Source organism: Lagopus muta, chromosome 10 (genome assembly GCF_023343835.1).
Source record: "Lagopus muta isolate bLagMut1 chromosome 10, bLagMut1 primary, whole genome shotgun sequence".
Taxonomy (NCBI): domain Eukaryota; kingdom Metazoa; phylum Chordata; class Aves; order Galliformes; family Phasianidae; genus Lagopus; species Lagopus muta.
In genome coordinates this window covers 14,966,992-15,038,103 of record NC_064442.1, presented here as the reverse complement: position 1 = coordinate 15,038,103, position 71,112 = coordinate 14,966,992, and the positions used below count along the sequence as shown (strand labels likewise).

Sequence of the window (71,112 nt, the reverse complement as noted above, 5' to 3'; positions counted from 1 at the left end):
TTAATTCTTTCTGTGCTGAACATGAGCCGACAGTGTGCCCAGGTGGCCAAGAAGGCCAATGGCATCCTGGCTTGCATCAGAAACAGTGTTGCAAGCAGGAGCAGAGAGGTGATTGTTCCCCCACATTCAGCACTGGTGAGGCCGCACCTCGAGTACTGTGTCCAGTTTTGGGCCCCTCACTGCAAGAAAGATATTGAGGCCCTGGAACGTGTTCAAAGGAGGGCAACAAAGCTGGTGAGGGGTCTGGAACACAGGCCATATGAGGAGAGGCTGAAGGAGCTGGGAATGTTCAGCCTGGAGAAGAGGAGGCTCAGGGGAGACCTTATTGCTCTCTATAACTTCCTGAAGGGAGGTTGTAGTGAGCTGGGGGTCGGCCTCTTCTCTCGTGTCATTAGGGATAGGACCAGGGGGAATGGTTTCAAGCTACGCCAGGGGAGATTCAGGCTGGACATGAGGAAGTATTACTTTTCAGAAAGGGTGGTCAGGCACTGGAATGGACTGCCCAGGGAGGTGGTGGAGTCACCGAGCCTGGGGGTGTTCAAGGAAAGGCTGGATGTTGTGTTGAGGGACATGGTTTAGTGGGAGCTATTGGGAATAGGTGAACGGTTGGACTGGGTGATCTTTTAGGTCTTTTCCAACCTTAGTGATTCTATGATTCTATGATTTTTAAAGAAATATATCAAGATTTTAGGCAGAAATAGTTTTCCAATGACCCATGAAACATTCTTGTTTCAACTACTGAAAAATGAAAAAAGGTTTTTCATTCCCTGTATCTTTGAGAAATAAGTTTCCCATTTTATTAATTGTGCTTCAGATGTAATATTTTTAATAAGCAGTTATAGCAATAACAACCCAAATACACATTTTTTCATTTGATTTCTTTTTTGATACAAATCTATAAAATGAACATTAAGCTTTGATATATGCTGTGTCATTGTTCTCTTAACTGCTAAAGGAGAGATGACCAAAGCTTTCATATTAGTACCACTTAACAGCTTTGCACTTTTTCTCCTTTGGAAGTTCTGACCTTTGGGGCGAAGGGAGAGAAGGGAGAAAATTAATTCAGAACAGTATGACAGGATATATTCCTTCCCTAAAGGAATTTTTCTTATAAATGTATTTCAAGTATGTGTGTAATATTTAGTTTTCATGTTTATGTTATTTACAAATTAGTTTCCAACTGGAATTAGCACACAAATTGAACAGGCTAAATAATCTGAGTTAGTCTGACTCCTGCTACCCTAGGAGCACTGTAGTTCCTGGCTCTTATACCAATGTATCATCCATTCATTCCTAACTTCATCTCAGTAAGGACAAAATCTGGAAGATCCTACATGCACTGCTCAATTTTCTTTCTGCTTCCTCATTCTAAATCTGTGTTACTTATTTGTGGTCTGGAGATGGAGGGCATTTATTAATTGCTTCCAGGAGTCACTGATTCTTTGGTCCCACGGTTCTCAGCTCAGGGAAGACTTTAGTGTGCCCTCTCCTCAGAGGGATTCCCATTGGGATGGTTGTCAGTAAAGATCACGTTCTTTCGATTTGTTTCTTGTGACAGTTGGAGCTGGATTTTTATTTGTTGCTGTTTCTATAACGTTTGAAATACATCTTGAATCTGACTTGAGTGCTGGTGGGAGACAGGAGAGCCAGTGGTCTACGCTGCTGTTATTAAGTCCATTCCTAACATTCCAAACACCATTCCTAACACCACTATGGCATTGTATATTTGTTTTAGGCTTTTCTTGAGGTAGTTTGTTTATATTTTTCCCAAATTTATTATGGGAATGCAATCCTGGGGTACAGCAGGCTCACTCTGTTAAAGTACTTAATGACAACCCCTAAGGTACTGTGATTCTGTGAATTTCCAAACACCTGATAGACCTATGATACATAGAAGACTTGATGAACCTCGAGGTTGATGTGGATGCTTTTATCCTAAACCCTAAAAAAAAAAGGAAAAAAAAAAAGCACCCTACTGTCAGATCTAAAACATCAAACGTTTACCTCGTTTAGCAGCTTGCATTCTGGTGAGCATGCTGATCCAAACAGAAGCTTGATAGCGGTCCTGACCTATGGGTCAGAACAGAGGCAATCAGGTGGCTGCTGATAGAGCACTTAATGGATTTATTACTTATGTTTAATGTTCTTCTAAATTTCTGTTAAAAAACTAACTGAATTGTTGGAGCATATTGACTTCAGTAGGACAGAAGTCAAGGTATCACTGGACAGTTGGCAAAGCTCAAAAACAATTCTGTATCTATAGGCTGTTAATTCTACTAAAGGCAATTCCTTTGTTTACCTGAGTTTTTGATTTACCAGTGATTACAATAATTTTATAAAATAGTAGTTTATAAATGCACAGTCACTTCTACCTTGAGAATTTTTGCAATGGATTTTCCATATGGTGTTACTGTAATCTGTAGTTATCAGATCACTATGGGGAGCAAACGTTTTCTCATAGATGCCAGGGTATTGAAACAAAATTATCTCAAATCTGACCAATTTGTCTTTAGATTGTTGGTATTTCTACTCCTAAGTATTTAACAGCAGGTCTTATTCACAGATAACTGGGCTCTTTTTAAGTGTTTCTATGCTCATCGGATGTTCCTGCCCCAATAACGTCATTAAGAGGCTCTTGAAAGGTGGACAGCTACTCTGTGTGGATGATGCCCATGTGTAAAATCAAGATGGCTGGATTTGTTTCATATTCCAGGGCATGGGTAAGGTGCAAACAAAGACAACCTTATCTGGCTGCAATCAATCTGTTTCTGGATTATTTAATCTATATTCTATAGCGTGTAATATATAACAGCTAATATTTCCTAAATATGTTCCAGGTCCTAAGAGAAAATGATCATATCATCAACATAAATGTAACAGACTTTACCTTTTACACTTGCCAGGAGAATTTTTAATAAGTGTGAAAGAAGTTATTTTATTTTACCTTATTTTTTTAAGTTAGGTAGTATTAGCTAGTTATAGTCACTACAAGACATTCTTCAGTTTTGTTTTCCACCGACTGATTTCCATTCAGAGATGCTCTGGGCATATATGGCACTTTTAAAACAGATTTTCTAAGACCTCACATTGTAGTAAATGATGTTTCCTAAGCTTTTTTATGCAAATATCATTGGCTGAAAAAAATTCCACCTGTTACCAGGAAACCCATCATTACTTGGATTCCTTTATATGTGAAAATTGAGCAAGAACTGTGAATTTGTGCCTACTTGAACTACAAACAACATGAAATGATTCAGATATTTCCCATATGATCACCAGGTGAGAACTTGCACCTAGTAAGGCACATTTCAGGAATAGGCAGGAAATTGCTTAGCCAGGTATTTCAAGCTATGGACTTGTTAGTGTTCGATTAAGGGCTTTTGAGAAGAGTGACCCTGATTATCATTCTTATGATTTAAATCAGCTCGGCTGTGCCTGTGCACTTCCTCAACTTGGGGAACAAAGATTTAGTTTTAAAATAAACTTATTAAAGGTTTGTATTTTCCTTGTGCAGTATATTAAATTCCTTCCATCAGAGAACGAGAAACATTTTAAACTACTGTTGAAATTTGTCAGGGTCTCTGCTGGCATTTTCCTCCTCTTTCCGTCCTGGTCAGGCTTACAATAATATATTAAGTTGTACATCTCTGTATTTTCTCTTTCAAGCACACATATTCCACAGCTTGCCAATTCTGACTACTCTCCTATTTAACATTTGATCACTGTGGAAAGGCTTTAGTTTGAAGGGAGCATATGAGCAGTAGTGATTTTGATTTTTTTTTGCCTTGCTGAAATTTGGTTGTCTGCTAACATTGCTCTTAAAGCTATGAAACTGCTTCTGTTTCACAATAGTGTATGTTGTGCTATCTCTTAAAAGCTGTATGTCAGTATTTCCTTATCTTTATTTTTTTTACCTGTATGTTATCATCCTGTCAAAATTCACTTCGCATATTCTAAAAAAAAAAATTTACCTATTTAAAATTAAATGTAATTAAAATGATGTTGTTTAAAAAAAAAAGTCCTTATTTAGACCATTTCCCTAGCTTAAAGAACAAACAAACAAACAAAAAACCAACCAGCTTTTGCAACTCTATAATGGATTAATTTCAAGTGTTAATTTAAAAAAAGCAAAAACCAACCAAACAGAAGCAAAACCCATAATGTTTCTGGATCTGATGATTTTTTTTTTTTTACTCTGATGCAGCTTATTCCCATAACAAAACTCCAAGTATTTAAAGACTTCATAAGTACCTTTTAAAGTGCTGTACCTTCATGTGTGCCAGGCACTACAGCTTCAGGAAAAAAAGTAGTCATAGTAATTCAGTAATTACATTGGTGTGACTGTTCAGTATTGGTTATTCTGTGCTGCTATAGGCTGTAGGAAAACTACACCGGTGTTCACAAAGTGCAAGGTAAGTAATTGAGTAGAACTAAATGATCTGAGAGCACGGGTTCAAGTTTGTGCAAAATGAGATCCTAGCAGTATCTGTGTGTGGGTTTTTTGGATTAGGTTTTTTATACTCGTATCATTTCTTCACTGAACAAATTTTCATCCCTTGTAAGTCAAAGCATCTATTTCTTATTTTTCTTATTGGCACTTGAAAACCTGCTCTTTTTATAATTTTTTCCTGTATCAGCAAAAAAATGTGAAAATATCAGGGAAAAAAAAGTCTGGGAAAAAAAATTAATTAATGCTTATCTAGAATTCAGACAGCAAAGACAGTCCTGGGGTCAGAAGGCACACCCCATGGAGATGGTAAGCTCTGGCATTAAAAGGAGGCACACTGCTGTACAAGTGGAATGTATCAAATATACCAAACGTTGACTGCAGCGAATCCCCTCGCTCAGTTGCTGTTGAAGAATGCCATCTGATAACTGATGATGCTCAATGTGCACTTCCTAGGCTATCTTTGCAACGTGAGGGACCACAAGTAAAATGCGTTTCAGAATGCAATATGTGATTTTCCTTGTGATGTCTAGTGCCCCTAAATTGGGGGATCCTGTGGCTATTGGCACATCTGGCTCTGTGAAAACACTATTTAAACCTTTCAAACTAAGAAGATCTCATAGAGTACTGACAAACACATCAAGAAATAAACTGCAGTGTTTAATCACATGGGCATCGCTGTGCATGTAGCTGATCTGTTGGAGTTTAGTGGGATGCTCTTGTGAAAAAAGGTTTCTGGAACTGATCTGCGTTTTTCTTGCACTTTCTTGCTGGAACACAGAGGTTCTTTTATTAATTAAGATGAATTATTCTGTTATTTTCCATAGACAGTTTCTGAAGGCAACTGAAACATTATTTTCTGAGGTATTTGTCTTGCCATCTAGAAGGTGTTTCATCACTGTCAGAAAAGCTCCCTGTGCAGTTCCCAATGAAGCCTCACAAACATTTAAATCCCATTAGTAGCTCCCCTACTGGAGGGGAAGTTGATTTAATTGGGAGTCAAGATAATATTAAGCCTCAGTTAAAAAGAAAATAATAATCCACAATTTTTTTTAATTATTATTTTTTTTATAAATCAACTCTGGACCTGAGTGTGATTAACAGGAAAATCTGTCTACAGCACTACAAGGGATAATTAAGCCGTAAATTTCATCTTTGTTTGCCAGATAAGAAATATTTTTTACCACGGGCTCTTCCCGCCCCAGCTTCATCAGTACAGACAAACATAATTAAATAATGGCTGATTTGTTAGCATTTTATTAGATGCGTTTGCAATGGCATTAATAATAATAATAAAATTCACAACAAATATTATAGGTATTGAGATTTTCAGCAGTGGAAAACGTGAGTTTCTCAAATCAGGCGGGCTGGAAACATCCATTCCTACAAATGAACTATTCCTCTGTGCAGAAGAGCAATTGAGATACTTCCATATTGGTTGATTTACATACTCTAATTGCTAGTTCCAATTGCTAGTTCCTACTAAGCACTGAGTTCACCTGCTTGATGAAATTCATAAATTAATATTTTCAGATAGTGAGTATTGACAAATAGCAGGAAGCAGTAAATTCACACTTGATTTTAGTGACAAAACTGGATTATTCTTTCATTTAGGAATCTGTTTGCTGCTGTCAAAATTTGCAAGGTTTTGTAGGTGTATCTTGTGTAAATGGATGTCTATGTACATATTTATATAATGGTAAAAGTTTAATGCAGACAAGGATGGAAATACTACTTTTTTTCTGTTCTTTCACAAGTCATATGATCAGGATGTCTCTAAAGTGACTCGCTTATCTGGCTGGGAAATAATTATGTTTATATTTTGCTGCTGAAACTTTACAGCAGATTGAATTCTCCATATACAGGACCTATAGGAATAATCCATATTTATGGCCAGTGAAGTTCAAAGGAAAATCTGAGCTGGCGTTTGTAAAATTATTTGCAAGCTGAACTTCCCCAAAAACCCATTTCACAGCTTAGTTCACTAGCATATGTCTCATCTGTATCTTAATCAATGCACAGCTGACAAGGCAGAGGACAATTATTATTACAGGCATCGTATGCCTTGCCAGCCTGTGGCAGAGGGAAGCCCCTGACTTCAGAGGCGATGCTCAGACACAGCACACGTGGCGTAGCCGTCCAGGCTCTGCAGCAGTGTGGGTGTGTTGTTTTTGCTTTCTGTCAGGTTTGCTAAAAATCTGAAGTCCAGAAGAGACAATCCTGGAGATGTGAGAAACCAACTCCTTGTACGTGTTTCAAGAATTGTAGAGGAATGTCACAGTCTGCCTTAATGGCAGTGCTGAGGGATTGTTTTGGGAACATTGAGGTTTCTCAATTTTAGATACTTCCTTATCTGAGTTCTGAAGATAACAATTTTGTTACAGAGCTGCTTGTTCTTCAAAATGTCCTCATTTAACCCATTCCCACAGCCCCCAATAAGGCACTACAACAAGCCAACCCTCATGGTGCCTATCCTTACTTTTAAGGAATATTTGATTCTGTACATACGTATTTAAATTTTATAGAAAATGAAAAAAAATATTATTAATTACTAGCTGGAAAAGTAATTAACTCCAAAAAGTAATGGAAGGGCGTATGCTGGTCTGAAGTCTGAAAATGTTGATGCAAAGATTCTGGATTTCCTCCTTCTTTCATAGGAAAATACAATTTCAAAGGTCTTAAATGACTTCAGCAGATAGGATGAAGTCACACTTCTCAATTTTGGCTTGTGATTATCCTGTCATCACTCAAAATCACTTTCTTTTTTTTTTGTCACTACCTTTACGATTGCCTAAAGTGCTTACAGTGGAAATATCCAAGAGAACTTCCAATTTAAAGCTATCAGAACCAAGTTCCACATTCTTTGTTCTGGCTGAAAATAGATGAGATTTGATTCTTCTAAAGCTTCATTTGGGATTTGTTTAAAGCCACTGATAACTCTCCAAGCAAAAATTATAACAGAATTTATAAAGTGTGAGAATTAAAATAGATGCTCATTAGGAGTATCTATATCCATGTTACATAGGTTTTCTTATCTTCATAATGACAGTGTCTGAACTCCAGTAATTATATATCATAGCAGCTGATTACCAGTAATTTTAATGAGGTCTGTCTGCTGTGTTTTGTCTCCAGTTTTCCAGGTACTTTGAGATGGATTTCTAGGATTAGTGGAGAAGAGAACTAACTTTCACTATTATTTAGACACAATACATATGTAAAACTAGAGCTTAGTTTTAATTGCACATCTGAGTTTAGGACTTCCAAAGTCAGTAGTTCCCTAAAAAGATCGTAGGTGTGTCACCTAAGGTAGTATGGCTTAAGATCAGCAAATAACACAAGTAACTAAGGTGCTTGTCTCTGATTTGCGTGGACATTCAGATAATGCTTTCAATTTTTGTCCTTTTGAAATGCTCATGTAGTATAGAGGCTATAAATCAATTCTTGCAAACCAAAATATCCTCTGCTTTCACTGTTAGAAAGCACATTAACAGTATTAATGCTGAAATATGAATATATGCTGAAACTTGAATGCATTCCACAATCAATTTTTTAAAATAAGAACTGTAAATAACAAGCAATTTTGGAGTAAAATAAATGATCCCTAACAAAGTTTAATGATAGTTTAGTTTAGTCACAGTCCCTCTTCTAGCAACAGCCAGGTTAAAAAAATCATTCTTATAGCATATGCATAATTTTAGATGGGAGGGATAAAGTTATGGAGCGAGTCTGTTAATTTATTCTGTATGAGTATGACAAAGACTAGGAAAGTCTTTAACAACCACTCATCTTACATAGAAAGCTTGCCTTGTCTTCTGGGATTTCAGTTTGCCAATAGGATTCTCTTTGCAGGTAGCTAGCATTCAAGGTGTTCCCTTTCTACTCAGACTATTGCTTATCTTTATTGATCAAATCCCATCAATCCAATGAGAAAGATTTGTAAAGTATGCTTAAAAATAATGTTTTAAAAATGAATGAAATCTAGATGTCTCTAATTTAGGAGTCTCTGAAGAATCGTATTTTCCAGATGTTATTGGAACTCTCAAGAGTAGTATTTAAAGTTTTTTAACTTAATGAAAGCACCAACTCCTACTTAGCCACACAGCTTTGGAAATTGCAAATTTAAAAATATAAGATCTGTGATATAGCTGAGAGACCAAAATAATGCAGCCATATTATGAGCACTAATTTTAGCACTATAATGTTTACTTGTGATCTGAACAGATACCTATTTTCTAGCAAAAGCAGGGTTCAACTGTCTTAAAAAGATAGATATAAATCAAGTCCCCTGCAGATAAATAACTGCACCTTTCTTCTTCAGATGAAGTTGTCGTTCAGCATCCAGCTCAAGACATAGAAGGGAGGATAAAAAACGCTGTGCGCATTAGTGCTGTTCATCATGAAAATGAGTGATCAGATGAGCTTCCAATTGAAACAAACAAAAAATCTAGCTTGGAAAAAACCACGTGCTTGGAAAAAACCACATGCTCTTACTATGTTTTGCTTGCTTGTTGGTTCTGCTCTTACTGCAATTGTAATAGCGTCCCGTCACCACAATATTTAAGTGTTACATTCTCCAATTAGAGTTGTCTGAGAAGAAAAGATAGTAATGAAAATTATGTATTCTGAGTGGCTATTTTTTTTTCCTTCTGATTTTATTATGCAGTCAGATTCGTGCTTGAAAAGCAAGGTATCACGCTCTTGCTTCCTGCCTTTGTGCTACAGGCTGTCAACCGGCACAGCCACGCTGTCCTTTTTGCACCACTACTTTTTTTACACAGTTTAACTTCTCGTGCTAGTTGAAAAGATGAAAAGCTATTCATGGAATAAATAGCAATAAAAGCTAGCCAACTCTAGCACTGCATAATGGAGTTTTAATGTATTCTTCCTGTCGGCATAGTGCATTTCTGTGATAATTTTATGTGACAGCATAATTAAACAGGAAAACAATTCCCATTTCCTATGTATTTTATCTATTTATCATCATTTATTTCTTTACTTTCTTGCTCTGCTATAAATAGTATTGTAAGGAGAGTTAAATAAGTTAAACCAATGCAATTACTTTTACAGACTGAAATTAAGTTCATATATCAATTTATGCTGGTTTGCATACAGCACCTACTATTTGCCCTGTACAAATAAATGCATTTGTTGCAGTATATTTATAGTGTCACTGTGGTTTCCATGTTTGCACTCTTTTTGAGTAATGTTCTGTATGTTAAAACTCGACATTTTAACAGTATTTTCAAACAATTTCATTCATTATCAAATAACCATTTATTACACTGTGGCAATTTCAAAGCATTTACTGGACCCTCGAAGTATTGCTGAACAACAATTTATCAAGGAGTGTGCAAATTTTAATGCTTATCACAGCAAATACAAAAAGTAGCATTAAATAGGGACTTGACAACAGCTCTGAATACATTATCCTTTTTTAATCTTGATGAGTCATTTTTAGTAATAGCTAGTTGAACAATTTGTTAATCTGGACACTCAGGGCAGTGTGCTAGATTGTTTCATTGCAGAAGACTCTCATTTAATCAATTCTGTAGTATGCGTGGGGTGTTATTTAACAACTGTGGGACACAGAAGAAACATCACTCTGCCTTTGATTTCCTCATGGTGCCTACCATGCCCCAACACTGCCATGCTTGAAGTGCGCTTCGTATTTTATCTGAGCGTGCATCTCACAAATGCCAACTCCAGCCCAAGCTGTGCTGGTTTTCGCTTACCTCAGGTGAATAACAGTGATGCAAGTGACTTTAATTTTCTGTTTTCAGGCGGATCTATTTCCCAGTGTTCTAGCCAATAAATAGAATTGATTTAATTTCATATGTGACCACTTAGCTGCAAAATGCTGTTCATGCATTTCCATTTCCTTACATTCCTAATTCTATTGAACTTGAGATCCACAGTATGACAGAGAACAAGGCTGATAACCACAAATGTCAAGTTAAGTTTCTGGAAGCATCTAGGTATACATATTAAAAGAGAGTAGTATTTGAGGGAGTTCGCAAAGATCTGGTTAATCACTGAAGAGCTCATGCATTCCACTCACCATTAAATAAACCGTTAAGGCTTAAAATGTTATAGAGCAAATTCTTGGAAGTTTCAGTGACTTGAGAATATTTCTCTTATGTGAGGTTCGTATGTGGCCTACAGCTACACGAGCCCTGAATCAATCATTTGGTACTGCTAATTTCAGTTACAGTAACATTAAGCAGCTCCAAATGAAGCCTAGATCTCACTCTACTAAACAACAGCAGCTTAACACCATCCTTACACAAAGAAGTTACAGGCTACAAGTTTACTGAATGAATAGGGATAATAAGAAATCACATATTCCATGCTGATTTTCCTTGACCAAGGTAATGCAAAGAGCAAACTAGAACTTGGGCAGATTTTCTGTATTTCAATCTTCATTTTAAAAACAAGCTGAAGGCATTGATTCATTGTCTCCAGTTCAGGAGTGGTCCTCAGGCCCACTTGTTCTGTTTGGGCTTCCATATTGGAGCCAACAAAAGGAGTTTTTACTCATTAACTTAATAATGTAATCATTTAATTTAAATTGCCACAGCTTTCAAACTGTGCTGGTAAAACAGGCTGTAAATTGCAGTAGAAAACAAACAGGCAGCTTGTTCTGCAGCTTGCACCAGAGCATGGCGCGCTGCGCCAAAAGAAGTGCAGCTAGGCACGGTAGTTCAGCAGAGAGCAGAGCAACAGCCACGATGCACCAAAAATACGTGCCTTTATACGTGCAGAAAGGGAAAATCCTCTTTGTCTGCGTTGCTCCCACTGTAGTGCCTTCTATTCTTTCATTTTACCTATGTATATCTTTATGTTTAATTTTAGACTCTCACAGTTTCCGTGTTTAGTTGTGATTACCTTTTTTGAAGGAGTGCAGGGCTTCTATTTATTTGTTTGCTTTTTGTCACCAACTCTATTAGCATTCCATGAGAATTTTTCTCTCATCATTTTGATACCTTCGCAAAGCACGCAAAGAAAACTCATACAAAAAATAGATTAATTAATTAATTAATTAAAAAGAAAAAAGAAAATATCTTCATCCCAGCAAAAAGCATTAGTACTGATACTTAAATAAAATTGTCACTGAAGTCAGCAAGGTCAGATCATGTGCACTAAGAAGCTTTGGATTACCAATCACTTAATGTTAGTGATGCCACATAATGCCAGAATAAATGAATGATTATAGCCCTGCTAATGCTTATTTAAAAAAGAATACATACATACATACATACATATATATAGACATACCAAAAATTCTCATGTAAAAAAAAAAGTCTTAGGATCCACTGAAGCCAAGAATAAACAAGATTAAGCATCCAAAAAAGTCAGTAGTTTAGAGCTGCAGATCTACACAGAATTTTGTACCCTGAAGTATTTTGGAGACAGATGTGCTTATAGCCAAACACACAAATGAGTATAATATAAGTCACACTGCGTCTGCCTCTTTTTAGTTTCATCAGTCTAAATGATGAAGTCCTCAGATAATGAGGTATGCTTAAACCCAGCTGTTGTTGATCTGGAAGTGATCCTTTGATGACTGTTCTTCCCACCTCTCAGCCTCCTTTCCACTAGCCTGCCTGTTTGACATTACTATTCCTTGATTCATACTGGCTAACCAAATAGTTTGGCTTCTTTTTCATCTCTCTCTGAAACCATATATATATATATGTATATATATATGTAACTGTGGTAGACTTTCTGTGTTATGACCCAAAGAGGTCCACCAGCAACCTGCCAGAGCTAAGGCCTGAAATTGGCAATAAAGGTTTATAATATGATCAGGGCTAACAACACACTTTCTCTCAGATTTTTTTCTCAAAGATTTTCCTATGATCAAGTATATTATTTGTACGTGAGCAGAAGCCTGAGTTCAGGGAGGAGAAGGAGAGTGTCAGCAAGCGAAGGTTTTGGTCATTCGAGGAGATAATATACAATGCATTAAATGCAGTGAGGATATCTGTCAAAATCTAAGGTCCTCCATCTCTGCCATTACCTACCTACCATTGTAGATTAATTTGACACTAATTGCAAAAATGATATAATCTTCAAAAACTATATGAACATTAAAGTTAATGGACAGGATAAAATCTTAAGTATTCTCACTGAATAAAAGCTTAGAAAGAATGGGCCATGGGCTGACACAGAAAGCTTAGACATGAATTATATTAAAAAACTGCATCTAATACAGAAAGCAACAGAGAACCAAAAGGGAATTTAAAGAAAACATGACTGGTACCAATGAAGTAAATTTCAGAGAAATTATTGATGATGATGAGTGGGCAAAAAAACACACTGGGAGCCCTTTAGCTTTAAAAATGACTGCGGGACTAGGCTTTGTTAAACTTAAAGAAACAACTAACAACAACACAAAAGCAAACAAAATAGCACAACAACAAAGCACACAAAAAAACCCAACCTAAGATATTTTTTTAAGTCTATACCACCAGCAGAAAACCAAGTGTGTGTGTATTTGGTGTGTGCTGGACAGACTGGAGCATGTGATTTTGTCTTGCCAGCTTCTGCGTGTGAAATTCGCACTAGCAAACTAATCATAGCTTTGTGATATTCTTCCAGGTCCCTGTTTCTGGTAAAGGCATTGTAACGGAATAGACCCTTATCTGCACCAGATGGTACAAGTCCCTGATGAATCATATGCCAGCTGCAGCCAGAATGCAACACGCTCCAACTATGTGGCCTCTTTCCTCTCACCGTGCAGCCAGCACAGCAAGGCTCACGAGCACTCAAAGCCACAGAACATGTGTCTCTATGTAGTTGTCCACAGTAGGGATATGAAAGATGACAGCTTCCAGAGCTGCACACTGTGCTCTTCCTGCTAGTCTTTTCACACAGCAGGCAAAAAGAAAATGGTTTCCTTCGTCTGTTATGTCTGTTTTGTCCAAGAGGTTAGAAGGGCTCTGTTCTCCATCAGATGACACTGCTGTTTTCCCTTTTATTTTGCATTAAATTAAAGGGTGCTAGTTGGACTCCTAACTTGACTCCTAACTGCCCCACTGCAGCACAAACGTCTGTGCTCGTGTGTACCAACTTAATGCAATTAGCAATATGTGCAGCTTGCAAGGGAGAATAAGGGCGATGCTAACACATGGTTAATTAAGATAGTACAGTTAGCTATTTGCTAGGCTGGCTCAGGGGAGTAGTAATAGGATATGGAGTCTTTCACCTTAAGTTCAGCAGTTCTTACCCACAAATTCCCAGGCAGTGATCAGTAATTCCTCATTAACCCCAGAACAAAATGAATCTGACTCCACTCAGACATGTAGATGACTTTTGAGCATGTCTGTCAACAAGGAGTATCACCGTCTCTGTCAACTAAATTTCAAAGTGAAGAACTCCAGTGCTGTGAGTAAATAGGAGAAGTCGATGCTTTCCTGCAGAATTAACTTTTTTTCCTTTTTTCTTTTTTTGTCTTGAGACTCAACACACTAACATAGTAACTCCAGATACAGACTTAAAGACTACAAATTAACTGGTGTCCTTTGGTGCCCCTTCAAGACAAACAGCTAATAGTACTACAATCATAAAAGCTGGAAAAAAAATTCTTAAGAGAAAAAAATGTAAAAAAGCAAGACTGAAATCTAAAAAAACTAAAAACCACCATACCTAAATTATAATGAATCTGCAAGAGGACCCTAATTTCATGATCCTACTTGCACTGCCAAGAACATAAAGAATCACTGCTTCTTGACATCATACTTTTGCTGAAGGGCAATAACCTCCTCTGTATGCATTGCCTTAATCATGTCAAGTTGTGTCCCACAGATTTGCATATCTCCCAAGAAAGCATGGTGCGTTGCCAGCAGCCTGATAGGCCAGATCAAAACAATTTCCTAATGTATGTTTACATCAGTTTTGGCTCCTGAGCCGCTCTTGTTCTAGTTGTTCTCCAAAACAGAGCCAGTTCCCTCTCTTAAAGCGGTGTGTTGCACTGGGGATAGAAAGCAGAATAAGCAGACCATGCACCGATACACTGTCCTCATCAAAATTGTGCAATGCTTTCTAGATTAATGAACTGCAAATCAGATACACAAATGAAACCACATGCTGGATATAAACCCAGTCCTCCGAGACGCGCTTGTTGTCACAAGTCAGAGAGGGAGGTGGGGGGAAGAGGGAAAGAGAGCGCGTAAGCCTGTGTGTGATGGGGGTGTAATGAATGCCAGCTACCCTCTCGACTCTCTGGGATATGTGGGGATGACAAACTCTCTGAGGAACAATTCCTTTGACTGGTTCGCTGAGGAAAGGAAACTTGTCATGCTGCCAAGAATAAAACTGCTTCTGGGCTTAGTTTTGAATTTTATAAAGTGAATAAGTGAAAAATGTATACACATTCACTTCAGACCCAAGTCATGAATAATTGAAAGAATATATAATTGTACCCAGCTTTCCCCTCAAGCTGAACCAGCAAAGATATCTTCTGTCCATGTAACGGGGTACCTCAAATTCCGTTCAGAAACTGAAAACAATCTCAACCGAATGTCACTGAATTCACACTGCATGCAAGTAGGAATAACAGCCTGACCATCAGAAAAGCAAAGGAAAAACTCAACAGTTTTAAATTAAGGAAGCTGCACATTTCTGGTTATACAGAAATGTTTTGCTAGTGTGGCTCATCCACATTTGATACTGGGTTCTGACAACAATATGACAGAAAATGTGTTATTAGCACACTATGATGGCAGACATTAGACTGGTACTGCAAATGGCAGAGAGTACATTTTTATAAGGCACAATAAGATAAAAACGTATACCAGGCCAAAAATACATGTGCAGAAAATAAACTCAGCAAACAGAAGTTATCTGTACCTGTTTGTAGTGCTTTTTTTTTTTTCCCCCTAAGATAGGAAGATGTTCCAGCACAGATAGCAAAATGTAAGTTAACAGGAGACTGCCACGTTTTCCTCCACTTATACTGAACTATATACTGAAGTATATATATATATATATATATATATGTATATATACATACACACTATAGGGTGCACTAGAACTGTTTAATGGTATTTTTATCAAGAAGACAGATGCAAGAGATTTACTGCTTTTATTCTTCCACATTATTCCTGTAGTTCATAAGTCCTTCCATTTTCAACTGAGAATTACTATTCTCTGAGGACACAGTAGTTAGCAAATACAGTATGGATAGCAATGTATCTGGTATGGCCCATTTGCAGATACAGAAAGCTTATTTAAATACTAACAAAGAATATCGGTGACTTCTGTGAACAACATGACCATTATCCGCTCCCACTGTGGTATTAATGGTTGTGTCCAACAAACTGTGATGCTCTTTGATATGAATAATATGTTAAAAAACCTGAATCACACACAGATGAACAGATTCAATTTAAGTAAAGATAATAGTTATATCTTCAAAATGGTCTGGGGTTTGGCTTGGCTGTTACGAAAGTTGCACATTCTTTATACTGTTGTACTTCCCTAGCTGAATTACAAACACCAAATGTTCACCTAGATCCAGTTTCTATCTTGGCTGCTAATCAACAGGGTACTTGCTGAGACATAAGAAAGGGCAAAACAGCAGACATGGGAAGTGCAATTCTGATTACGAAGAATGAGTCCTCTACAGCACAGTGGGTTCTATCTGAAGTAGCTGAAGGAGGTGTGGGATAAACTGTATTGCAGTATTGGAGGACCGTGATGAGGACAGGATCGCTTTCTGCTCAGTATTTTTCCCATGATATACAGAGAGGATAGAACTACCACAACTAGCTAGCTACGTCAGCGTGATAACAGACTGCAATTGTACACACAGCTTTATAAATACAATGATGACGCACCCTACAGGAATACCACAGGAATATCAGAATATTGTACACTACTTTGTTCCTGTCCACATGTCTGAGAATTATTACTGTATAATATGTTGCTCTTGTAATTGTGTAGCACAGGTGTCTAAGACAAAAGTGAAAAAGAAAAGGTTGGAGAAAAAATGTTTTTATACTTTACAGGGAAAATGGCAGGGAGGAATTACATCCAAATCCAAACTCAGACTTTCAAACAAATATTTTTAAATTCCAACATTCCTGAGCTGTTGCCTGAATCAGTTGAAAGAGGGCATTTGTAACATAGGGGTTTTTTTTTTTTTTTAGAATTAATTTTACATTTTACATTTTACTAATAAGCAAAATATGAAAGGACCATGAAAATGTGAATGTTTCTGTGTTTAGTAGTTTTAGATTATTATTTTCTATATACAGGTTAATTGTGAATTATTTCAGGCTTGAAGTTGTATAGCAGTTGATTTTTCCCACAGAGGGCAAAATTAACATGACAGAGTATTATTCTTAGAAGCCTGCTCTCTTTGGTAAAGCTTTCGTGTGAGAATCTGCTTATATTTGCAGCTGTCTGATGTTTAAAAACAGAATTATTCAACATCTGCGAGTAGTTCTCTCTGACCCCTTGTTTGCTTGTTTTCTAGGTTACCCAGGAGCACCGGAAAGATTTCCAGCCGTGTTGTGCCACCCCGTGTAAGAAATGGGAAATTGCACAGCTCTGCTGGCTGGGTGGTGCCCTGCAAATGGCAATTTGAGCAATTTGAAGGGAGTTTTGAGTTTATCAGCAACCAAATTATCATTTAGAAAAGCTCAACAGTATTTTGTATGAAACATGTTAAAACATTAACTTTAAACCTTTTGACATAATACGTAATAGTGGCCCTTTTCATATTACAGGTCCGATGAAGAATAAGGAAGGTTGTCACACAGCCTCAGTTTTCAGAGCTCAGCTGAGCCCAGCTCCGTCTGGAATAATTCCAGCTGTTCACCAGCAGAATGAGATCTCTATCCACTCAGCCCTAAACACCCGAGCAAGAACCTTACAAACTGTGTATAGAATTCCTGTAATCAGATTTGCACTATTAAAAACCGGGATGCTATGGGCATGAGCTGCTCAAAATATGTACACTAGTAATGGTAAATTTGGTGTGCAGCCAGGAAAATGTAATGCCCTGAAGCACGGAATAATGCTATTTTATCACCTTCATGGCTGTTACCTCCACAAACAAAAAATTAAATGGTGACAACAGAGTTGGGAGAACAAAACACCATTTTCCTTTTGCTGTTTCCCCTTCCTGTTTAATTGTATTTCTCATGCCAGTAGCTTCATAATTCCTTATATTTAAGCTCGCTCTTGCTTTGTGCTTGTAACTATTACCTGATAAGCCTATTTTGCAATAATGCCTACAGGCCTCAGGCTGTTTGCTGTGAATTATACTAATTCCTTATAAATATTCTAACAAATTTACCTTAATTGCTTTATTTCCTTAGATTTCATCTTTGCTGGAGGGGGGTGAGTGTCTCTGCTTTCTATTCTTCTTTAGCACTATATTCTTACACTGTAGGTTTCTCCATTCACGTCATGCACCATTAAATCACTTTTTTATTCTTCCTACCCTTCTTCCACACACGTGTCTCGTTACCCCAGGTTCCTGCTGTACCCTGGGCTCAAACAGACATTGGTGCATCTTTGCCTTTTGGCTGCGAGAAGCAGGAATTCAGTTTGGTCACAGTCTGACTGCAGCAATGTTGCTGCACAGGGCCAGTTCTGTGCAGCTGAGTTTGTTGGCACACACACAGCAATACATACGCTCACGTTCCAGCAGATGTACTGTTGCAGAAATGAGCTCCCGATTAAAAAAATGTATCTTGCCCCTCAGCTTCATGAAGTCTGCGTGTGCAAACGCTGCCTTCCTGCTGCTGCGTCCCAACCCACCGTGTTCCAGCGGGGCGGGACTCACAGAGCAGCTTCTCAGGCAGCATTCTGCACCTCGGGCACTGCTCTCCCATCTCCTCCCCGCGATAACCTCTGTCGTTACTGCTGCCGAAGGACGGTGAGCTCAGGCTCTGCGTAGCTCCCCGAGCTCCTGCTATGGGTGCACGGTACCACCTGGTTTCACAAGGACTGCTCACCACCTCCGCCCCACCACAGCCCTCAGACAGGCACCGCCCAGCCGCGCGCGCCTCGCGCTCTCAATGGCCGTCCGCGTGCGAGCAGCAAGTGCGCGTGCGCCAGCTATAAGAGGGCGGCGGGCGGCCGTGCTTTGGCGTATGTGCGTGAGCTCTCCAATCATTGCAGGGCGCGGTGGTCACGTGAAGCTTGCGGAGTCCGCGCTTCCGGGGCCGCGCGGGGCGGCGCGCAAGGTAGAGCGGCGGTTCGGGCCGGGTCTGCCGCGGCCAGGCCCGGATCGTCCCGTCCGACTCCCGCCAGGTACGGCCGAGGGGGTTTTGGGGAGGCGGCAGCGAGTCGGGATCTCGAGACGCGGAGCCGTGGCTGAGCCGCCAGCGGGGTCAGCCTGGTGGGGCCTGGCCGGGAGCGTTGCGTCGCGGGGCGCGGTTCCCCGAGCTGCGGCGCTGGGAGCGTGGCGGTGTGGTGTGGTGTGTGGCGGGTTCGGACGGCGTTTCCTGTAGCGAGAGGCGGCCGGAGCGGCGCGGGCCCGGTGGCTGCGTGTGGCTGCGGGGCCTGGGCTGCTCCTCCAGTGCCCGGCGGTGCGGGAGGGATGGGTAGCAGTAGGGCTTTGCCGAACAGCCGCAGCGGTGAGCGGCGCAGAGCTGTCGCAGTTGGGCCTCTGAGCCGTCAGCCGTTCGTGTAACGTGTAGCTGTGTGGTAGCTGGCGAGTTTGGTTTAGTCGGTTCTCAGCAAGTAATTCCATTTGCTCTTCGGTCGGGTGCCAGTGCTGTCGTCTGTCTGACAGATCGGCTCTGAGCTGTGAGTCCCGGCGAGTTCAGCAGCGTGCGTTCCTACACCGCGCTGAGTGCTCCCGGCGAACCTGTAGCTCTCTTGCTTTGCCGAGTGATTTCTGTCCGTTTGCTGAGGAAAGGCAGCGAAGACTGCTATTAGCGAGGGCTGTGCCTTGCCTCCTTGTGCTGACATGCAAGTGACACGACTTGGATGTCTGTCCTTGTATCTGGGATATGTTTTCAAGGGTTCGTGTGGCTTCGTTCTCAAAGCCATTGGGGTTATGGAAATAGTTAGAAATTACAGGGAGCTTTGCAGTATGAATCTGTGTGCAGGAAAATTATATATATGTATTCTTCTGGCGTGCTTTGAAATTAAAAACTGCTCTTGGAGGCATCTCTTTAATGCCTGTAATGTGGAATTCCATTTGATCTTTCTCATGAAATGGCGAAGATGAAATGTAGGAAAACAGCAGCGTACCATTTTTTGGCTCACTGGGACTGCAGCAGTGTGCTGCGCCCTGTGTGTGTCAGGTGGAGCTCAGCAGTGAACTCCTCATTGCAGGATTCTTGCAGAGTACACTCTGTATTCATTCTACTTCAAATGCTGTAATCCTCATATCCTCATCAGGGACCAAATATGATGGGTCTTTGTATTGGATGTATAGATGTGGCCACACAAATGCTTATCTTCTGTTTGTGTTCTTCAGAGAATTCAAAGGTGAAAGAAAATGTTTAAAAAGTAAAATAATAAAGCCTCTCAAAATGCAACAGGCCTTCTTCAAAAGTAAGTTTTAGGCATTCTGTTGTCTTTTTTCCTTTAAATATCAGGACGTCTTAGAGTATGTGTGTAGCTGTAAGCCACATCAAACAGTGGCAGCTCAATGGTCTTCTCAACCATGCTATGCTTGTATCATACATGTACCCAAACCAAGCCAGCTCCATGTTGGTGAGAGCTGAGAACCAGCCCTCCTTCCAGGAAAGGGATGAGAACACCCATGTTGGGCTTCTGGTGCAAGCAGTAACACACCTCAGCTAAGTATTTACATAGGTTTAACCTGTGTGTCTGCACTCAGATCCTTTCATTAGCTGCAGCAGAGAAGTGATTGCAGTGATGTGGTGCCTTGCAGTACTTCTTCCTGTTTGTAGTGCTCTGACTTGTTTAGAAGTATAACAGCAGTGCTGGTCACTGAAGTCCAGGGTTTGCATGAAGAAAGCAGAACCACATGGCAATCCTGCAGCCAGGTGTTCTCTGTGTTGAAGTTTCTGACCTGATATATTTTCCAGTCTTCTAACTCCATTTCTGTACATTACATGGAGAGTAATAGCAAACAAATCTGCTGTTCTGAGAAACTATGAGTTGGCTGTGAGGAGTGCTAGCAGCAGTCAGAAATTAATTGCTTCTCTCCTACGTGACTATTGAAGACTTGCATTATTAGTGTTATACTTTCAAGTTTAAAATTTACATGTTTCATTTACAGCTGATTTAGAAAGACTTGGGCGCAGTAAAAAAGAAAAGCCACTACTACCACAGCAGCCATAGGAAAACAATTCTAAACTCTGCTTTAGCTTGTATGAGCAGAGCTTTGTTCTTACTTTCTAAGCACTGGTATGATGATATAGAATCGGTCATCAGCCATCCTGGAAGTCTGCACTTCTTCAACTTTCCTAAAACTGAAGATTACCTTTCCTTCTGAATTTCTTACATTGTTCTAATTGACAAGTGACAGTGCTTTTAATCCTGAAACTTGAAGTCAAAACATCCGCAACTCATTAACCTGCATCTCGAGTAGGATGTGGAAGTGAAGTAGCCTGAACTTGTGCTTTTCTGATGTAGGACTTGGAGCTTGCCCTTTAAATTGTTTGCAGTTATACTGCGCAGTATTTAATGGATGATGGTTTTCACATCTACCTCTATGAGAAGCTGTTGATGTGGGAAGCGTGTTCTAAAAGTATCTTAGCTTGGTTACAGCATAAATAACTTCCAAACCCCACACCTGTCCTGTACGCTAATAGGCATTGTTTCTGCACTGAAACGTGGTACATCTGAAATTAACAGATGTTAATTGGTGCTCAGCGTTCGTCATGAGTGGTGACAAAGCTGTTAGGGCAGAACTCGGCTTTGAAGTCTTGGGGGAACAGCAGTGTGATCACAGTGTCTTGCAGCCACTTGTGCAGTGACTGAGTTGGTTGCTGTCTTTTCTTTTGCTGTCTTCCTTTCTTTATCTGCCCTTAAGAATGGAATAACCAGTTGATATTTTCTTCTAAGTTTATTCTGTTTTTTGGAAGCTGTGTCTTTGTATCAGATAATTCATTCCATGCTGACTGTAACCATCACGTTCTCTTCATTTGAGCATGTGGGATATATTGTGCCACTTCTTGTGCTTCATCTCAGTGTCTCAAGACAAGTGCTATGTACAAATTCATTGTTCCTGCTGATGGGGACAGAACTTCATCCCCAAGCAAATTCTTTAAATTCATTATTGCAAACACTCAGCAGGTTAGCACGCAGGAAGAACTTCATACCAAGGGTGTCGACATCTAATGAGAGAGAACGTATTTTTGTGAGGAAGGTGGTATGATTCAAGCAGCAAGAAAGCATTCCAGACAGCACACTGGTCAAAATGGACAGATAGGAAGAGGAGTGCTGGGAGGACTCTTACTGGGGACCTGAAGACTGTGTGGACACGTATTGCCTACAACTGAGCTGCAGGGGATGAACAACTCAAAGAAGGAAAGGCTTCTGCTAAGGAGAGTTAGGTTGTTACCTTCTAGAAGTTTTATATTTATTTCCTGGGTGTGGGAGGAAGGAAATGTCAGTAAAAAAAAAAAAAAAAAGCACTAATCACAAATTCAAGCTTAATTGTTTCTGGTAATACAGTTTTAACAACAAAATACTTCTAAATTTTTATATCGTGCAGCTTGTTTAGTATAGCCTTAAGCATTGCAGGTCTTTTGAGAATCGGTCTGTGGTTATTATCAGATCAGGAGAACAGAAATTGACATTTTCCATAGTAGTTGATTCTACTGAATAGTAAGCATACTTGTTTCTTTTTATCCATGTAGGAATAAGCTGTCTCTCTAGCTTGACTAGCAGCGTGATTGTATTCCAACTCTGTACTTACTGGCCTTTACCTTACTTGCTTCTTTACATTTAAAAATACAATTCAATTTCCTGTTTTCATGCTTTTCCTATCACTGATAAGTTTACCTGTTCCTGTCAGTCTTCAGAGCCAACACAGCCAAGATTTTCAACTGGATTGGATTTGTATCATAGCAGAATGGTTTATTATGTTCTGTTGTTGGGGATGCCCTGTTGCTGGTGATGGGTGAGCCTGAAAAAACCACAGCTCAACTTGCACATCTCTGGGTGAGTGCTCTTTTTGTTGAAGTGTTTTTTGTTTGTTTAAGAGCCGAGTTGTATTTTAGACCTGACCATCTGGTTTGTTTGCTTGTTTTCCCCAGACTACACCTTTATTCAGTATCTCTCATATAATTTAGAGAGTTGTCAGGTTTTGTTTTTTCATAGTGTGGAGTGAAATGGTGTAATCCCAAATGAAAGATCAGGTTACTCTGAGCTTTTGTTGTAACTTAAAGATTGATTCTGCTTGAGCAGAGTGTTGGATTAGATGATTTCAAGAGATCCCTTCCAACCTAAATTATTATGACAGTTTTGTTATTATAAGCAGTTTATTACAAGTAGTTCTGCATTTGGAAAAAAAAAAAGTGTGAGGATGGGCTGTGGTGGGAGGGGATGAATTGTTAACTGTTCCCTGTTTCTTCCACACAATGTCTCAACTTGGTGGTAAGTGATAGGATGCATTGTTGCAATATTGAGCTATATCTTTTTATGTTCCTGTAGCTGCTGTTTAGCCTGCAGTCCAGAAGACAAGGGGTTCTGGCTGATCAGGAGTAACTATTAACAATTCAAGTTGGCTGGAGAATGGAAGGTGTTGAGTTTAAGGAAGAATGGCAAGATGAAGATTTTCCAAGGTTTTAAACTTTTTGTAAATAAAAATCAAATACATAACATCCAAAACAATCTGTCCCTATTTTCCTGATAAACTAATACTCAGTCTTGCAGTGATTTCCACTAACATAGTGATCTTGAGAGGCTTTTGTGCCTTGTTTCTTTGTGGTCTGGAAAGGGATAGCTTTATGTTAGTGTGTAAGTAATATAAGAATGCCCATACTGAAATTTCTGATGTTACCAGTATGAAAGTGTAAGTTCAGCTTTGTTTTCTTCTAGTGTTAAATGAACTTTTTCTGACTGTTTGCTTATAATCACCAATGACTGAGGGCCTGAGTACTGCAATAAGCAATGCTTCTGAGCAAAACTGCTAGCATGTAAGAGTACTGTGATGCTCAGACCTGCAAAGAAATTAAAAAAAAAAAAAAAAGTTGACTTCATATATGTTCTGTTTTATAAAAAAAAAAAGAGTACTGTTTCTGTGATGTATTTAACATTAAACTTTATCAAGCAAGAATACAGTAAGTTTTCCTAAAGATGATACCAGTGGCAACTAGTACTTTGGCATTTCATAATGTGAATGCTTTAAGGAAATTTCTGCTGTGTTGTTTACTGCCAGCTTGAATTTAGATAGCATGTGCATTTGGATCAATACAACCCACAGTGTGTTTCTAGTGGAAACTACTATTAAAAACTATTTTGTGTGTCAGGCCCCTGCCAGAGGATGATCCTGTTGACTCAGATATATTGGCTGCAGCAGGAACAGAAGGTGAAACTGGTAAGAACATCTCAATGCAGTTGGGCTGATGGTTTTCTACTTAAATGGCTGTCCTAAAACTCTGTTTTGTGTTGGTTTGGTTTTGTTTGTTTTTGTTGTTGATGAGGCTTGAGGGATCAGCATTCTAAATGAACATATTCATATGTGAACAGAGGGATCTGAGTAATAATGAACATAAATAACACTCATTTCATGACTGATCTTAAAATCTTGGTTTGTTATTTGATTTCTGTTCTGCATCAGGTCGGGCCTCCCTTAGTCTAACTCCATATTTCAGGCCTTTTAAGGTTTTTGGCAGTCCGAAAGATAAGAAAAACAAACACAACTGTTTTGGATCTTGTCTGTCTGCTTTATCTTGGATAATTCCAGTACTGGATCAATATCTTTATTTGCTGCTTTCAGCTGCTGCCTAAATCACGCAAATGTTTGCCTTGTGTGAGAGCACATTGTGTATTTGCCTAACACTTTCCTTAATCTGCTCATACTATTGTCGTTTAGCTTTGTCTGGGTTTTTTTTTTGGTTTTTTTTTTTTTTTGCCTTGTATATTGCTTCTTTCAAAGACAGCTGTGATGTTATTGATTCCTGACAAAAACAAGGGCTGGAATACAAATGCATTGCACTGTCTGCAATACTACTGGAGGGGGCACTTCACATTTTTCTTTTGTTAACAGTAAGGTGATCTCCCTCTGACCTTAGTATGTATGCAGTTGGGTAAACATAACGTTTTAAGGACTTGAACTTTAGTCTCCCAAGTTGTGTTCTTTTTACCATGTATATTTTAATTCCTGATGTAGGGATGCATTGTTTAAATGGTGGGCGTTAACTTACTGTGTACTCTGGGGAAGTGCAGTTGTCTTGTTACTGTGCTCGTCTAAACTCACTTGAGCTTTGAAAACAAATTTGCTTTTTTAAATGCAGCAGTTAATGGAACCAAAGTGAGGAAGAAACTTACAGCTCCAGATATTAGCTTAAATTTAGATCGCAGCGAGGAGTCTGTTTTGTCTGACTTGGATGAGAGCGGAGACATTGATTTGGATGACTTAGATACTCCTTCAGAGAATAGCAATGAGTTTGAATGGGAAGGTAAGTGTTTTGTAGCTCTTGTATGTTGCCACAGGATGTTTTCTTATTCTTCCGGTGGGAAAGAACTGACTCGTAATTTCTTCTCTCATGCAAGTCATTAGATAGAGACAATTTTTAAAAAGCAAATCCTATGCTGACTGACTAATAACAAACAAACATAATAGCTATTAACTCCAATAAAGTAAAGTGAATGCAAATCCTTGGTACAAACATACGCTTTACATGTGTTATAATTCCATTCTGTATAGAGGTAAGCAACATGAATATTAGCAGGTTGCACATTAGCGTATCAGGACTTCGTGAATTGTAAGCCTTTGTATTTAAAGAGATCTAAATGATGTTATTAAAAAATGAGTAACACCTGAGTCATTTACTGCTGAAATGAAACTGAGAAAAGGTCAGAACTCTTCAGACTTTGCAAACTGTCTTTACTGGCTGGAAATAGTAGAAAAACCTGTATTTTCTGTCAACTTGAAATATGTTTGAAGTTAACTTACCTATAGCCACGGTGGAAGTGCTACAGAAATGATCCTTACGAAATGAGTAGATTGTTAATAATATTTTTATAGGCAAAATCTGTTGAATCTAGTTTTGTTGGAAGTAACAAAGTTCTGTGTGGGAGTTAGAGCACAAGTTTCAAACTTGCAGCTTAGTTATGATTAGGGCCCTTTTAATGTAAGCTAAGGACTTTTACTTTGGTCAAACAGTTGGAGTTAAACTTCTGTAAACATACTACTTAAAAATGTATCTGAAATTATAGATACGTGACCTTGACTATTACTTGTTTTGTGCTGCAAATAATAAAAAAGAATCCTGAGAAAACAGGAAGTTCTTTTCATTGTTACATATGAAAAAAATCTGTTATTCATTCCAGGGTAGCTTATAAATGGACGGAAAACGTTCTTTAAAGCAAGGGCTTTTAATACCTAAGATATTGCAGGTCAAGATTTGGTAACAGAGGCTCTGGGCTTACCTGTAGAAACGAGTCTGTTTGAGAACTCTAGAGACGAAGAGCTGGTGTTTGGGGTTAGCTTTGCAGTGCTGCTAAGGAAATGTTCCAGATATTTGTGCCTTGTTTTTCAAAAGTGGCTGAAAAGGGTTTCTGTCTTTTCTTCCTTTAATGCTGCTGCCTTCATTTTCCTGGAAGGATAGTTTCAGTTAACAGCTTTGTCTTGGGAACAGACAACTAACTTGCAGTAGGTTTTTCTCGCTTTGGGTAAGGTCTATGCAACGAAGTCAAGAATCATTTATTTAATTGGAGCAATTTTTTTGACAGATTGCTGTCAGCATAAATTTCGTATAGTGATTGTGCGCACACACAAATTAGATTTAATTTCTAATAGAATGCCTGCATGTCTGCTTGCAAGATAGTGTTAATATTTTAAATTATGCTTCCATGTAAATCTGTGATCAAGTAACCTGTATGATTATCACAGAGTTAACCACTTTGCCTATTTTGGTGACATCCATTCAGGTCAGTGTACTGAATGCTTCCTGTTAAGTAGGCTTCTTACCTAATCAGAACCTTGCATGCGCTTTCAAATATAAAACTGCAGTTCATGGCAAACAAAGCTAACAGTAGTTTGATAAAAGTTTGATGTTGATGAGATGGTCTTTTGTCATGACTGAGGGAACTGATTTCCTTCAGCTAAATGTATTGACTGACTTAAATTGGATAGCAAAATGGTTAACCTGTGTTATAATTGGCCATCACTGTATGCAGTATTCATAATGGATATTGAACATGTTTTAACTTCGGCAGATGATCTTCCAAAGCCAAAAACTACTGATGTAATTAGAAAAGGATCACTTACTGAATATACAGCAGCAGAGGAGAAAGAGGATGGTCGACGCTGGCGTATGTTTAGGATTGGCGAACAGGACCATAGGGTGGACATGAAGGCAATCGAACCGTATAAAAAAGTTATCAGTCATGGTGGTAAGAATTAGTGATGCGCTGAGGGGATCTGTTGAAACTACTACTAGAAGCTGGGATGCAGTGGTACAGCAAAATTGGAAAGACTCAGTGATGCTGTGCTTTGTTGTAGTGTAAAGCATGTGCTTAGTTTGATACTTCTTGCATTTTAATCTAAAATTGCAGAACGTATTTGTGTTCAGCTCCTAACATGACCATTCATAATGTGCTTAGAAGTTATACAGTCTCAGTGTTATGATCTAAATTTTTTTTGGTTTTAAGAGTGTTGAAAGAAATAGCTTTAGTTTGCTCAGGCAAAAATCAATTTACTGACTCTAGCTTAACAGTCTATGAGGTTCAGGTAGGAAGAAAAGTTGGCCATCAAAAACATTAAATGTACTGAGATATGGAGTATAGGTACAGCACTTTGATTGCATCTGTTTCCATTATTTCCCTAAAAGTAGATTAACTTTAAAAAATATGTATATATTTAATAATTATAAGCAAAATGTTTTTGGAAACAGACTGACACATGTTCTTACCTCTTCCATCCAAGTGGTTCCAGAAGATCAGTCTGGTGATAGGTGATGTATAGTGTGTGTGTGTGCTTGTCCATTTATATACCATTGGTGTTTGCAAAGCTCTTTAAGGGAAATAATGGAAAAACTTGCTGTACATTCATGACTTTTCTTTGAGTGAAAGTGGTCAAGATATAATCACTGTAGTCACTACTGCTGTCTTTTTCTTTGTAGGTTATTATGGTGATGGGTTAAATGCCATTGTTGTGTTTGCTGTTTGTTTTATGCCTGAAAGCAGCCAGCCTAACTACAGATACCTAATGGACAATCTATTTAAGTAAGTCATCACCTGCCTTTGAACACTACCTTGGCTTCATATTGTAAAACTTAATAACATCTTTTTTTTTTTGTGAAGCTTTTTCTTTTAGGTGAGGGAAGGGTAAAACAATACAGCAACTGTGTCTAATTCAGGGGAAAAAAGTGACTGGATGTTGCTTAACACTGTTGTCAGCTTCTCCTTTTTGGGCATATTTGGGCAGTACTAGGAACTACTTCAATATCCACAAATGTTCACTTGAGCATTTTCTTTCCCTGTGTTTGCAGGTATGTAATTGGCACTTTAGAGCTACTAGTAGCAGAGAATTATATGATAGTGTACCTGAATGGTGCGACAACACGGAGAAAAATGCCAAGCATAGGCTGGCTTAGGAAGTGTTACCAGCAAATTGACAGACGGTAAGAAGTTCTGTGGTGTTTTCTCCCAGTGTTTGTGTTCAGTGCTGTTTAATGAGGTGGCTGCTAATCATTAAGATGTAACTGTGAAGTATATTGTTTGTTGTATTGAAAATCTCTTCTGACATCTTGTTGGTGTAGAATAATGGTATGGATATGTTTTGATTATTTTTTTTTTTTTTTTTTTTTTTAAATTCTGTTTTCATAAGTGAAATCATAGCATTAGAATGGTGGGTACTGCTACAGTGTAGTACTTTGTTAAACATTCATATGCTAATATAATAAGGTGGGTCCCTTGACAATTTCATTGCAAATGTGTTAAAAAAATACTGTAACTTCGGTTGTTAAAATGATGGTAGCCTTTTAATTCTGACTAGGTATTTTTCTAGTGTTTTCTTAGGGCAGTTGGTAATTTCAAGTAATGGGATATCAGAGTGCTAGATCTAAATAACAAAGTTGTAATTGCAAAAATGTTTTGTGTGTGTGTGTGTGTATATATATATATTTTAAGAAGCTTTTTGTCATGTTACTTTTTGCTCTAATAATCATGTTCAATGTTTGCATCCTTCAGGTTAAGGAAAAATCTGAAGTCATTAATCATAGTTCATCCTTCTTGGTTCATCAGAACCCTTCTGGCCATCACAAAACCTTTTATTAGGTAACAATATGGATGCTATTATTCTTTTTAAAAGTTTAAATGTTTGACTGTTTGAATACTGATCTAATGGATACTTTCTAAGTTGTAACTGTACCCTGCATTTGTTCTTCCACAGCTCAAAATTCAGCCAGAAAATTAGGTATGTCTTTACTCTGGCAGAACTAGCTGAACTCATCCCCATGGAATACGTTGGCATCCCAGAATGCATAAAACAGTACGTCTTATAGTTCAAATGTGTTCTAGGTTGACCATGTGTAGGAAGTGCTGTATAATATATTCAGTGGTTGGTTTGAATGTAATACTTGATATTTAATAAAACTGCTATGTCTAGGAGGAATTGCTGAACCACAGTTTCAATATTCCATACTACAGAAGGAATGCTAATGTTCAAGGACTTTCCTGTATAGTGTCTCACATAATTAGCTGTTTATGATGTGTTTAGTCTTCTGTAGATTAAGCCTTGCTGCAGTTGTTCTACTTATTGTATGCTAAATGGCTTGAGTAAGAAATGCTGTGCACTTACATTGAACTTATAGTATTTTCACTGTTCATGCTAAACTGCAATACAAAGTAAGGAGTGAAATATCAGTTGGGTAGGGATTTCATTTGAAGAAAGCTGTAGATAAAAAGTGCTTGAATCCCTACCCATTGTACTTCTGAAACTACTTTGGCAGAGAGGGGAAGGCAGTACTAATGTCCTTGATTTTTCTTTTTTTCCTTCTGCTCTTCCTTTCAGATCTTTGCCACATAATATCTATTTAATGTCAGCACAACTCTGCTCTCAGGTGTGACAATGACACTTGAACAGAATCAGTGGCTGCAGTAATAAAGCGGAATCGTAAACTTTTCTCTTGAAAAAGCTAGATGGAAATAATAATTCTGTCAGTAGATTAATTGGAAAGCATAACGTACAGAGTCCATGGATTATGTACCACAGTAGGTGATCACAGATGTGATGGCTAATGGGGAACTCTATAAAGGAAGGTAGTGTAGTATCACTTTGGGCAGAGCATCACATCCATGTTGGATAAACTGACTGCTGGGTACCACAGTAAACATTCAGCTGGCATTAGTTGTGAATTTCTTTTTATTTTTTTAGCATAGAGCAAATGCAGTTTTTTGTTGAGGGTGAAAGATGTGACAAAGTTGGAGCAGCCTTCTGCTACTCTGAGAATTTTCTCTGGGGATTTTTTGAAGGATATGTTAGGGAAATTCAGGCTGTCATTCCAAGTTTTATAAAGCTACTTTCTGTACTAAATAATTGCTTGGGTTGGAAGGGACATTAAAGCCCATCCAGTTCCAACCCCCGCTGTGGGCTGGTTGCCACCACTGTATCAGGCTGCCCAGGGCCCCATCCAGCCTTGCCCCCAGGGATGGGGCATCCACAGCTTTTCTGGGCAGCCTGTTTCAGTCTTCAGAGGTCAGCCAAGCTCATCCTTTTTAGTAGTTAATTATCAGACTAATGTGTTCGATATCTGGTTTTAAACTATTAAGAGTATAGACTTAAAACTTTAGCGATGGATAAATATTGTACAGGAAGTTGTTCTGGTAGTTAATTTAATATTAATTATCTTGAAAATGCAAAACTTTTTTTTGCTTTTTTCATTTAAGAACTTGGCATGTTTCCACAAACTATATTGACAGTAATAGCAGTTTGTAGCTTCTATTGAATTTGGCCTTTGTATATTTACTGAAATCAAACTTTTCCCCACCAAGGTATGAAGAAGAAAAGTTTAGAAAGAAACAAACAAGGTATATTCATGTTTTGATGAGGGTTGCATCTAGATAAGACTATTTGCACTGCAACTAACTCCCAGATGATTGGCTTGTGTAAAGGAATAAGCATTTGTAAATATAAACAAGCACTAGTGACCTAGTTCTTATGCATGAAAGTAACATCTGAAAACTCACGTATTTGTAAATAGTGTCTACTATTAAATGTGATTCTGAGTTTTAAGGGGTGTGTGTGGATTCTTAACCACATTTTCAAGAGGCAAAAGCATGCTTCTGTATGAACTGATTCAATTGTTTCACTGTTTCTAACAAGTGATGTCTAAAGAGCTGTTTTTAGGTGCTAAGCTGTAGTACGCAGCAGAGGCACAACTGTGGAGGAAGTTCTAATATGTATTTAGTTTCATATTAACTACCTTTTTAACTTGCACAGATGCAATTTAATGTTTTTAGTGCTGTTTGTATTTGCAGTGTGTATATTCCTTGGTAACAGTCATTAGATTTTCACTTTGCAAACTTTCAGTCTCTTGCTAATCATTCAAGCTATCCTAATAGCTGTGATAACTTTTTTTTTTTGCTTTTACTTTTTACTGTATAACTAACAAATGTACTATAGTGTTCTGTTATTAACTTCACCTTATTTGCCTACTCTTCCGTGTGTGTAACTATTGAGGGAAGCTTATTGTCTAACTTGGATAATGACCAAAGAAACAGTGAAATGAAAATTAAAAATAATTCTCTCTGAAAACTTGCACATGAAGCTACTTCACTATGAATTACTCCATTAAGAGAATCCTGTGGTGTTGTAACCTTGATTTCTAAGAAAGCTGAACTTAAGAAACCCACCTTTAGCATCCCTGTCAATGTCGATACTTGTACTACCAATACTTTTCACAAAAGTTTTACTTCAAAACTGAAGTAGACAGGAAAGATCACAGGCACAAAGTGGTTGTGAGATATTGTTGAAAGCAGCTGTAGGCATTATTGTAATATGGGAAAGGAGACATGTTGATGTTTGTTTATGAAGAGTGTTGTGGATGGCAGTAGGAATTCTTTGGCTATGTACACGTCATTTTGGAAGCTAGAGTATGATACTGTGGATTTATATTGCCAGCTATAGGTCTGTGTGTAGCCATCTTGCATTAGCTTACCATATTTTCTCGTGCTTCCTATAATTCTACAAGTCATGTCAAAATATGCTTTCCTAAGTTACTGCAATGAGGACAGGGATGAGTTGCAGCAGCATGCTGTGCAGGTAAACTGTTCCTTAATTAGGAATGTTTCTAAATTCCACTGCTCCAGGTTTACTGAATCCATATGTTTAGGTGCAGTTCATAAAACTGTAAAAAATAGAACATCCTATGAACCTATGGGTTCATGACCTGGAAGAGTTGTCATTGTTTTAATCACTTTGAAGAAAGTGGCTGGCTATCATTGGAGAGACTGAACAGATAGGCTAGTCAGTTCAGCTGTTAGAAGACAAACTTATCCTGAGCCTCTGTTGCTTTGGAACTATATTGGTTCTAAAGTTAAGTGATCTCCATTATTTTCCAGAAGATAAAGCTAAGAGTGTAGTTGATTCTAAAGATGAGAAGTTGATCTAAAGATGAGAAGTACGTTTCATGCAGCACTGTGAGCCATCCCCTGCTTTCTGCAAAGCAACATGTTGTTCAGTGGCCCAAGGTAGATACAGAAACTCCTCAGAAATGAATTTTTCCTGGGTAGTCAAAGGAGTCTTATAATTTGATGGAAAGTACTGCAATTAAGGAGCCACTAAACTCTTGTTAATTAAGTTTTTGCTGTTACCTTCTTGGCTTAGTTACTTAAAATTGGAGAAAATTCTGTGCTAATATTGCAGTGTATGAGTTCATCAGGTAGCAGCACCTGATAGTATTGTTAACTGAGAACTTGTGTTCCTGCTTGTATTTAGTAAGAGTACAGAACCTTTTTCTTGCTGTGCAGTCAAATTGTACTTGTGCTTTTCAAATGCTATGCTTACTTTAATGGCTTCTTAACAATTTTAATCAATTTTGAGGGGGAAGTAAGAAAACAGACTTTTTAAACATCTTATTGTAACTGCATTTAATAAAAATCTTAACTATTCAATATTTACATGCTAAACCTTGTTCCATGCAAGAGCTTTCACCTTTTTCTGTTAACAGTTTTGCCTAATATATAAGCGAACTAAATTTGTTTTTAATACAGTTCTAACATCACTGTTTTCTTTACTAAGCAGAGTTGACCAAGAGCTGAATGGAAAACAAGAGCAGAAAAGTGAACAGTAAGTTGAGAGACAGAACAAGACTGAAGAATATACAGATGGATTTATGCTATTTTCTTCATTTATGATGCATTCTTGTGTGTATATATTACATAACTTGTTGCAAGAGGTGCTTAACTTTAGACTGGCACACAATGGACTCTTCACTGCTGTATTGGTTTGTCTTGATTTGAGTAGCTACCTTTGTGTAATCCTTTTATACGGCCAAATGTCAAAGAACCCCATGTTTAGAGGATGTTCTTACAATTGTTTATCTAAATGATGCATGTTCTTCAGTAAAATATTTATATATCTAAATGCTAAAGGAAAGATAATATATATTTTTATGACTTTGAGCAATATGTTGTGTACCTGCTGAAGGAATTCATTTGCAGGTAGGCGAGGCCATAAACTACTTGTTATTGTATAAAGCGCGTGATCTGTTTTTGCTCTAAATGGTCAAGTGCATTTCTTGGTTGTCAGAGAAACCTTAATTTGTTTGAAAATTAACAATCACATAACGTAGTCTACTATATGCGTGGAGATGCTTATTTCTGTTCACACCTAATACAAGCAGTTCTCATTTACCTCACTAGAGTGAGCTTGAGCTTTGTCTTGTAGTCCACTTCTCAGAACACAGATCTGGAGTTCTCTGAATTCCTGTCTGTTGGCCAGAGGGTTTAAGCCTAAGCTGCAGTGGAAACTAAACTGTGTAAGTGACTGATATCAGACCTGTGTAAATTTAAGCTGCAAATTTCAGATTCTGCTTCAGTAAATGAAGGCTAGTTCAGCTACAAGGATGACATGAGTTTGTTCTGGGTTGTGTTGGTTTTTTTTTTTTTTTTTTTGTGGATAAATATCAGTTATCACCAGTAATTCTGGTTATTTTTCAGTAGAGCTTGAGAGTGGCATAAATATCTTACCCATAATATCACTTGTGTGCAGAGATTGGGGGACTCTTACTATTACTGTGTCATCCTTGTAAATCAGCATCCATTTCTAAAGCTCTTGGCTTGGCACCTGATAGTAGTATTAACTTCACCAAAAAAAAACAACAATATAAAAGGTTTCCTCCTTATCCCATAAGGGTAGTAAAGTTGCCTGTATAAAAAGCGTTCTTGGATTCCAGGGCAACAGTTAGGCACTGACTGATAGCCTGTAAAAGTTTGTGAAGTGTCTTGAGCATTGCTGTTTTCTGTAAGGACAGATGCACACAAATGAATCCATTCAGGAGCTGAGCAATTCAATGTTTTAGCAAATGCTCAATCTTCAGATATTTTTACATGCTTGTGATTTTTGTCTTTAAAATGTCAATTTCATGTAGTGTTATACGTTTCTCTTGAACTTTAAAAAAAAAAATGCATTCAACTAGATTAATACCTGGCGTGGATTAGTGGCAGTCTAGCTAGTTCCATGGTCAACATTTATTAATGGCCACTTCATGTAGAATCTCTAATGATACACATAATGGTCTGGGAACAGATACTCATGTCAGATAAAGATGAACTGCCCATGTCTCTGGGAGTTTGTCTGTGATTCAGAGGCTTTCATCTCAAGGTCTTGGTACTTATGCTACCTTCTGTATTGTGGTTTCAAAGAGATTAATATGTAGGATGTTCTCTTTCAGGAGGTAATATTGATTTCAAATTGCCTTGAATCTATTACATCATGTTTGGATCCTGCTTTGAAAGCAGAACACAAATGTGAACGTTTCATTTAAAGGCTTTTTTCCTCTTCTGAATTTGATGCTGACCTGGATTGAAGTTAGTGAAGTGGACATTTTCACAATTTGTTTAATGCTTCCACAATGCAACACATCTGAACAGACAAACCTGGAAACCATCCCAGTCTTTGCTGATTCTGTGAGTCCTAGGGTTGATGCTAAGCATTCCAATCCACTCATCTTGTTTCAAATTCTTCCTAGTTCAGAGAAGTATTCTCAGTAAAGTCGTGTTTATAATGGAACAACTGAACTTCTGTGAGTATCTGTCCTTTCCCTCCTATGTATATATTGTCCTTTAGAGTAGACAGTCCTCTGTTTAGGGTGGATTCTCAAATGATAAGATTATTGGTTGTTTTTTTTTTTTTTCTTCTGGTGGCTGAGTGGCTCTGCAGTTTCATGTTGCAGTAGTACTATTTCTTTTGGAAATACTTCCCTAAAAGTCTGTTTCTTTAGTATTAGTTTTTGTGAATGAATACACTGTAAAACAGTTGTTCTGTCCTGAAAATATACACAGCATGAGAATCTTGTGTACTAAAGAACGATTCTCCTCTGACCTTTTCCAGCTCATCATTTAATGATGAGGGGGATGTTTACAAAAAGCAGAGGTCCCAAAGTTATCCTGAACTCGAATTAACTTGTCAACTTTATATTTTTAAATATATAGAATAATTTAATATATTTTAATATTTAAAAACATTAGAGTTAGAATTTCATACTTTATTAAAGTTATTTCTTTCTGAATTGCTTTGTGAAAAGTAACAGTATTACAGGGGGTTCACCTTATGCACTTCTTCCTAGAGGTAGAATTTGTGTTGCTGGAATATGTTTTGAGCTCTGCTGATAGAAGTTGGAGTCACTAATTCACCTTCAGTTTGGAGGTTTCATGAGTTTGTGTGTATGTATATATACGTGCTAATGGATACCTTGTTATTGCTGTGTGACACTGAAATGGAGTTGTTTGAAATGGTGATCTCTGTATGTGTGGATGTGAGGTTGTATAAAACGAGTTTTACAATGGGAGAAACATTCAGAAGTGACAAAGGTATTTTGGAGAAAGTGTCATTAAAAACTGATGTGGATAGACTCTGGATTGTATAAGTACTCTTGATGGTTTTATGTAGCGTGGCAAAGCTGTGTTCTACTGGAAAGTAACAGTGAGGGATCCATAGAAATTTAGTGCTGAATCATACAGAAATCTTTTGAAGTTTTGGAATTTTAACACATTCTCAGTTCAGTTAAGAATTTTCAGTTCCATAAAGCTTAGAACTAGTTAGAGTAATATGTAACTTTGTAACTTTATGTAGCTTAGCATATTTCTTCTTCCTTTCCAGAGGACAAGTGAAGAAGAGTATTTACTTGCTGTTAGGAACTGTGCATTGAAAACAGTAGTTATATTCCAAATTGCACACAACTAGTCTTAGCTGGGTTAACATGTCTTGGCAAGTTTCTTGCTTCACACACTTTAATGCTCTAATGGCAGATTAGGATGTTTCAACAGGAAATTTGTGTCAGACTTCAAAGTTGGATGAAATGTTGGTGGTAATGGGATCTTATGAAATGACCTCACAGTGTGTCAAAAAGAGAAGTGGGCATTAGTGCCTAGTTACAGCCTCACCATTGTCATAGACTGGAAAGTCTAATAACTGTGGGGAAAAAAACAATTGAACTAAATCATGAACAGATGGTTTTAAACTAAATCTGTAATGAGCAGTAAGATTATTGGAGAAGGGTGTATTTCAGTGTCAGACTTTATTTGTGTATCTTGCAGACTTATATTGTATTTATTATGTAGAAAGATGGCTTAAGTGCATCTCTTACCCAAGCTGTTGTCTCTGAAGGTGATGTTAATTCTCAAGTCATTCCAGTCTCCCTTAAAAGACTCATGTGAGGAAGAGGGGGAAGGGATAATTGCTTGTGTGCTTTCGGTAACCACAGAAGACTTAGAAGGATTTTGGAGAAAAATATGTATTCAGTCCTTGTGGATGCAGGTCATTCTCGAGAGGATTTTTTTCATGCTGGTTGTTAAGTGTGCTTTAATGATACTTTTCAAGGATACCCGATTTTAGTCAGAATAGCACTTTGATATATAAGGAATATTTAAATATATTTTGAAAGACATTTTGCAGCTTTCCTAACATCAGGATTGTAAGTTGAACTACACTTTCTCCTGTCACCTCTTGTTCTCTACATTCAGCTAACAGGAATGAGGGCAGTTGTGAAGTAAAAGAGAGTGCAGTTCTGTTTGTGTTTTCATCATTCCATTCAAGCATGACTGAGATGAATTAAAAAGCTTTAATTTTGCTAAACTGTTTCAGATCACTTTTGTGATTCGGATAGCCCAGATTATTTGTTTAAACATCTTTTTTTCTGTTTTTTTTTTTTTTTTTTTTTAATTATCTAAAGAACAACTGGCTTTTTCAATTAAAAAAAAAAAAAAAAAAAAGGGAAATCTGTACCTTACCATGGACCTTCCTCTGGCTTACTCAGGGCTATTAGTTGTGACATGAAGTTCCACAGTAAAATTTGTTCACAGAAGATAAGTGTTTCATTTCCCAGTGGCTCTGTAGTTCTGTGTTGCTTCTTACTCAGCATCTGAACAAGGCCTGTATAGAAAAAGGGAAAGAGCCCTTCAACGGGCTTAAAAATTGTCTATGAACGCAATTATTGGTCTGCACAGTGTGGTAAACTTGCAGTTTTTAACTAAATGGAGCTGTAGCAGTCATGCCAAACCATGAATCATTCTATAACCAGCTTAAATAATTGACTCTTAGTAGTCATTGCAGACACGATTGTATTTTGCTTTGTCCCTTTTGTATAAAGCTGTGTGAATACAAGGCTCTTCACCTACCTCTTGTATTAGTATTCCTTCTTTTCTGTTTGCTTTCCAAGATGTCACAGAGTAATGTGATGAACGTGTCTGACCGTGCCAGCTGTGAGCACTTATCAGAACCTTTTAATTAGGAAAAAGTAAATGCTGAATGCAATAAATATTTTTGAAAGAGGTCTGCATGTTTTCTTTTCCTACTTAGGACTGTATGCTGACTTAAGTTTCAGGAGTCTTGTACTGCCCCCTCTTGGAAAGCATGAAATGTGACGTGGGTGCAGAAAGCGCTGTTGGCGCAATGAAACGCAGCGCCTTGCTGAGGACGTTCACAGCCCCACCGCTACGCCCGGCCTCCGGTGGCTTTCAGGCCGCGGCGGGGCGCAGCCCTGGGGGTGGAGCCAGCGCTCGCACTTCCGCTTCCGGGTCGGCGGTCAGCGCGGCCAGTGCTTCTTCCGGCCGCTCGGAGCGGGTGAGGCGGCGGCGGGCGGTGGTGAGCCGGGGCCGGGCCTGGCGGGCGGCCTCGGGGAAACATGGGGTCGGGGCTGGGGCTGCGGCTCCCTGTTCTGCTGGAGCGCCCCGTTCCGCAGTGGGCACCCTGCGCCGGGGGCTGGAGGCCGGCTGGCCCGGCAGCCGAACGGGAGGCGGACGAGGCCGGCCCCGCGTGTCGCGTTCGGGCCGTGGCGGTGCGGCTCCGGCCTGCCGCCCGGGCTCTCGGCTCCTGCGGTGTACTGGGCAGCTAAAGGCCGTGTTGTGTTTTGTAGGGTTTTTTTTCCCTCGTTTATTAATGAGAGCAAGGATACAGCAGGCGTCCCGAGCCGTGGATGGTCAGTAAGGCGGCCAGCGCCCCGCAGGAACCATGGCCTATCAGCTGTACCGGAACACCACTCTGGGCAACAGCCTGCAGGAGAGTCTGGACGAGCTCATCCAGGTGCGAGCGCCGGGCTCGAGGCGGCTGCTGGGAGCGGCGGGGCAGATACAGCCGGATATAGCCATGCTGCGGGCAGCGTCTCTGCTTTCAGAACGTTTACCTATTGAGATCAAAAGCAATTTGCGTTACGTGGGAGCCTTTAGGTGAACGTTGTAGATGGAAGCCTTTTCTGATGTGGCATTCTCCCCTGTTGTGTGGTCCAGTAAAGCTATAGCCAGGCTATTCTGGAACACTGCAATCAGTTTCCTCTTCTGCTGGTTTCCAACTAACCAGCAGCAATCTTCGTGTAGCACAAAAAATCTTTTAGCACGTTATTTCTTCTCCCGGGCTTAAGGTGGGAAAACAAAGGTAAATAAGGGGATATGGAGCTGTTGGAGCAGGTCCAGAGGAGGGCCACGAAGATGATCAGAAGGCTGGAGCACCTCCCCTATGAAGACAGGTTGAGAGAGCTAGGAATCTTCAGCCTGGGGAAGTCTCCAAGGAGACCTTACTTTGGTGGCCTTCCAGAACCAGAAGAGGGCCTACAGGAAGGCTGGGGAAGGACTTTTTATAAGGGCAGGTAGTAACAGGACAAAGGGAAATTGGTTTTAAACTGGAAGAGGGTAGATTTAGACTGGATATTAAGAATAAATTCTTTACTGTGAGGGTGGTGAGACACTGGAACAGGTTGCTCAGTGAGGTTGTGGATGCTTTCTCCCTGGAAGCACTGAAGGCCAAACTGGATGGGGCTGTGAGCAACCTGGTCTAGAGGGAGATGTCCCTGCCTATAGCAAGGGGGTGGAACTGGGTGATCTCAAAGGTCCCTTCCAAGCCAAACCATTCTATGATGATGCTTCTGTAATCCTTCTATAAGCTATTCTTTTAGAGACCTCTTCCCATAAACTTTCTTGTGATGTTCTTAGTTTTTAGTGCGGTTCTGTTTTCTTTTTTTTCTTTTTTGACTGAAAGCAGAAGCAACTCAAAACTTGTTTTTACACCTCTTCAGTCACAGCAAATCACTCCTCAGCTGGCCCTTCAGGTGCTACTTCAGTTTGATAAAGCTATAAATTCGGCACTGGCACAACGAGTCAGGAACAGAGTCAATTTCAGGGTAAGATAACTGCCTGTTCCAGTTCTTGGTAAGTGATGGTGGTTTGAGTGTTGATGCAGAATGTCATTAAAAACTGTGTGCTGTGAGCAGAGATTTGAAAAGGTTCTTTATGATTCTGAAATAATGGCTGCCTACTTGTATGTTCGGTATTTAATTGTGAAGCTTATTGTCTCCCTGGTCTGTTGGGGAATTTTTGAAGGAATGCAGAAATTGGAAACAAGAATTTGGTGGGATGAGAGCAGAGGAAAAAGGAAAAGCTGAAATGTGTAGTGTTGCTGTTGTTAGTGTCCTGCAGATGGGAAGAATTTTGCTCCACTGAATTGCATTCTGTGGAAGTGAGATAAAGCCAGTTTTTCAGCCACAGCTCTGACAGGAAAAGAGACTAGAGAGATGCAGGTGTACTTTTATATTCTGTTTGCTGTAGGTCTCACAGAAAAACTTGTTTTTTTCACAGCCACCCTCTTTAGTTAATGGCAGATAGCCAACAAATTATTGAATGTCAATTTGATTGTAGTATTGAGGGAAAAGTTGTCCTGAGTATTTCTCTGCAGTCTGTGCAGAATGCAGAAATAAAGCATGCTTGTAGGATTTTAGATTTTTTTTTTTTATTTTGGTGTTTTTTCCCCTCACGTAATTCTTTTTAATATGTAGTGTAGCAAACTGTCCTGAAGATACAAAACAAACAAATTTCACGTGGAGCTTAAGTTCCAAAAGAATCAGTTTAAAATATGAGAAGATAAAGGCCAAAAGGTGTGCATGTCAACACCTTTGGAATGCACCACGTGGAGGAAAGCCCTGTTATGTCACGCTGATTAGTTTTTTCTCTTATAAACAATTGCAGAATTCATATATTCTGTGATCACTGCTCATATTCCTCGGGTTTTAAGAAATCTTTTTTGGTACTACTATAAGTTACATAGTTTGTTAGTGCACGTGAGAAAGCTTTTTAGCATACCTATGAAACTTCCATTTGCATAGAGTGTAACATCCCTGCATTGAAAAGATACATGGAAAGGCCTTGAAAACTTCAGCCACTGGAGGGCATTTAAATAACAGTTTTCCCCAGTTGCTTGCTTGTGTGTTTGCATGCATTCAGGTTCATAGTTGGTTTTATGGCAAGCCGATTTGTCGTTCTAGAAGGTGTGTAGTTCTGTAAAGAGTAAATGTCATATTTTCTGATATTTTGGGGATGCCACCTATAGAAAATATCTTCTGTTTTCTTTCAAAGGGATCTCTGAATACATACAGGTTCTGTGACAACGTATGGACGTTTGTACTGAATGATGTTGAATTTAGGGAAGTCACTGAGCTTGTGAAAGTGGACAAAGTGAAAATTGTAGCATGTGATGGAAAAAGTAAGTATGAAATAGAATATAAATAAGCACAGGCACTAGACCTTTTCATTTGTAGAAAGCTTTGATTGATCCTCTGATTAAAGCTATACTGATTGTATTTTTCAGGCGGAAGTAGGGCTCTGAACTCTGTTTCACTTCTCATCATTTGTTAAATAGAAGCCAGCTGGATGCTTCCCTAGCTCATAAGCACTGAAATAGGAACGTGTGAGAGATTGTGGACACCTGTTGTGCAAGTGCAAAGTCAGAATTAATCTGGTTTGAGTTCCTGCATAGTGATTTTTGCAGTATTAACCAGTTTGCTAGAACAGCACCATATTTTATTGAAATCAAATACTGTTTCATCAGTCTGAGCAAGCAGTGATACCTGTTGGAGCAATTGGTTGCTGGATTTGATAGCGTGGGACCCATGCACATGGGAAGCTTTTGATGGCATGGCAGATCACGTGGTGCAACTCATGTCTGGCTCAATGGGCCCCCTGTATGTAACTGCTTATAGGAGTTTATCCCCATCCGTGTGACTGGATTGCTTTTGTCAGTGTTGCTTGAAGTTCTCATTGGAAAAAAAAAAATCATTTAGCAGCTTCACAACTTTTCCAACCATTGATTGACAGAATGTCACTGGTGTGTGAAAAGGTGCCCGTTGTTTTATTCTTAGAGGTGGTGCTAACAGGAAGAACTGACATTGGAAAAGGCTGTAGTTATGTGTAAGCTAGCCCACAAAACAAGTTCTTCATGACTTGGATTCTGGCATGATTATAGGGGTCATGTCAACTTGTAGTTCTAGATAGTTGTCAGAACTTATTGTTTGTTCAGCCTCTGCTGTTAGCTACTGTTTCTTTCAGCTTATTGGACATATTCACTCACATGTATGCAGATAAGGTTTAAAGAACTGGGTGATTTAAAGTTGTTACTAAAATTTCAGCTCTTTTTCCACAAAAAGACTTGCTTAAAAAACTCATAGTAAACATTGATGTGTTTTCTACTTTATCCAAAGACCAGTATTTTTTCCACAGTGCTAAGAACAAAAAAGCAATGACAATGGTAATAGTAGAAATGGCACTTCTGACAGAAGTTCAGAACAGAGTATTGCACTCAGTTATTTTATGAAGGTCATGCTCATCCTCACAGGTATTTAAAAATGCATGATACATATACTGCAGTAGCACAGATTCCATAGGAGCTTTTGCTGTGGGACGTGTTAACTTTTCTCTTTGGCAGATTACGTAGTTCAGTAAGATATGCTTGTGATTGACTGCAGTAAAGTGCGTGACGCAGTTAGAGCAAAGCCTCTTCTGTTTTTGGTACCGTATTGGCAAATGATGTGTATGCACAGCCTTGAAGTTTTACAGTGGCTGTTCTCAGCATCATTAAATGAGGTGAAAGTACACAAGCAGTCCTTGCCTCACATTATAGCAGTGAAGGGATTTGGGTAGGTACAGAGCATGTGCTGTATTAAAAGGCTTGAGGGGATGTTTTTGAGTTTGAGGAAGGTATTAAAGAATGGCGTTTGTTCTCTTTAACTGAAGTCTGTGGGATAGTGTGTATTACACTGCCTTTTTTCTTTCCTAGACACTGGTTCCAATGCTGCAGAATGAAAAGAACTGTGGTTTGCCTGCAATATTTTCTGTTAATGCGCAGCACTTTCTGGAGAGAAGCATGGAAAGGGACTGTGTTTGTACTTGCATTACTTGCATCTTGTGATGCAGATGTGAGTTAATCCGTACTAAGAAAGCATCACAGGAAAACAGTGGAAGAAATACCTGTAGCATTTCTTCAGTTCACCATGTGGGGCATGAAGAACACAATGTTATTTCTTTTTTAAAAAGTTACAACAATACTGTTGCCTTTTTTGTTCACAATAATTTCTCTAATAAACTTTTATTTAAAAACTTGTGAATGAATGAGTGATCATTGGAAAGCTTTGTTTAAAAACATACATTAATGCATTCTTGTGGTATTCTATAATTGTTTTTATAGTACTGTTGCAAATTCAAAGGGCTTTCAGTTGTAGGGTCTAATCTGAGTATGGTGGCAAAGGAATGGCATTTTCAAAATAACATTACTAGACATCAGCAAAACCTTAGCAGCTCTTGCTCATCAGTATACTTTTCTGTTTGTTGCTGTATGTTATCATATTAAATAGACACTAGGTGTCTATAGATGTATTTGTTACTTGGTAGATAGTAGGTATCTAAATACCAAATCCTTTGTGTACTCTGTGCTAGTAATACACTGACTTGAGTATTAAAATATCACTGCGTAGCTCATGAAAGCGAACCTTAAGGATTGCACTGTGTTCTAAAAAAACACTGGTGCTGCTTATTTTTATGTTTATCTACTCACTCTTTGTGCATGACTTTGGCCTGGAATAGGTATTTAGAAGGTATTTAAAACAAGAAATTTCATGTTCTCAGTCAGAAGTGGGAGAAGTGATGAGCACTGAAAGCCTCAGTTATTGAGGATAAATTAGAATCCTTCCATCCACCTCCCCCTTCAAACCCGGAATATCTTCCATAGACAAGATTTATTTTTTTCTTTGCATGAAGGGATTTCACAGGCTTGCTTCACAGACATCTCCAGGTACTGTGATTATTACAATTTTTCTTTTGTCCTGTATCTCTGTTAAAATGTCTTCTGTGTACTGCAGTTTGATAAGAAACTGTTCTGAAAAAAAAAAAAAAGAACAAGACCATTGCTCTTATTTGAACAGCATGGTCCCTACTGTGGTCATTATGTTGAAGGATGTCAATGTGTGTCCCTCCTGTGGTTTTCTCTTTTTTTCTGTCTTACCCGATCTTCTATGTTGAAATGTTCTGTGATAATTGTGGGGCAAACTGAATTTCAACCCTAAGAAATCTGTTGGTTGTTTCTACCTCCAGCCCTGCAGTCTTTTTCTCTCTGAACCAAAGCTTCTCAATCTCCAGCTCTTTTGTAACCCTTGGATTCCTTTCTAAAGCAAATAAGTATATACTGGTTTCAGTTCCAAGTAATGTGCATTAGCATATTTACTACAGTCTTTTTCCATTAAAAAAAGGCAGCAGCATTACACTGATGTAAGGTTTATGCATGGAATGAATTTGTTAGTGTTTTCTTCATACTCCTCCATCAGACTTCTCTTGTTTTTCAGTAGTTGTACATTGCTGCATTAGCACTTGCATCCTTGGAATTACTTTAGTTGTTAATTGAAAGAAAATACAGAACTTGAGAAGCACTGATTCGCTTCCTTGCATGTGTACATGTGCAAAGAAAAATTCCAAATGCAGGAGAAATAATTTGAATGGTGAAGATGTCTGCTACTCAGCAATTCGTAAAATTCCAGTCAATGTGTGATCAGAAATGGCAGTTCCTAAATTCAAGACAATTTTAATGACTTGTTCAAAAAAAAAAAGGAAAAAAAAATAATGTTAAGAGTTGTAGTGGAGATCTGGGTGTGTTCCTTTGGAGAAAGGTGATTGGTACTCTTCAGAGTGGTACCTAACAGTAATACTCCCCATGTGCTCTGATTATCTGTTGATTCGTGTTGCCTTGCTTTGTAAGGAAGTATTTGGAAAGGAGATGGACATTCTGAAATGAATTTAAATGCTCAAAACTTAAAGCACTCCATTCTTTCCATAGTGGAAAAATGTGCAAATGCTTAAATACCATTGAAGTTCTTGATTAGCCTTTTGTTTGGCCCAAGTTAACCAAGTACCAAAAAAAGCAACATAGATGAAAAGTGTGTTGCATGTTGTACTAAGATACTTTTTTTCCTATCCAATGCAAAACTGTCACTGACTAGAGCATCAGCATGCTTGCTGCTACCTGTTTGGTTTTTCCAGCTGTAATGGCTTGGTTCACTGGTTTGTTGGGGCTTGTTTTTTCCAATTTATTTCAGAAAGTCTGAGTAGCTTCCAGCTGTCCATAGTGGAGAAAAAGCAAAAGATAATTTTGACCTTGAGCTGCAATTAATGTTTATATTTGGAAAGAAACTTTGCAATAAATAAAAAGAATCTGGGGGAAAAATAAAAGTGAATGACTAAATCCCAGAACAAAAATGGCTGTGGTGACTGCCTGTGTAAACATGGATTCCACGAGAGGAAAGGATTTTGTGAATTCCTCCAGTGCACAAAAGTAGATCTTGGCTAAAGCAAGCTGTTTGCTCGGTCAGGGCTGTGAGAATTGCTTCAAATGTTATCAGAGAGATTAAAAGAACAGGAAGTATGGAGCTGTCAGGGTCATCTTGTAACACAGTACAATGAGGTACATAAGATTTAATGTTGGATGTTTGTTTTGCTGCATCTCAGCAACATAGGAAGTAGTATTTCAGTTAACGTACTAGTGGCTTGGTTTTGCTTCTCAGTGCTCTAACAGGTCCTGGGTGAACATGGGAAGAAAATTTAATAATAATTAATAAATAGGAGGAGCATAGGAAAGAGCATTTGAGTGAGTATCCAGTGGAACTGGAACTGCAGTGGGAGATCTAGCCTTAAGCTTCACTCTCATAAGAGGAGAAACTTAATTAGGAAATTAGTTTTGCTCAAAGATAAATTTTTTTGGTAAAAGTTAGTCAGATTATGGTGGTATAACCAATGACCAAATCAATTCTGATTATGGTGGAAAATATTTTATCAGTGTTTTGTTTCTGGAGGTTGTATTTCTTTCTAGTTTGTTTGTAATTTTTACCTGTAAATATTTACCTGTAGATTTATTACCTATAAATTTTTCCTCCAAATTTATTTCCATTGACTCATTTCCTTATTACAGGACATCTCAAAGATGATCTTATAAAACACACAATAAATGCAATGCAAGAAGGAAATAGATGCTCTTGACTAGAGTGAAGAAAAGCCATTGATGGACTCTGTTTCAGTATGTGTTACGATAGTTTCAGCTCACACTGTGTTGTTCTTGTAAAAGTGAAAAACATTTGGATTAAAGACAGGTGAGTTTGTTATTAGATTTTCAGAATTGTAGTTTCACCTTCCTCCTGTGCATACCTGGAATGGCTGTTTGCAACATACTTCCTCCTTGCGCAGCTGGTGGTTTGTTTAATGATCAGATTGTTGGTTAGCAGCTGATCTGTAGACAGAGGGGTCACAAGTAGACTTTCATACTCTCCCTGGACCAAGCTAATAATAAGATTCCTGATGTGACTGTTTCCAACTTAGTTCAGGATTTTATTGATGAAGTTCATAGGGTATTTAATCTGTTTTAGGGGATGATTCTGTATTCTACTTTGGGCTGAGGTTTGTCCTAATTTGCTGGCAATTTGTTCTCCTCAGCTCTACAGCTAACCTTGCCCAACTGCACCATTTCTTTGTGTCCCTGTCATCAATTTTCTGAGATGCTACTGAACTTATTTCTGCGACACTTTGAGATCTGTGGAACACAAAGTTACACGTGGTTATTCGGTGATGTTCTTTATGTCTCTTTATCATTACAGATCATAGTAATGTACATCACTTTTTTATTTGTATCACTGCTTTCTAATGTCAAATTTCTAATGTCTGTGGAAGAGGAAGTGCTGTGAATATTCCTATGCCAGAATCTTTTTATCTTAGTTCACTTTCTGAATTTGGGAGTAGCCTCGTGTTCCCCCCGAATAAATTAGGTTACGACTGAGAGGGTGAGTTTAAAATAAATTTGCACAAGATATACTTTGTTTTACGAACCAAATTATCAGAGAGAAATCGTGAGTAAAATCTTTGAATGCTGTTGGTGGTGGTAAAAATAGTATAATCATGTTGAAAAGGTAAACATTTTGTAAGAGTGCATACAACCATGAGGTGTCAGAGAGTGACAGTCTGACTACTCATTGACCGTTTCCACCCTTGTTTCCACCCTCTTGTTTCTGTCTGGCTGACCGTGTACTGTGTAAAAGGCTGTATCCAAAACACACCAAGATAATCAACTGCCTCAAAATATAATGGCATAATCCTACAACAAAGATTTGGGAGCAAAGATTCTCAACCAAAATAGTTAAGAGTTAGAACTTATCAAGAACCAACTGTCCAAGGTAGACAGATTAAAAAGAACACTTGGTGAATTGGGCAGATGGTCTCTATTTAAGGACTAAGTATACTTCAAAAACATCTTGATGTAATTATTTTCATATTTGTCACTCTATAAGATGCTGCTTTTGTGATGTAACAGGCATATATTTGCAGCAAAAAAAACCTTTGTGTTTGTAGTTAACCTAGTTCCCCAAGAAGGGGGAAATTCAATTCCTATTCAATAGGCAAGCTTTTTCCAGTATGGACAAATGCTATGTTTTAACCAGGAAGAGCACAGATTGCAATATGTAATATTCAAAGAGAAGTTAGGTTTGACTCTGCCGAGACCTACGTGAAACTGATTCAAAGTGGCTTTTTAGTAGTTTTCAGATCTATGTGCTTGTTGCTCTGTCTCCATTTGATTGCTTGTTTGTTTGTTTGTGGCTCTCTGTCAGTCACAGATAAAACCTTTGCTGATACTTATTCTGTATAAGCAACGCTTTGTATTTCTGGGAGAAGAAACAACTTTAAAAGTTGCACGTATCTACAGGACAGAGACAGAAATTACTGTGATAAATCTGTAAGCAACCTGTAAGTACAAATCTTTCTTTAGAGATACACTTACTAAACAACAGAGAGGTCCCTCTGGGAATCTTTCACTGTTTTAGGCTGAGGTTTCCCCCCTGCCCCAAGAGCATCTTTACTCTCTGTAGGCGCTCAGAGAATTCTTCACATGGCTGGAAAAACATCAGCCAAACTTGAATCTATCCCAGTTCTGCCAGTGAACCGCTGACAGCAGTTCACCACTTTGGGCTAATGTTTATTAATCTGCAGTGAATGAATGAACTACAACATGCAAAATCAGAGAAGGCAGCTACAGTTTGAATGCAGTCTTCTATGCTGGGAAATGTGAGTTCTTGCTCCGGCTCAGCGCAGATGTTCTAAGTGAACATACTACACATGGCTATGTTTGCTATGTAATGCAGATTTGGCTGCTGAAGCCATTTTAAGTTTTACATGTTACTAACAGAAACTTTACTCTCCATAGGAGCAGATTTCTATTTACAGTACTTGGAAACCATTTCCCAATGGACTCATCAACCCTACTGCTTTATTCACTTTTGGGGGAAAGGGGGGGGGTGAAGTTGGGAATGATAAATAAATGTCCAGTGATGGATTCAGTGTTAATTTGACAGCTTGTCTTGCCTTTTTTGCCTACAGCAATCACTGCTACTTCACTGCGCCATTTCAAAAATCAGCATTTATCATTTCATTTTAAAATGTCCAACAAAATTACAGCAGCACACCTTGTTAAGTCAGTCATTTAATCACTTCTTTCTTAAATCAGTGTTTCCAAGAACTGCGTGGCTTCCGTCATAATTGAACTTCTGAAATCAGCAGCTCGCTACATTTAGATGATGTTCTTTGGCTGATGGTCATTCCCCACATGAGACTCTGAATTTATAAAGATGAAAGTGTTCACTGATTAGAAAATCTTAAGGAAAAAATGCTACCAGCACAGAGGCAACTGAATTAAACTCTCAGCCTCTCTGTGAGGATGTGCTGGGTGTGTGGAAGGAGCTGGCCTTAAGGAGAGCTGGGTGAAGCACCTGTGGGTGAGATACAAAAGTTGACCAACTTTTCCTACTTACAGTAACTTCAGTAACTAGCTCATAGTAACTTCAAGTAAAAAAAAGAATGCACTGGATGTTTTTGTTCTTCTTAAGGCCCAGCACACCCCTGGATGTGGCAGTTACACTGTGGAGAGCACTCCGCATAAAACTAATCTCTGGGTGGAGGAAAAAGGCAGGAAGGAGGCAGACAAGGTAGGCCTGTGCACTACTCTCCACACAGATGTCCTGTGCCTGTGCTGCAGGTGCAGAAGGGCTGGAGGGCACAGCCAGCTTTCCTCAGGTGAGTACAGGGCACGGAGCACGCAGGAGCTGTCTCTTGCGGCACATTTGCTACGGCCAGCAGTCAGAGGGCTCCCGAGCGCCCGAAACAGGAGCAGCAGCCGATGTTCAGCCGGGCGGTCCGATTAATTGCGTCGCCTCAGCTCGTCTCGTGACCTAACAGCGAACCTTCGGCGTCACTTCTGCGAGCAGACAGCACGCGGAGTGGAAAAACACCGCGCTCGTCCGCTTACGACGGCCGCCGGAGAACTCTGGGGCCGCCTCTGTGTGGAGCCAGCAGCGGCGGGCGGAGTCCCGGCCCCTCCGCCCCACAGCACCGCCGCTCCCGCGCTCGGAGCGCGCCGACCCTTCGCCTCGGGGGTCGCGGAAGGATCCCCGCCCGCGGTCCGCTCACAGCCCCCGGCCGAGGAGCGCCTTACGGCGCAGGTGGCTCTCGAGACACTGGATGGCCGCATCGTCTACTTCTGGGTCGAACTTGTTGGCCAGGAGTTGGCGCTGCCGCAGCATCCAGGCCACGTCCCCGGCCCCGTAGACGCAGACGCCGCGCTGGAAGCGGCCGGTGCAGGGCGGGTAGGGCGCTCCGCGGCTCGTGTCGCCGTCCAGGTACTGCCACTTGACCAGGCGGGGCAGCGCGTTCATGTCGGACGTCTGGAACTTGTCGCTGTACGGCACGGCGCCGGGCACGCCGGGCGCGCGGTTCAGCGTGGCCCACACGTGCTCGTCGGGGCTGTAGGTGTCCTTGGCCCAGTCGAGGAAGCGCCGCGCCGCGGGGTCCTCCAGCACGTGCCGCACGAAGGCCCGCGTGGCCGCGATGTAGGCGCTGCCCGTGAACATCGGCGAGGGCAGCGGCGACGGCGACTTCTCCGTGGCCGTGCGGGAGATGGAGGTCTTCACGAGGTGCTGGTACTTCCAGCGCTCCTGCTTGTAGGCCGTCGGCTTCTCCGACTCCATGCTGTTCTGCCCCTGCAGCACCCGCAGCGCGCGGACAATCTCCGCGTTGGTCTTGATGGGGAAGTCGGTGCCGCACGTGGTGAGGATGTAGCGCCAGGGCACGGGGCTCCGCAGCAGGTCCTGCATGCAGTTGAGGTCGGCCTGCAGCCGGGACCAGGAGGCGTACACCACGCTCTCCAGGCGGCTGGCCACGAAGACGTTGGGAAAGCAGGCGGCGATGGCCCGCACGGCTTGCTGGAAGGCGGCGGGAGCCTTGCCGTCCACGTGGACGCAGTACACGTTCTGTGGCGCGTAGAGAGAGCGCAGGAGCCGCTCGAACATCTCGATCTTGTGGTGGATGACCATGGAGTAGGCAATAGGGAAGTCGGCTTCCTCCTCGCTCAGCGGGAACTCGATGTAGCGCCGGCCCTCCTTGAAGCTGCGGCAGTCCTTCGTCATGTTCAGGTAGTCCTCGGGGCTCAGGGGTTGCCTTTTGTTCCTCACCTCCAGGTTGCTCACCAGGGCGTCCCGCACCGCCTCCTCGTCCCCGCGGACCACCCCCGCGCAGTCGAGCTTCCAGCGGGGCTCCAGCCGCAGCGCCCCGTACAGGCGCTCCCGGCAGCGCGGCTGGGCGTCGCGGCAGGGTAGGGCGATTCCGCGCAGCGCCACGGTGGCGGCCAGCAGCAGGGAGCCGAGCAGCACCGCGCAGCGCCGCCGCGCCGCCGTGAGCTTCTTGTCGCACAGCCGCATGCCCGGCCCGCGCCTGGGAGCGAAGCGCTGCCCGCCCGGCCCGCCGCTGCCTCGCCCCGGGGCGCCCCGCGTCTCCTCGAGGGAGCGGTGAAACGGTCGTTGCCGTGCAATGAATGGACTGACGGTGCCGCGATCCTGCCGGGTGGAACAGCGGCGGGGCAGTCACCGCAGGTGAATAAAAGGAAGTCCCCTCCCTCTCCCCTTGCTGCGTAACTGTTTCATTTTATTAGTGCTTGGATATCTTGTATGTCAGTGTGAAAGAAGATATTTGATCTTACCACTTACCGGTCTGTGGAGCAAGTAGAATTCTTCTAGAATGCAACCTTGTGCTTTTAAAGAGAAGTATTACTAGATAACTGTGGGATATATGCTGCTTTCCCAACGTTTGCATCGTGTCAGGGAGCGACAGCAGCAGTGTTACTGGACGGAAGCCCTGCAGCAGTGTGTTTGCTAGCCTGGAACGTTCAGGGCGTTAGTGAAGGGTTACAGAATCATAGAACGTCTTGGGTTGGAGGAGACCTTAAAGCCCATCCCGTTCCCCCCCCCCTGCCGTGGGTAGGGTTGGCAGCCACCACATCAGGCTGCCCAGGATCCCATCTAATCTGGCTGTGAGTGCTGCCAGGAATGGGCCATCCACAGTTTCTCTGGGCAGCGCTGTCAGGGCCTCACTGCCCTCTGAGTAAAAAAAAAGTTCCTAATATCTAACCTAAATCTTTACTTGTTTAGTTTAAAGCTGTTTCCCTCCTGTCTCATCAGTATCAGAACATGCAAAAAACTGGTTCTCCTCATGCTTAGAAGCTCCCTTCAAGTACTGGAAGACTGTGATGAGGTCTCCCCAGAGCCCTTTATTCTGCAAGCTAAACAAGCTCAACTTCCTCAACCTTTCTTCATAGGAGAGGTGCTCCAGCCCTCTGAGTATCTTTGTGATCCTCCTCTGGACCTCCTCCAACAGTTCCACATCCCTCCTATACTGGGGGCCCCCAGGCCTGGACACAGCACTCCAGGTGGGGGCTTACAATGGCAGAGCAGGGGGAGGCCACTGAGGGGGAATCATTGCAGATGGTGTTTGGTAGCTGCTCAAAGTAGTCTTTGTTTTTACAGTAGGAGCAGAGGGTGAAATCAGAGGCCGTGGGTTATAGATGAATAGCCACAAAGTGTCTGCTTAAATAAAGGAGTGAAAGAATACTGGTGCATCTTCACGTGCACCTGCCTCGGCAGTTGTACTGAATCACTTTGTGGTTTGAACCAAGCAAGAAATTTGGTAGCGTGTTTGTGAAGAAGTGTTGGTTCCAATAAAACAAAACTTCTGTTAAAAAAAAAACAACAACAAAACTGCAAAAGAATTGGACCACTTATGTAAGGTTTCCTTAAAAAGTGAGAAGGTAGTAAGATTTTGACATTTATAACTGGAAGGAGAGAGACATTGGCTTTCTGAAATACAAAGAAAGGTGTGTCTCACTATTTATCTAGCTCTAGATACGTCAAGCACACAGAACATGCACCAGAGCCGAGAACCAGGAATTGTTTTGCATGAGTTTTTGAAAACAGCAGCTATTACATCCTGAATTAGTATACTGAGATTGCTGATTCAGTGTTCATATCAGTGTTTGCTGTGCTTCGGCAAGTTTTTGAGTTATCTTCAGCTTGCTGCAGAGTCCATTTACCTGGACAAAGTGCATTCCAATGGGGGAAAGATGATTATTGTGAACTTAGTGTATCTAGGGTGATGTCTTTATATTGAATCTGTATTCTGATTTCATTATGCAAACTTCAGCTTTGATACATCTTGTGGGCCAGGAATACATGTTGTAGATAATCTAGATACTATAAAGCACTGCAAACAGTTTTTTCTGCTTTAAGGTTCTGTATGTGTCACACCTTCTCGTGGCGTGGTGTCTGGATGAAATCTTCCAATTCTTAGTCTAACAGGAAATGCTGAAAAACTGATGACTCCACTTGAGAGCTTTTAATGGGTTTTCATAGTTAATGCCAGTAATGTGCGTTTTGGTATAACTTTTTGAAAATTATGGTCTTGTGATTCAGAAATGCAGTGATGTTTTTCATAAAAGCATTTTTCAGGAACTTGAAAAGAGACTGTAACTGTCCTATCACACAGTTAGAAATTGATAATTGGTAAGTTTAACCTGAGACCTGGAAAATGTGTTTTCAGTGTACTCAGCTGTGACCCTAAGGCTAGCAGTGTATTTGATCTCTGAGCAGCTCCAAAAGCATAAGACACTAGTAAATAAATAACCCCAACCCACTGTGACGTGGCAGCAGGTTGGTGCTATATGCTGGCCAATGATGGGAACGGCATAAACAGACCCATAGGTAATGCATTATAAAGTAATATACTTCTTGAAATTGCTGCCATATACACAAATAATAGGAGTCATGTGGAAGGTAGTTTCTGGACAAATTATATTTGCTTATATCTGTATCAGATAGTTTTTTTTTTTTTTTAAATCCAAAAGTCTAAGTCCAGTACCAAGTAAAGAACAAAGTTTGAATTCAGTTGTCATCATTCTGTGAATTTAATGTCAGGCTGATGAATATGAGGCTCTGGTGCTGTCTGTGCTACATAGCTGTTTGGACATAGATTCCCACAGGGTTTTTTGTTGTTTTTGAACAACAGACTGAAGTGACCCGAAGGAGTTATGTCTTTACAAGAGACTCAGGGATGTCCTCCTTGCCTAATTTCAGGGTGGGTTTTTGAACTGTATTGTGTGGGAATTACGAGCCACACGCTTAACTGCAAATCTGAATAAGTTCCAGGGTGGATTATCAGTGTATCACTCTGTATGTACTGACCAGCTCTCCGTGAATGTCGTCTTTGTTGCTTAGCATCAGTTTTTCGTGGTTATTTCCTTTTGTGTTCTCTGAACAGCAAGTAGCAATGCATGTCATCAGCACAGGGGAACATTTGCTTTATTCTCTGTAAGCAGATGAGCTGCAGCTTCCATCGTTATGATTTAGAACTTTGCAGTTTCTGTAAGGATTGGTATCTGGCTTATCTGATAAGAGCACTGTGCATTATGGACAAGGCACGCACATCTGAAAAAGCTTGATGAAAACGAGTTCCTCAATGACAGTTTAGATGAGTAGGTGACATTGCACTTGCGTAATACAATACGCAACAGTGCTGCTGTCTCACCGTATGGGTTTTTTCCTGTTGCATAACCGTGATGAAGAATTCTTAGAGGAACATGGGAGGCAAAGTAAGTTAACGTATTTACTGTCATGCTTCCTGCAAATCTTTCTTTTTCCTTGGGAGAAATGGTAGCCCACACAAACCATGTATTGTTGGTAAAGTCCAAGATTTAAGAACTTGTTTTCATCCTAAAATAAGGATTAAATCTATTAATATTAAAAACTACTAATATTTATGCTCTTATCTGTAACTAAATAAAATTTCCAGAATGCTTTACTGTAAACTGGGCACTCAAAAAGAAAATTAAACAAAGGTTTGGCTTTGTTTAGTTTTTAACATCTGTTTCCCTTTGGGCACAAAAATGACTGCTTAAACGTGTATGCAGAGCAGCTGCCCTAATTATAAGGATACATATAAGGATGCTATAGAACAGTAGGTAATAAGGAACCTCCTACAGTACAGGCAGTGCCTAGAAGATAATCCACAGCCACATGAATATTTGGATAGAGAGAGCAGTAAGCTAGAGATAGGAGAGTAGATTGCAACGTGAAATGTAGGTTTCATTGTATTCAGTTTTGCTGTGAAATGTCATTAGCTGCAAAAACTTAGATAACTTGTCTAAGGTTGTTGTAATACACTTTTTGCATTTTTGTATCAGGAATTTGGTGTTCACAGCACAGTGACTTGCCTTTACCCTTTGTGTCCGATAGTTGTTTGGGCTTTTGCGTGTCAGCTAGATAGTGAAGAGTTAAATAGAAGTACCTGAAGGAGGTACAAATAAGGTAAGCAGAGGGCAACACGCTTTACAAGGTGAGAGTGTGTAAAATATCAGTGAAAAGCAGTATCAAGTAATCGTTTGTAGATGTTCTGTCCTTTTGACAAAGAAGCAGGGGTTATGTCTCTTCCAGTGTTTGTTTTTTTGCTTGAATTTGTCAAGCAAGGACAGAGGCTGTCTGTAGAGTGGTCCTTCATCCAGAGTGCCCTTTCTTTGCAGGGCCACGCTTCTGGCCTGAACGGAGTAGCGTTTGGGTGATTTCCACAGCATTCCCATGGGCTGCAGTCCTTGGTGAACTGCTCTAGCATGGGTTATCTGCACAGCCTTCAGTCCTTCAGGGTAAGTCTCCAGAGCGAGACCTTCACTGCCTGCGATTTTTTGCCACTAAGCCTGCTCCACATGGCAGCTCTGCACGGGCTGTGGCTTCACTCAGGGCATACCCATCTGCTTGGCAAGGGAAATACTTACTCCTCTGCCTGCGGCAGCTCCTGCCCTCCCTCACTATCCTTGGTGTCTGCAGGATGCCCCCATGCCCCCCATTCTCTCTCACTCTCTAGGCCGTTTCTTGTATCTTTTCCCCCTTTTTCCCCTTTCCTTATATATATCTATATATATATATTTCTTATATATATATACAGAGGCACCACCAGCTTCAGTGACTGGCCCTTTGTGCCTGGCCTGGGGCAGCCATTGCTCTGTAATCTCATGGGCCCCCTTTACCTCCCTTCCAAAACACTGCCACGTAAACCCAGTAGGTTAACCATTGTTTGTACGTGGATCCTCTTTTGCTAATTTGTGGGAGGGAGCTAGGGAGAGGACAGAAATATGTGATAAGGGTATGACTTAAGTAAGGAAAAGGTTGTGTATAACTTTTCTTGCTCTTGTCTTCCTCTATTCCTTCTCCCATGCTCAGCTTCCTGTTTGCATAGGAAGGCCGATGGCTCTAGTTGTCCTGGTGTCCGCTCAGTGTATTTTACAGCTCAAGATGATTTGTGATATAGCCAACTTGCCAAAGACACATGGATGGTCATCCCAATTAATAGAGAACGTTCCCTAGAAATACAGAGAATCGGCTTGCTGTTTCTCCCCAAAGTTGTATGGATTAGTCACCTGACAAACATCTGCCTGCCTGCCCGAAGCCTGAAAGATGATTTTGCAGACCCACCTAAAAATACTTAAGGCTGGTTCTGATACTGAAGTAGCTTTGGTTGAGTAATAACGGGAAGTTAAGCAAAATTAGTGATACTCCCACTGACTGCTTCTTAAGTAAAATTGTTCCTAAATGTACTCTATGCATCATTTGCTGTTAAGTACACACTTTGTGTTAAAATCATTGTGTTGTGAAGTGCTGCATTCCACTTTCTTTGTGTGTTGCCTAAGGGAATTTTCTTATTTGTGTCTGCTAGAAATTGATATTATTATTAATCAATTCCTCCTTTGAATTGTGTTGATAAGGAATTAGATTTCTGTTTTCTTGACTGCTCAAGTTCCTCTTTTTACTCACTGTGCTATTGTAGTATTTTTATCTATAAAATCAAAGAATCATACTTGGATTATAGTTTTAAGATTTGAAGTACTGACAATCTTTTGGAAAACTTTGTGACAACCTTTACAATGTTTGTCCTTAGAGAGCAAAGATTTACTGTTCTTTTTATGTGGATTCTGACACATCTTATTCTTTTGCAAGTGATATAAAAGGGAACAAGGAAATATTCTATTATGAAAGTAACTATAATAAAGCTTATGTAAATATATTTACAAATGTACACCTCAGAGTAAATGTCAGTGTGATGAGCTCTGGATGGTCTTACACAGGTTATGCTTCTTGAAATTCCAGCCTGTTGTTTCGTACCTTAGCTTGGGTTTTCTTGCTGTTTCATTTTGGAAGTTACATGGCTCAGTCCCATACTCTGTCAGGCCCACATGCATCTTTTTAGCTGTTTTTATGTCTAACTAGAGGTTAGGTAAATCTTTGAGGAAACTGAGAGGTGTAAATTCTTCAGAGTTTTGCTTCCCTGCAGTTTGTGAGAAATGGCGTAAGAGTTGTGTGCAGTACCTCTGAGTCAGCCAGCACACGGAAGCATCAGAACATGAAAAGGCAGCACATAAATGAAGATCATAATGCAGTGCTTATCATATCATAGTTAGCAGTTCCTGTTTGGTAGCTGATGCTAATCCCCTTGTAATTACAGGATCAATGCACCAGGTTTTGGACCTCTGTAGAAATATTACTGAAATGGAAGAGTTTCTACTTTCATTGATGACAAAATAGCTGGACCAAATGGAGTAACAGTGAGTATGTTTTGAAGGAAGATTAAACAGGTAGTCATAACCAACACATTATCAGCAGAATGTTTCTCAGTGGCTGATGTTTTACACAAAAATGAACTCTTCTGATAAGATATAATGCAAAATCACTAGAAACTACAGAGGTAAGGATTTACTCACCTCATGCAGATCACTGTAGAGGCATTCAAATAGTGGAAAGATGCTGGTAAAGGTGTTTGAAAAATAAGTCCTTTGAACTGCTTCTGAAAACTGACAGCTTTCTGGCTGTGGTGTCCAACTGGAAACTGATCCTGCCGGGAAAAAATAACCTGAGTTTTCGTGAAGGATATAACACAAGGAAAACACAGTGATACTGGGGATAATAAATACATTAGCTCATGCCTCATTGTTTCCAGAAAAGGATTGCTTCATACGGAGTAGGAAATATAAACAAAACAGCAAACAAAACTCTCTTAGAAAGACGATAGAGGCATTCAGAGCTGTAGGAATAAGGAAACAAAAAACCCAAAATTCATTTTATACATTTATCACAATGGAGAAAGCATGGTAACTCACTTTTGAAGGGTATGTTGCTTAATAAAGGAGTTCCTGAAATAGATGGAACTTACTGAGAGAGTTTGTATTTGAACAAAAAAATAGTCATAGAAACATGTTAGCTTTGTTCCTTGTTTTCTTGGCAGCTGTCTGCAAAGTCCTTTGGACTTCGGAGCATTCTATTCTGTATTAAAATTGCATTCATTTGTTCAATTTTATGTTTATTTCTTCTTGGTCATAAACATAATGACATTTATGTGCAGACTGAAGGCTAATATACAAATTGTCAAAAAGCTTTTCGTTAGTGTGACAGTTTATTTCTCTGTAGCTGCCCAGAAATGCATCTGAATATATTTAGAGCTACATTAAAGTCTGTTTGCTTTTGAATATTCCACAGCTAGATCAGAATATTTTGGCAGGGATTTTGTCCTATTGCTGGGTTGTGTATTTCAGGCTCAGGGAGTTTGGTAAATTTTCCTTAAATATCTGTAGAATTGATGTAGAGCACTTCCTACATTTACACTCATGAAATGCTACATAAGCAAGCGCCCAAAGGAAATCAGCAAGGGAAATATGTGTTTTTATTAAGTTAGCTTTTTTTTTTCTTTTTCATTTCTTTTTCTTCTTATGTTTATTTTCTACTTTATAAGAAAAGGCCTTCCTTTGTGGCGAGAGATTTTGGCACTTGGTTTATGTGAATTTTTGGTCCTGTAGGAGTACTAAATTGTAGGCCCATGGGAAACAACTGTAAATGCAAATGTGAGTAGCAGAGTAGTAGTTCATTCTTTAAAAGATAGGACACTAGCAGTTCCCTTTCTTTGCACTGTTTTCAGATTTAAATTCTGTGTGCTCTTTTTTTTTTTGGCTTTTGTGCTCTACGAGGATGGCACTGGAGATCAGTACACAAAGCACTACCAACTGTCTGAACTAAGGTCCATGAACCTAAGAATTCCTTTTAAGTGAAGAGAGGTGGTGAAGGGCAAAGGAGAAGCAGAGATGTTGGTTTGTGTTTTACTTCAAACAGGGATAAATTCAGTTGTTTATGCCCGATCCTCTCAGTTATAGCTTCCTCAGTCATTAATGACATTAAAGAGTGTATGGTATCTTGACTCTTCTTTTTGAAGTAGTTCATATACGTGAATGAGAGAGGGTTTCAGTGATGAACTATTTCTGCTCATTTTCAGATTGCTTTAATGTTGTATGATGCCAGTAATGAATGGTATTTCCAGGTCATTTCACTCATCTGTTTCGAACAATTGTGAATAACTGTTTAGGTACTGAATGAGTTCTTTGCCTCGGTCTTCATTGGCAGCCAGGATTCCAGTATTTCTCACATCTCACAGCTTTGACATGGTCCCCCACCACATCCTCATCTCCAAATTGGAGGAACATGGATTTGATGGGTGGACCACTCAGTGGATAAGAAATTGGTTAAAAGACCGTAGACAGAGGGTGGTCATCAATGGCTCTGTGTCCAGGTGGAGGCCAATAACGAGCGGCATCCCCCAGAGGTCTGTTTTGGGACTGGTGCTCTTTAACACTGTTATCAATGGCATTGAGGGTGGAATCAAGTGCACCCTCAGAATGTTTGCTGACAACACCAAGCTGAGTGGTGCGGTTGACACAGTGGAAGGAAGGGATGCCGTGCAGAGGGACCTCAAGAGACTGGAAAGGTGGGCTTGGGTGAACCTGATGAGGTTCAACACAGCAAAGTGCAAGGTTTTGCACTTGGGCCAGAGGAATCCCAGGCATCCATGTAGACTGGAAGGAGCGGTGCTTGAGAGCTGCCCTGTGGAGAAGGACCTGGGGGTCTTGATGGATGAAAAGTTTAACTGAGCCAGCAGTGTGCTGGAAGCCAGTGGCTCGGAGGGCAAATGGTATCCTGGGCTCCATCAGAAAAGTGGTGACCAGAAGGGACAGGGAGGTGATTGTCCCCCTCTACTCTGCTCTTGTGAGGCCCCATCTGGAGTACTGCGTCCAGGTCTGGAGCCCCCAGTACAAGAAAGACAGGGAGCTGTTGGAGAGGGTCCAGAGGAGAGCCACAAAGATGATCAGGGGACTGGAGCAGCTCCCCTGTGAGGACAGGCTGGTCTGGGCAGCCTGGTCTGGTATGAAATGTGGAGGTTGATGGCCCTGCCTGTTGCAGGAGGCTTGGAGATTCATGATCCTTGAGGTCCCCTCCAACTGTGATTCTGTGATTTTATAACAGCTAATCGTTTTAATCCTGGATTGTGTGCTGGCAACTGACAATCCTATCATAGAGCAAAGGTCTTTATGAAGTGAAAATAGATGTTTTGATGAATATTTGCCCTTCCAGTCACTAAATGACTTGCTGAAAAGTGAGAAAAATAGTGTAAAATGAGTTTTAAGTTAAGAATTGATTCACAAGTCGACTAGCTGATTAATACTTCAGTCCCAACTAAGATGAAATTCATCAAGTTGTTTCAGAAAAGAGCTGTTTTGAACTGTTTTATTTTCTTTGTTTATTTTTGTTTTTTTTAATGGTTACCATTACGAAAAGGACAACAGAGGGAACCTCACCTTTTGCAAGGGAATATTTTAGCAAACAACAGTTTAGATCCAGAAACAATATGTTGTGTAAGTGTACTAGTGTGCATTTAAAATGGTGAGATCCTAGTACTGATGGATAAATACAGACTGATGCTGTGGCTTCATGCCCTTTTCCAGGCCAGTGCAGAACAGAATTGGTAAAATCTTGATAGCTTGCCCATCAGCTGCACATGCACAGTGTTAGCCATTGCAAAAGCTACTGAAAAGAGGAATTGGAGTTTGTTGCTAGTAGGTTTTTTTTTTTAATTCACATTTGTTTAGTTTCTTTTAATACATGCTATTGTAGTTGAAACCATGTTGACTAGCAATACTCTTATGGTTTTACTGCTGATGCTTGACAGGCATATTTCTAGATTTTAGTATGAATGTTTATAATATAACAGGAAAGCTAATTAGTGAGTGTGGTGTTTGGTTGTGTTCTTTTGAATTGACTGTAAAAAAAATACAAAAAAAACCCAACAACAAAAAACAACCCACCAACAACACAAAACACTTGACAGTCTAAACTATCTTCACCAAAGAAGAGGAATAAATTGTCCTTCATAGGAGAATGTGAACTACGATCCATGTATCTGTGTAGATTTCCCTTTATTTCATCTTTTTCTTCCTGGAGCTTAATGAAAATGGTTGTCTGTAACTGGAACAATAATGACACAACTTTTATCAACAAGGCTGCTGCCAGTGTGGACTCTCTTTCTTCGTTTTGAAGCACTTGAAGTGGCCAGGAGTAATGTTGAAGAAGATGCTTGTCAGTGTCCGAGCAATGTGCAGCGAAACCATGGGGGTTGGGAAAGGTTTTGTGTGCCTGAGTGATAGCATTGTAGCTAAAAGAGATTTAAAGAATTACGTTTTGTTAAATTTGTTCTCCCCTCAAATTGGCAGAGTGGTCACAGATCACAGTGCTGCACGTTCTCCTCTTGTAAATGCTCGAGATGTGATTGCCATATTGACACTTTTTAAGAGTTGTGGATGTTGGGTTCTATGAGGGTAAGGGACCACAGAAAGGGACTAGGTTTCTGTGCTGTCCCAGAATAGCATCTCCTATTGATATTGCTCTAGTTGGAATGTTGTCTTAGAGGGCCACTGATGTGACCCAGTCAGGCATTATTATTTTCTTACATGTCAGTATATAGCATTTCTGAATTCACAAATCAAGAATAACATCTACTGATTGATCAGTGTAGACAATCCCCCTCCTACAGTTCTTCTGGTCCATAAAGCTTTCTTAGCTATGAAGCCCCTTTCTCAGGAGATAAGTAGCAAATGTGTTCCACAGTGAGAAAGAATGTCACAGGCATGTATTAGCAATTTTGAGAGAAATGTCCCTTGAAGATAGGATTTCTGCACTAGAAAACTTTCCACCTTGTGAAGGTTTTAGTTTAAAATCATTCTTTCGAATGCTTCTTGTATAAAGAACAAAGAATTCCCGTGAGGGCGTGTTGGTGTGGTTAGGATACAAGTCCAGCTGGCTTGTTCCCTCATCTGTGACACTCACAGGTGTTTCACCAAGTAGCATAAAGCATGTATTGTTATTCCCTTGTGGTGTGCCCTCCTAGTTTTTGCTTCAGGGAGTTTCTGAGGTGGAGGTGGTGGTATTCCTGTGTTGATCTCAAAAAATGGCTTTTCTTGAAAGGATTTTACAAATTGCTTTTTGAACACTTTTCTGAATACATGGCAGTTTCACAGCTGAGCATGTTGTAGGAAGTTGTATTTACCTGGTGTTAAATCTGCCACCTGCTAATGACATTTGAGAGCACTGTGTTTTGTCACAGGAGATGGGACAGTGATCTGTCTCTTGACTAGCAGTGGTCTGGAAAAAGGGTATTGGAGATTGCAGAAAAAATATTCAGTGACACCTTGCATAGAGAGAAGCACTGGCATTAGTTAGGGAAGAGACATGTTGGTTATCTGTTGCCTCCATTAAAAATGTAATGATTTGCATGAAAATGGGATATTTAGAAAATGGGATATTTTTTGAAACGGCACCAAACCCACCATAAATACTCAGTAGAGTCAGAAATATACAGAGCTTTCTTAGTAAGAATAAATACAAGATTTTCTTCTCAAAAATGACAACAAAAGTCTGTTTTTACTTCCTTCCTTCCCTCATACAGGGAACAGTGTAAATTGCTTGTCCAGGTGCTTAGCCTCCAGTTGTTCTTCTATTAATTTGGGATTGTTGGTACATGATCTGTCTTCTGTTTGTTCCTGTCTTAAAGTGGCAGATGTGGTCGCAAGACCTGTAGGTGGAGTGCCAAGTTACAAATAGATCTACAAAGAGTACCTGCAAAGTGTATTTGTTCTGCTTCTTAGTTCAAGAAGAAAAGCTGATGGAAGGGTACAAATCGCCTCCCACTTAAAAACAGTTTTCTTGTTTTCAGATCTCCTGAGAAGATATTCTTGAATTGTGTCATACTTGTTAGGAAACAGTTTGTATGTGTCTTTGAGTCATTGCAGCATTGCTTGGTTTTCTTTTCATCATTAGGATCCAGAAAATTGGCAGCGTGTGTGAATTTCTCCGCAACCCTCAAGACCAAATGATTGAGCTAAATACTGCAACTTACACAAGGACCCCTTTGAAGGATCTACTGCTGATAGATCTATGTTTTGCAGGATCTACTGCTAATACATTTCTACTGTCAACTGGTACTTCTAATGAAAGTGAAGGTAATTCGTAACTGAGGGAACTGGCTCCCTTCCCTTAACAAGCTCTGTTCTTCAGCTGCAGGTGAAAAGTTCAATTGTAGCTGAAATTCTTCTATTGTTTCCAGTAGATGATTCAAATAAATGAGTTTAAGACATTCTGCCAGTTGCTAATTCTGAACTTCAGTTAAATAATTTATCTTGTGTACATATAAATATACTTAACATAAAGAGAATAGGCCTCTGCAGAGCAGTGTCAGATGTAATAGTCAATAATATTGCACTCTGTCATGGTGAGAAAGCTGTATGTCTGAACAGTTTATACTCCACATTGCTGTGTAACCTGTAAAGGTTTTCCAGTATGCTGTTGAATAGCAGGAGCACAAAAGTATTATGAGACAGAACTTTCAACTATAATCAGCAAAATATATCCTGTCTCTCGTGAATATTTGAACTTAGACACAGCCTGTAACATCGAAGCCAAGTATTGTCTGTTATCTTGTGTTGTTTTCAATGTGCATCCTTGATTTTTTCCAGCATCTAGCTATTGCTTTCCCTATGTATGCATCCCATCTGTCCAAATCTCTGTCTTGCTGAGAGACAGGATTCCAGCTAGCTGTTACTGTTAAGTAATTTCTGAGCTTAGGAGTTACTTCTACTGAAAACAAAATGAAAAGGAAGTTCTTCTCTTCAAGGGGAAAAAATAAAGATCCAGTTCCCTAACTAAAATAAGCATTGAGAGCAGTACTGTTGGCTAGAGACGAGGAACTTTGCATCCAAGCTCTTCTGAAATGCTGCAGGTTCTGGACTGATACATTTGCTTTGTGAAGCACTAGTTTTGAACAAATTACAAATTAACCTCTTTTTTTTTTTAATTATAAAGTGCTGTTGGCTGTATACATGGGGTTCAGGTAGAACTGGGTGTATTTCTGATTCGTTCTGTGAAGTGACTGAGTAGGCTATGTTAGTTCTTGTCACCTTTTGTCACCTCATAAATTACTGCTGAACAAGTTCTGTGGTTTTGTTTTTTTTTTCTTTTTTCTTTAAGTATGTGAATACAATGTTCTTGGGCAAATGCCTGCTTGGCAAATGCTGTAATAACTTAAAGACTCTGTATTTTTTTTCTTTTTCTTTTTTCCTTAAGAACAGCATGGCTTTTAGCATAGCACTTACCTGGATGAAGCAGGCCCATTCACCTTTTTGTTAAGGAAGTGGGTAGACTCACTTGTTTTCTGATTGTTTATGTAAGCAGTGGAAAAGACAACTGTAATGATGGCAGATACACCATAAAATGAGTCAAGACTTCTGTTTGATGAGTAAGTCAATCTGCAGCTGTGTAGTATATATTTCAAATATTCACTGATCTGTAACAGATTACTTCAGTGGTTAGCTTCAGAAGTTAAAGACCTGCATATGCCTCTTTTTTTTTTTTATGGGCTTGATGGACTGTTTTTCTTGGCTTTCCCACATAAGTACTTAAATGAACTTCAGAAAGGAATAATCTGGAAATGCTTTCTTCATATGTGCTTGTCAATTCGTGCCCATGTCTATGCCTATTTAGAAAATCTGTCTTTTCAGGTTATTAGAATAACTAAAATGATGCTATCCTTCAGATCACACTTCCCTTTAATTCTTTCCATCTTTATTTTTAAATATTTTGTAGTGGTTTTTATTAGATGATAGAAATCTTTTTTATTAAAATAAACAAATGTTGATGGGAAGGGCAGATGAGGTAAACTTTGCACTTGCCTCCTCTGAAGTCTATTTAAATAACATTTACGATAACCAGTAATACCAATAAAACAGGTGTGCAGATAAACTGGGTTAATTCTTGATCTCCTAGCAGTTAGTATAAAAAATAGTGACATAAGTTTTGATCGTGCCAAACTTCAGTTGTAGAAATCTCATGGAATACTAATTTGAAAGCTAGCTTTTGAGGGAAAATAAAGCTTCTTTTCTCTCAAAAACAGAGGTGCGACTTGGGCTCAATGTGCACACACTTTCCAGTATTCTTCCAATACTCTTACTCCGTAATAACAAAGAGGTAATGGAAGCAAAAAGAAAACAGGCTATTTCAACCTCAGAAAAGACCAGGATGTTAATTTTCGTGCTTAGTGACGGACTTTGCTATGACAAAAGCAGTGACTCCTTATTTTTTGATACTTCATTTTTATACTCCTTTTGAGAAACCAATCTTCCTTGTCTTGCAGGGTTTTTTTGAAGTGAAGTGATTCTCATTTAGATCAACATTTTGGCTTCTTAATATTCTTGGGCACCTGGAGAGATCAAGTTTATAAGTGTTAAGAAATGTGCTGAAAAATGTGCAGTCTTACCTTCCCTGACTGGGGCCTATGAACTTAATCAGAACACCAGATAGATACGCAGGCTTTCAAATTGTCTAGCTTCCTCAGAACCACTTGTGGTATCTATTATCACCTCTCTTCATTCTTTTCAGTTTTCCTGGTTGCAAAAGCCTCTATAGAAAGCTCATCTAGGGTTTACTTTTTTCCTTATCCTTTACTTATCCTTGTTTACTTTTGTAACAGGTGCTTGTCAGCAAGCAGCTATATCAGGAGTGTATCATATAAGAAATGAAGTTTCCTGTTGACCTGTGTGTACTGTAGGGGTGAGCAGGTCTGGCGGAAGCACGAGTGCCACAGTTTGTGAATGCCTCTTGATTCGGTGCATGTAGTAGCTTGTAGATTGACCCCTAGTGGGAGATCGTTGAATTCTTCCTGATACAGCTCTTCTGCTAGGTTAGATTGGATTGGGTCACGGCTGGATCCAGGCTGCTGCTCAGGATGGCCACAAGTGTTGTCCTGCCCATGGGGTGCTTTCAGCTAAGAATGTTCCAGCTGGAAGCTCACCTTGGAAGGAACAGCCAAGCTTCAGAGGAGAGCTGCCTGTGATCATACTCATAGTGCAGTGAAGTTGATCTTTCTACTCCTTTGGGGCAGAGTAATATATACAGGAATATAGTTCTACAAATAGAGTAAATGTGTTTAGAGCCATAAAAGACAGCTTAGTGTACTCTGTATATCAAATACACCTTCTTTTCTGTCACAAGTCTGAGTCTCTTGCATCCCATTGAGCACCTTGATGATGCTTCCAGAAGAGTTTTAGCTTAGCTAAAATCATCTCCTGCAGGAATTTCTCCTGTGATGCATGGGAAGAGCCTTCTCAGTTACCTTGTTTTTCAGGGCTTAGGTCTACGCAATAGGCACGGTCTCCTTCGTTTTGCAACTTGTTTTCTAACCTATAACTCTTCCTTCTACTTGAAGGTACAGTATGGGATACCTCACAGTTTCTGTAGCAGTTCCTGGGCTGTTTCATACTCTAAATCTTTTTTCTAATGTCCCTGCAGAGGGTAGCTATGGCTGGGTGGAGGTTTTTTCCTTGTGAAATGAAGGTGTGTGCTTTCTCTGTGTTACCTCACATACCTGATTAATTAAATAGTCTACTTGGCATCTACTAGCTGATAGAAAATTTGCCTTGTCTACACGACTTTCTAATGCTACCTGCCCAACACTTCCATTCTTCTTACAGGCTTAAATCCATATTACTCATTAACTTTGGTTATGATCTGTTTACTGATGATCACTGGAAAAAAACCAAAATTGTTTTGCAGTAAGATACACTTCAGATTTCTAGCTCCGCTGGTTTTGAACAGAATAATCCCAGAACTTCCTCAGCAGTCCATTTAGAAATGAGGAAGATACTTTGTTTTGTTATCAGTTTACTTAATTTGTAAGAAATTGTTCCTGGAACTCTTGATAAATATTTAAACAAAACTGCTAAAATAAATATCTAGCCACACTTGACCACCAGCCTGGGCCCAGCCAATGGCTAAACGTTGTAGCAGCAGAATAGCAGCTGTGGTTTAAACCTGCCTAAGTAAGACACAGCTACTGGCTTACTCCCTGCTCCCTGTGGGGTGGAGGAGGGAATTGGGGCAAAAAGAAAGTAAGACTTACTGGTTGAGATAAAGGCAGTTTAGTAGGAAAGAAAGGGGAGAAGAAGGGAAAGGAAAGGGAAGGGAAGGGAAGGGAAGGGAAGGGAAGGGAAGGGAAGGGAAGGGATATATAGAACAGGTGATGCACAATTGAATTTCTTGCCACCATCCAAGCAATACTCAACCAGTCCTCAAGCAGAGGCAGTCCCTTAGCCAACTTCCATATGGTATGGCATATTCCTTTGGCCAGTTTGGGTCAGCTCTCCTAGCTGTGCACTCCTGCAGCTTCTTTTTCCTCCAGGCTCTTGCTGGCAGGACAGTATAAGGAGCTGAAATGTCCTTGGCTCTGAGCAGCACATGCACACAAATAAAATCTGTGCATTATCAACATTATTTTCCTCCTAAATCCAAAATAAAGCACCATACCAGCCTCTGTGAAGAAGATTATCCCAGCCAAAATTAGAACAGTGATATGTTTGACCTACCAGGCTTTCATCAAAATCAGGAGGTGGTCCTAACAGGGGTCCTAAAAGAAGAGGCAGGTGCACAGTAGTAGCATCTCATGAGTCTGATCTCCCGCAGTATCAGGTAAGAGACTTTTGAATGATATCATAGCTCTTCTTAAAACTAACCAGAAAGCATCTGTTTAAGATACTGTAGGCCAAGGGAAGGTGAATGCCAAAGCTGGTAGTTGCCTATAAGAGCAATACACAAAATACTAAAAGACTTTTCAGTTCTGGAATATGACATAGCTTTTAAATGTACTTGTCTTTCCATCATTCATATAAGGCTGTAAGTGCTCCATCATTTTACTTCCAGATGAGAAATGATGTGCAGTGAGGTTGAGACTTGCTTTTGGGGTTGCTGAGTTGGTCTAACAGTAGAGGAAGCAGAATTTGAGTTTCTGACGTCCAAGAAGAGCGTTCTGGACCCCCTCATCTGCAGTAGTCAGTCAGTTTATTCCTCCTGTAGCTCTCAGCCATAGAGAGCCGTAGCAAGTAGTAGCAATTTCATTTACTGATCAGTTTTCCCACAGTTGAGCAAATATTGTTCCCTTCTTTTTAAAAGAGATGCAAAAAAATGGATCAGATTGTTATGATGTTAAGCTTTGACAATGCTAGCTTTTGGCAAATCCGAATTACTGTTTCCTTGTCTTGCCTCCGAGAGCCCGTGCCTGCAGGCAGGAAGGGAAGCGCACGGGAGAGGCTGCAGATTTGCGGTTGCTGAAGTTGTGGCGCCATCTCGTGGTAGCATTTAAAGAAGCGGCCCAAACCTATAAACCGTACAGACGCAGAAAATCTGTTTAATTTTGTCTTTCAAATTCCATCTGCATGCGTATTTAACAGTGAAGAGCTGCTTCAAGGGATATGGATGTAAAGCCATCACCTTTCCCTAAGAAAGTCTGGCGCTATGCTCCTTCTTAATGTGCATGTACATCTCTCCTGTAGGTAATGTACTTCACTATCTATAATTATTCATTGTTATAATTACATTCTCAGGTGCTTTTAGTTGCAACAGGGTGCTTTTAGTTGTAGAGAAGCTAGCTTTAGAAAAAAAAAATTGCACTTGAAAAATAGTTTGCCCATGAAATAATGTTCCTTCATAGGTCAAAAGGTGAAGCATTCTCTTTCAAGTATGACTTTTAAGAGAAGCTGGAATTACATTCTGAAATGTAGGAATAGTTACTGCATCGATGGAGCGGTGAAAGTGACATTGCATTTTTTTCCATGTAAAACTGCTGATGTGCCTCCATCTGCTCAGGCAAGATGCCAGAGAACAGGCAGTTATGAGCAGTAGCTGTGCTGTCTGGCTCCTGCCACTCAAGGAATCAGCGGGTTTTATGTTATTTTATTTTATTTTATTTTATTTTATTTTATTTTATTTTATTATTTTTGAACTAAACACAAAAACAGTCCACCCTGAATTCCTTGTGCTCTTTGTAGGTATTCAGCCTGTAAGGTGTACTTGTTTCACACTTTCAGGCTTTTCTTAGGATGCAAGGGGGTGGAAATCTTTTCTTTAATATTAACGCTAGGGACTCTTAGGCATGATTCCAGCAGCAGGGGCTCTAAGGAAGGCACTAGAAGTAGTGAGACTCGTGATAAAATTGTAAGAGCAGGAAATGTTGCCTCTGAGAGGAGTGGGGAGGAATCTCAATGTGTACGCATTCATTAACTTGGCTTTTATAGTTAGGCTTCTTCCTTTAGGGTGCTGCTTCTTTCATTGCTGACGATTATATGAACTATGCACAAACCATCTCCTGGAGGAATGCTGTGAGGTGGTTTAGAAACGTAACATTATTTGCTATTTACACTTTATTGTTGCAGATCTAATATGAGATTAAGATTATTGAATTTTTCTGGATGACTTTGTGTCAGTAGTCTGAAGCTGTTTCCTCGCTTTATCTATCTCTCTATTTACTACTATTTAGTACGAAGTGCTACAAGTCTGTCAGTAGTAATAATCTGGAGCAAGTTGGAAAGATACCTGCTTGCTAGGCACAGCTGTATCATCGGGACTAATTGTGCTGCTTTGTCTATGCTGTAGTAGTAAGAACTTCCGTGCCCAGATGCTGGGCTTTGTATGTTGCAAGGAGGTTCTACTTACATGCAGCTATGCGTACTTTCACGTGTCTTATTGAAATGATCACTGCCAGGTGTAAGGCAAATAAAATGGCTCTCTGAGGGAAGGCATGGGGATTCTCAGAATTCCACAGAACGTGAAAGAAGATTTGGAAACAAACTTCACAGAATCACAGAATTGTAGGGGTTGGAAGGGACCTCCAGAGATCATCGAGTCCAACCCCCAACTTAGCTGGCAACTTGCTGATTTGAACATTTATTGAACACAGAGACCTTCGCTGCATAAGGTCTGAGCTGTTTATTTGAGACTGGAATGTTTTATGACACTTTTTCCAGTGAACAGCATATGTGATTCTAACAGTTATAATGTTTTGAGGAAATACCTTTGAAAAGGTGAGAGGCTGCCTCAAAGATGATGACATTGAGTATTGAAACAAATCGGTGGCTCTTATTTGCTCTAAGTGTGAGATGCTTAGTAACCACAAAGAAAAACTTTTGTGGTTGTAATGCATGGCAACTGGTGATCCAGATTAAAAAAAAAATAAAACAGGCATGTCATGATAGTAATATATATATGCATAGCTCTCTCTATGTGTATCAGAACTTCTCAAAGAGTGGTTTGTGTGATGACTTCTGTGAAGGAAATACTTCCTTGAAGTATCCATTTCTTGTTAAAAGAATGCATATTTATTTCAGTCTAGTATGTGCAGGCTGCTCTGAAAGTAATGCCTCCTATTTATTTATAAGCAGATTACAACAGATACAGTGAGTGCGAGAACAAATTCTCAGCTGCAAAACACTGTTTCTTTACTCCATTCTGGCTTTTACAATAACATTGACAATTTGATTTAGCTGGTTAGTGACATTCCTGTTCCTGAAACAGCATGGCAGTTTATTTTAGAAGATTCCCAGCTACATAAGTGATCTGGTGAAGTAACACAAATTGTACACTCACTGTCACGGGTATTTCAGGGGAAAAGCAAAGGAAATAGGAGTACAAATACTTGTAAAAATTACTATGAATTGGGTAGCAGGATTAAGTTTTTGCTTAATGCTTAGGAATTTAGGCAACCCTGACAGCAAAACTATGTTACTGATGGAGGAATGAAGCAAACTAAGATTTAGCTTGAGTATGGTGTTGCTTCCAGAAATGCTAAATTTTAAATCTAGTTAAATATTAAATCTAATCTTACAGCTTCCATTTTCAGAGTCAAATGTGTGCTTCTACTAATGATGGCAACCCTGTAGCAACACCATCTGCTTATCCAAATGATGTCACCTCACAGGTGAAATGTGGTTAAATGGAGCCTGACAGTTACCTGACATTTTCCACGTTTAAGTTGTTTTCATCACAACGTAGTAAGAAATAGGGCTGGAATTAATTTCATTGTCAGAGTCATATTGTACTTAACCTTTTGCAAAACAAAACAAAAGGCCTGTGAAGAAGTGCTGCTCTTACCTCAGTTCACTGATGACCTGGTTACTGGAGATGGCTAAGTGACATAGAGCACTGAGTTAGGGACTTAAAGCAGGAAGGATACTATACCCATAAATGTCAAAGTTCCTGCAGCAACAGCTTTTGAAAAACACTGGTTTATCTTATGCTCAGATTTCCCCTCTGACATTTATTTGAATGAATGAGAACTGAGTTCATGTTACAGCTCTACTACCCCAATCCAGTCTTAAATCAGAGGCAGATGTTCATAAAAATGTCTTTTCTCTGTCCACGTTAAGTTCCATGTAGTCTCTCCTGTAATACATAGCAAAATGAGCAGATCTGAACATGAAATAACTAGATTTAAACACAGCAGTGAAAAATCATTTTGTCTGAGCGGGAAACTCAAAAACCTCACTGTCTACTACTCAAGTCTTAGATTTGAATATCACTTTTGATTCTGTTTTACGTACATCTCAAAATGGAGAATGCGGCTATTCCTCTCCATGTGTACAGGCTTCAGCAATTTAGAGAAAGATGGGATAGGAAAGAAATTATATCCTTCTTAAACTTTACTACTGCGTTGCTATTAGAATAGAAATGCTATTACTGAGAGTTGTTTCTGTCCCGGCGTTCCTTTTCTTCAGCTCTAGAGGAAGTGTAGGTTTCGAATGCGTGCTACCACAACAGCACCAATTCTGCCAGTGGTGGGGGCTTGTCCCACTTATCCCATATAGCCTTAGTTGTGTGAGAGAGGCGATGGAGGGGGTTGTGAGGGAAGTACAAATCTTCAGGTCCTCAGTGTGAAAAACAAGGAAAATGCCTTCTCCAGAAAGCAATGGCGGTGGTTTCTCTTTTCCCCTGGGG

General features: G+C 39.9%; 3 protein-coding genes across 6 annotated transcripts; 2 read left to right on the top strand and 1 right to left on the bottom strand.

Annotated features, from left to right (window-relative positions):
• Window positions 1-18,569: 18,569 nt before the first annotated feature.
• BNIP2 (BCL2 interacting protein 2) lies at window positions 18,570-37,552 on the top strand. Of its 3 annotated transcripts, XM_048956807.1 has the most exons (12): window positions 18,570-18,715; window positions 22,407-22,552; window positions 23,045-23,175; window positions 23,863-23,930; window positions 24,850-25,014; window positions 26,777-26,953; window positions 27,682-27,784; window positions 28,051-28,182; window positions 28,751-28,837; window positions 28,953-29,051; window positions 30,554-30,589; window positions 32,805-37,552. In XM_048956807.1, exons 3-12 carry the CDS (start codon window positions 23,126-23,128, stop codon window positions 32,851-32,853), a joined length of 966 nt encoding a protein of 321 aa, XP_048812764.1. In that variant the 5' UTR covers window positions 18,570-18,715; window positions 22,407-22,552; window positions 23,045-23,125; the 3' UTR covers window positions 32,854-37,552. The 3 variants fall into 3 exon arrangements, with proteins under 3 accessions (XP_048812764.1, XP_048812765.1, XP_048812766.1); XM_048956808.1 differs by lacking the exon at window positions 30,554-30,589; XM_048956809.1 differs by lacking the exons at window positions 28,953-29,051; window positions 30,554-30,589.
• Window positions 37,553-37,728: 176 nt separating this feature from the next.
• Window positions 37,729-42,645, top strand: GTF2A2 (general transcription factor IIA subunit 2). Of its 2 annotated transcripts, none has more exons than XM_048956812.1 (5): window positions 37,729-37,844; window positions 38,137-38,303; window positions 39,289-39,393; window positions 40,622-40,748; window positions 42,318-42,645. In XM_048956812.1, exons 2-5 carry the CDS (start codon window positions 38,232-38,234, stop codon window positions 42,341-42,343), a joined length of 330 nt encoding a protein of 109 aa, XP_048812769.1. In that variant the 5' UTR covers window positions 37,729-37,844; window positions 38,137-38,231; the 3' UTR covers window positions 42,344-42,645. The 2 variants fall into 2 exon arrangements, with proteins under 2 accessions (XP_048812769.1, XP_048812768.1); XM_048956811.1 differs by having other exon boundaries at window positions 37,763-37,865.
• Window positions 42,646-46,690: 4,045 nt separating this feature from the next.
• GCNT3 (glucosaminyl (N-acetyl) transferase 3, mucin type) lies at window positions 46,691-50,313 on the bottom strand. Its single transcript, XM_048956806.1, has one exon. It carries the CDS (start codon window positions 50,311-50,313, stop codon window positions 49,024-49,026), a length of 1,290 nt encoding a protein of 429 aa, XP_048812763.1. The 3' UTR covers window positions 46,691-49,023.
• Window positions 50,314-71,112: the final 20,799 nt, after the last annotated feature.

What these genes read in the sequence shown, in the direction of transcription:
- BNIP2 (XM_048956807.1), top strand. Translation starts at nt 23,126, where the DNA reads ATGGAAGGTGTTGAGTTTAAGGAAGAATGGCAAGATGAAGATTTTCCA. An exon ending in CAAGATGAAGATTTTCCAAG is followed by an intron (nt 23,176 to 23,862) that starts GTTTTAAACTTT and finishes TTTGTGTGTCAG; the next exon opens with GCCCCTGCCAGAGGATGATC. An exon ending in ATCACAAAACCTTTTATTAG is followed by an intron (nt 28,838 to 28,952) that starts GTAACAATATGG and finishes GTTCTTCCACAG; the next exon opens with CTCAAAATTCAGCCAGAAAA.
- GTF2A2 (XM_048956812.1), top strand. Translation starts at nt 38,232, where the DNA reads ATGGCCTATCAGCTGTACCGGAACACCACTCTGGGCAACAGCCTGCAG. An exon ending in GGAACAGAGTCAATTTCAGG is followed by an intron (nt 39,394 to 40,621) that starts GTAAGATAACTG and finishes TTTCTTTCAAAG; the next exon opens with GGATCTCTGAATACATACAG. An exon ending in TGTAGCATGTGATGGAAAAA is followed by an intron (nt 40,749 to 42,317) that starts GTAAGTATGAAA and finishes TTTCTTTCCTAG; the next exon opens with ACACTGGTTCCAATGCTGCA.
- GCNT3 (XM_048956806.1), bottom strand. Translation starts at nt 50,313, where the DNA reads ATGCGGCTGTGCGACAAGAAGCTCACGGCGGCGCGGCGGCGCTGCGCG.